Source organism: Sus scrofa, chromosome 11, assembly GCF_000003025.6.
Source record: "Sus scrofa isolate TJ Tabasco breed Duroc chromosome 11, Sscrofa11.1, whole genome shotgun sequence".
NCBI classification, from domain to species: Eukaryota; Metazoa; Chordata; class Mammalia; order Artiodactyla; family Suidae; genus Sus; species Sus scrofa.
Genome location: NC_010453.5, coordinates 79076787 through 79148875, shown reverse-complemented (window position 1 = coordinate 79148875; position 72089 = coordinate 79076787). Strand labels below are relative to the sequence as shown.

The 72089-nt window shown below is 42.3% G+C and overlaps 3 protein-coding genes across 15 annotated transcripts in view; 1 reads left to right on the top strand and 2 right to left on the bottom strand.

Annotated features, from left to right (window-relative positions):
* LOC110255871 (F-box only protein 36-like) overlaps positions 1 to 3314 on the top strand; it is a 7633-nt gene extending 4319 nt beyond the window's left edge. For all 4 annotated transcript variants that reach the window (XR_002336805.1, XM_021066001.1, XM_021066002.1 and 1 more), the window contains 2 exons: positions 751 to 923; positions 2788 to 3314. Coding sequence is in view for 3 of the 4 variants with exons in the window: in XM_021066001.1 (XP_020921660.1) it covers positions 751 to 923; positions 2788 to 2961 (347 nt within the window). In the remaining variant the exon portion in view is untranslated. The remainder of the gene's footprint in view (positions 1 to 750; positions 924 to 2787) is intronic.
* UPF3A (UPF3 regulator of nonsense transcripts homolog A (yeast)) lies at positions 11793 to 31168 on the bottom strand. 10 transcript variants are annotated; one of them, XM_021065994.1, is made up of 11 exons: positions 29794 to 31164; positions 28882 to 28988; positions 26644 to 26750; positions 24732 to 24830; positions 24502 to 24612; positions 23741 to 23796; positions 23494 to 23652; positions 22224 to 22384; positions 19155 to 19449; positions 13410 to 13655; positions 11793 to 12015 (listed from the first exon to the last, which is right to left on the bottom strand). In XM_021065994.1, the coding sequence occupies exons 1-10, from the start codon at positions 29998 to 30000 to the stop codon at positions 13458 to 13460; spliced, it is 1500 nt and encodes a 499-aa protein (XP_020921653.1). In that variant the 5' UTR covers positions 30001 to 31164; the 3' UTR covers positions 11793 to 12015; positions 13410 to 13457. The 10 variants fall into 10 exon arrangements, 8 of the variants coding, with proteins under 8 accessions (XP_020921653.1, XP_020921659.1, XP_020921654.1 ...); XM_021066000.1 differs by lacking the exon at positions 19155 to 19449 and having other exon boundaries at positions 29794 to 31168; XR_002336804.1 differs by lacking the exons at positions 11793 to 12015; positions 29794 to 31164 and adding an exon at positions 29384 to 29725 and having other exon boundaries at positions 12651 to 13655; positions 23506 to 23652.
* Positions 37118 to 64633, bottom strand: CDC16 (cell division cycle 16). The gene is given in 18 exon segments (NM_001278771.1): positions 37118 to 37738; positions 40762 to 40852; positions 42400 to 42535; positions 43429 to 43490; positions 45791 to 45854; positions 47268 to 47420; positions 53290 to 53415; positions 55500 to 55573; positions 56060 to 56109; positions 57155 to 57234; positions 58031 to 58164; positions 58596 to 58687; positions 59635 to 59794; positions 61937 to 62077; positions 62342 to 62380; positions 63051 to 63148; positions 63254 to 63308; positions 64549 to 64633. Coding segments are annotated over 18 exon segments (1863 nt in total). The 5' UTR covers positions 64597 to 64633; the 3' UTR covers positions 37118 to 37478.

The following is a 72089-nucleotide window of genomic DNA, read 5'->3' as shown; positions in this document are numbered from 1 at the left end:
TTTCCCTGACAGCAACAGGCACAGTGACTTAAATGACTTTAGGAATAAGACATGCCCCATCTCACCCAACAGGCCCACAGGAAGAGGGGCTCCAGGGCGAGCTGCTCCACCAGGAACCCATAATCTTTCCACCTTAGCTCCCAGGGCTCATTGCAGTTCCATTTGCAGCTTGGTTCCCCTCAGGCCTTCTTGGCCACATATAGGAGGACAGGGTGAGTTCGCCCTGCCATGCTGCTGGACCCACATGCCATGAGTCCACCACTTGACCAGTGCAGCAGCTACCAAGCAAACACCAAGAGGAAACTGGCCCCTGTCGGGGGGCTGTGCTGATCAGACTGATTCTGTTTCTTTTATGTGAGAGGAAGGGTGTTGAGGCCTGTGAAGGCAGGGGCTGGTCCACTTTGCTCACCACTGTGTGCCTGATGCCTAGAAAAGTTCCAGATGGCACTTGGTAAACATTTAGTGAACAAATGGAGAAATGCCCAAAGATGATAATAACTGTCTCTTCAAAGAGCTATTGTCAGAATATAAAGAACACTGAAAATGGGAGTGCCCACTCCACTTAAGCTACAGCCTCTCAATAATGACCATCTCTTCAGTGGGACAGAGCTTTATTACAAAGCCAAGCATGCCCCGTGTGAAGAAGCACAGGTGCTTTCAAATTCAAGTGGCTTTTTTGAGGGTGGGTGGGATTGAACTGGCCTGTCCTTATCTAGTCTCTTTCTGTCTCTTTTTCTCAATGGTATTTAGGGCAGATACAGAAAGTGTTTGGGAAAGAAGTATTGGATTATTCCTTGAATCTGTGTCAGGGAAAATTTGATTTGTTAGTTCGCATGCCTGATAACATAATCCTACAGATCTTCTCCTTTCTTGATTTGGATGACATTGGGCAGCTGTCAAAAACCTGCAAAAAATTCCAAAAGGTAAGACTTCAAGACTTTTTTTTACTGGAAAATATTACACGGAATTTCAAAAAGAAAAGACATGATTTTTAAAATCTTAACTTCATATATGACAAACATTGGGTTTGGGCAACGATAAAACTTTTTAAAACCTAAAACCTAAGACACTGGTTAAGCGATTTCTCAAGAGGAAAAAATAGCACAGACAGAGACAAAGATAAAGGGGTCATTTGTAAATCATAAGATAGTGAGAGTCATAGACAAAGCAGAGGCGGGCTGACAGGGGGCAGTGAGGGGGTTGCCAGGGTGGGGGAGGTCGGGTGGCGGGTGGGCTGTGGAGGATCAGCTTTAAGAGGCCTAGAAGGGAAGGAGGGAGAAGGTGCTGTAGCTGAGGAGGTCTGCAAAGTAACATTTAAAATGTCTATCAAAATGCAAAAACTCCACTTCCACATAATCTCAGTAATTAGCCACAGTAAAATGTACACTTTCTATGCAGATGCAAACATTCTGTGTGTCTATAAATGGCTTGAAGCACACTCTGCAATTCTAGTTGGACTGCACGGTGTGGATACACTGGTGTCGGCATCCACGTTGCTGAGCTCTCACTCAGCTGTTCTGAGGGGCAGAGCGACAGCTGGTATGCCTGCTTTCATGCAGGTCGATCTGCAGGAGGTAGTGTGTCAGGAGTTCAAATGCAGTATTTCTGTTTTATGTTTTGGTAAGGCAATTTTGCCTGAGGAATTTTTTTTTTACGAACATAGGAACTAAGAAATCTATTTGAATGCTCACAGAAATGGTCCAAAAGAGGAAGCAGTTGAGTGTCCAGGAGAGGGGCTGTTGCTGCAGGCCAGCCCGCCCCACTGGTCCCTTCCCCGGTAGCCCTGGGTTTCCTGGGACAGGCCCATCTCAGCCTCCTCAGGCTGCCCTACAGATGCCCAGACTGGGCAGCTTAAACAAAGACATTTATTTCTCACAGTTCTGGAGGCTTAGGAGTCCAAGGTCAAGGTGCTAGCCTATCTGGTTCTTGGTGAGGCCCTTCCCAGCAGGCAGATGGCTGCCTTCAACTGTGTGATCAGGCGCCAGAGGAGAGAGAGCCAGTGAGCACTGGTGTCTTCTCTTACAAGGACACTACTCCTCTGGGCTCAGGCCCCACTTACGACCTGACTTAATTACTTCGTAACTAGGGCCTAGGGCTTCAGTGTGTGAATGCTGGGGTGGGGGGCACATGACACAGTCCATAGCGAGGCTTGACTCCAGTATCATCTGTTAGGATACCCTAGAAATGCCAGGAGTTGGTGTCCAAACAGCATCTCCTGTGTTGGCCCTCACACCCCAAAGTGGCACAAGAATCATCTGTCAAGTCATTTGTTCCTTTTTTTGATTCAGAAAACTATGGTCCTAGTGATGTCAGAAGTGGCTACTCCACAAGCGTGTGATGGGTTAATCGTATGTCTGAGCACTGTATGTAATGTATAGACACGCTGCTCTCCACTTGGCACATACATTTTTCTACCTTGATAATAATTTAAAATTATTCTGGGAGCTCCCGTCGTGACGCAGCAAAAATGAATCAGACTAGGAACCACGAGGTTGCGGGTTTGATCCGTGGCCTTGCTCAGTGGGTTAAGGATCCGGCATTGCCGTGAGCTACGGTGTAGGTCGGCAGCTACAGCTCCAATTAGACCCCTAGCCTGAGAACTTCCATATGCTTCGGGTGCATCCCTAAAAAAAGACAAAAGAAAAAAAAATTAAATTATTCTACTAAAAATGCTATTTTTGAAAACCACCATTCCTTCTCTGTGGCAGACTACTTCTGTTTAAACTAAGAATCTGTTTTTAGCCCTTTTGTGATTCAAAGTCACTTACATGATTATTTTTCTTTTAGCTGTGTAGCAATGAAGAATTCTGGGAGAAATTTAGAACTTCACAAGATAAACATGCTTTTGATACAAAGAAAATAGGAATAACCATTTACAAGAAGAAACTGCTAGCTTTCCACCAAAATGCAGCCAGCAGAAGCTCACATGGAGAGAAGACAGAGAGCATTTTTCTAAACTGAAGTGACAAAATTTTAACAAGATTAAAATAGAATTTTCATATAAAATTACTATCATTAGATCTTATCACAGAGACTAGGTTGAAGCTATTATCTGGTAGATTTAAGTAGGAAAATAAAAAACTCTTGACTCAATTTTCTCTTTCTTTACTGCTATCAACCTATTAACAGATCAAGTGAATCAAATACCTACTTAACCTCACACACGTCTTAATTTTAAAGATGGGAAGAGCAGCATAGGAAGCAAAGCTGTTCACAGCACAGATGACTCTTATCTCTTCACTGGTGAAGGTGGACGCCAATGGGGGTTCATGATAGAGAAGAAAATAAATACTACCTCATAATGAGAAGGGGGAGATTTGTGACCTTGTCAGTGTGGATTTTCTGCATGTGCTGCCTTCACTCACTCACGGGGATGGTGGGTGGGAAATAACCAGTGAGCTGATGGGAAGCAGCCAGGGAAGCCACCCTCCTTCTTGGGATTTGCTGTAAAGGGCAGTTCCCTCAGGTGTTGCGTCACGTTCCACAGCCCTTTCACTGCCATAGGATTTATGACATGGGAGATACTCAGTAGGTACTATTATTAAGCAAGTAAAAACTTGTTTCCAAAATGGTAAATGAGATTCTTCAAAGTGCCTGTATTTCATGTCAGATTTGTTTTTCTTTTTACAGCTGCACCTGCAGCATATGGAAGTTCCCAGGCTAGGGGTGGAATCAGAGGTGCATCTGTGACCCACACCACAGCTCATGGAAATGCCAGATCCTTAACTCACTGAGTGAAGCCAGAGATCGAACCCTCGTCCTCATGGATACCAGTCCAGTTTGTCACCACTTAGCCACGACAGGAACTCCCAGGATTTTCTTTATAAGGGCTGGGGTGTGTTTATATTTTTGTAATACTCTGGGATGTGTGTATCACATTTTCTTTATCCATACATCCATCGACAGATGCTTAGGTTGTTTCCATATCTTGGCCACACTGACTAATGAATGTGCTGAAGTGAACATGGGATTGCAGATACCCCTTCAGCACAGGGACTCTGTTTCCTCTGTATACATATCCAGGAGTGGGATTGCAGGATCATGTAATAGTTCTATTTTTAATTTCTTGAGCAACCTCCATAGAGTTCCCCACAGGGGCTGCACCAACAGCACACAGGAGTCCCTTTTCTCCAGGTCCTAAATAACGCTTGTTATCTCTTGTTTTTGACAATAGCCATTCTAACAGGTGTGATGTGATATCTCATACTTCCTTTTTTTTTTTTTCCCCTTGCTCTGATCTTTATTTCCTTCTTTCTACTTACTCTGGGCTTAGTTTTTGTTTTTTTTTTCTCTAGTTCCTTGAGGTGTGTTTGAGGTCTTTTTTTTTTTTTTTGGTAGGCATTTACCAGTATAAAATTCCTTCTAGAACTGCTTTTGCTGCATCTCATAAATTGTAGTATGTCACGTTTCCATTTTCATTTGTGTCAGATATTTTTTAATTTACCTTTTATCTATTGTTTTTAGAATCATGCTGTTTAATCTCCACATATTTGTGATTTCTCCTATTTTCTTCTTCTAATTCTCTCTAGTTTCATACCAGTGTGGTTGGAGGAGATGCTTGTTATGACTTCAATCCTCTTGAATGTATTAAGGCTTCTTTTGTGACCCAACTTCTTTTTTTTTTTTTTCTTTTTTGGCTGCGCTCATGGCATGTGGAAATTCCTGGGCCAGGGATCAAACCCATGCTGCAGTTGCAACCTGCACCACAGCTGCAGCAAGGCCTGATCCTTAACCCACTGCACCACAAAGGAACTTCCTATGACCTAACATTTGATCCATCTTGGAGAATGCTTCATGTGCACTTGAGAATGTACATTCTGCTGCTGTTGGTTGGCACGTTCTGTACTCAGTTGTTAAGTCCATCTGGTTTAATTTGTAGTTTTTTTCTTTTGGGTTTTTTTTTAGGACCACATCCATGGCATGTGGAAATTCCCAGGCTAGGGGTCAGATCTGAGCTACAGCTGCTGGCCTACACCACAGCCACAGCAATGCCCAGATCTGAGTCCATTCTGCTGTACCACAACGGGAATTCCCAACTTTGCAGTTCAAGTCCAACATTTCCTTATGAATTTTCTGTCTGGATGACCGTCCATTGTTGAAAGTGGGTCTTGAAGTCCCCTACTATTATTTCATTGTTATTTCTCCCGTCATATCTGTTAGTATTTATTTGCTTCATATATCTTAGGTGCTCCACTGTTGGATGCATAAATATTTAATTGTTAAATCCTCTTGATTTAACCCCTTAATCCACTGCATAATGTCCTTCTTAGTCTCATTACAATTTTGTCTGATATAAGCATGTCTTTCTTTTGGTTTCTATTCGCATGGAATATCTTATTCCATCCCTTCACTTTCAGCCCATGTATGCCATGTAAGCTGAAATGAGTCTTTTTGGAGCAGTATAGAGTTGGATATTTTTTCCCCATCCATTCAGACCCTCTTTTACTTTTTTTAAATTGAGGTTTGGTTGATGTAAATTATTACATAAGTTACAGGTATACAACAGAGTGATCACAATCCGTAGCGGTTATTCTCCACGGACAGTGACTACAAGATGCTGGCTATACTCCCTGTGTTGTACAACACATCCTTGTAGCTTATTTACTTTATACCTGGTGGTTTTTACCTCTGAATCCCTACCCCATCTTGCCTCTCCCCCCTCCCACCTTCCCACTAGTAACCACTAGTTTGTTCTCTACATTTGTGAGTCTGTTTCCAAGTCTGTTTGTTATACTCCCAGTTTTCTTTTTTAAATTCCACATATAAATGATATCATATATCATCTTCCTCTGATTTATTTCACTTAGCAAGATGCCTTCCAAATCAGTCCATGTTGTTGCAAATGGCAACATTTCAATATTTTTTATAGCTGAGTAGTATTTCCTTGTGTGTGTGTGTACTCCACATCTTCTTTATCCACTCCTCGGTTACTGTATACTTATGTTGCTTCCATACTCTGGCAATTATAAATAATGCTGCTATGAACATTGGGGTACATGTATCTTTTCAAATTCATGTTTTTGTTTTTCTCAGATATATGCCCAGGAGTGAAACTGCTGGGTCATATGGTACTTCTTTTTTTTTTTTTTCCACTGTACAGCAAGGGGGTCAGGTTATCCTTAGATGTATACATTGCGGTACTTCTATTTTTAGTTTTTTTGAGAAACCTTCATACAGTTTTCCACAGTGGCTGCACCAACTTAAATTTCCACTGACTGTACAAGGGTTCCCTTTTTTCCACATCCTTGCCAACATTTGTTACCTGTGTTCCTTTTGATGATAGCCATTCCAACAGGTAAGAGGTGATACTGTGGTTTTCACTTGCTTTCCCCTAGTGATTAGTGATGGTAAGCACTTTTTAATGTGGCTGTTGGCCATCTGCATGGCCTCTTTGGAAAAAAGGTCCATTTGGGTCTTCTGTCCATTTTTTACTTGGGTTGTGTTTCTGATATGAAGTTGTATGAGCTGCTTATATATTTTGATATTAACTCCTTATCAGTCATACCATTGCAAAGATTTTCTCCCATTCAGTAGCTTGTCTTCCTGTTTAGTTGATGGTTTCCTTTGCTGTGCAAAATTTTTTATGTTTACTTAGGTCTCATTTGTTTATTTTTGCTTTTATTTCCCATACTTCAGGATACATAGCCAAAATATATTGCTACAATTTATGTCAAAGAGTGCCTATGTTTTGCCTATGTTTTCTTCTGGGAGTTTTACGGTTTCTGGGCTTACATTTAGGTCTTTAATACATTTTATTTTTGTATATGGTGTTAGTGAATATTCTAATTTCATTGTTTTACATGTATCCGGCCACTTTCCACAGCACCACTTATTGAGGATTTTTGCCATTGTATATTCTTGCTTTTTTTTTTTTTTTTCTTTTTCCCTTTTTAGGGCCACACAAGGGGTATATGGAAGTCTTTGGGCCAGGGGTCAAATTGGAGCTACAGCTGCAGACCTACAGCATAGTCACAGCAATGCTGGATCCAAGCTGCATCTGCAACCTACACCACAGCTTACAGCAATGCTGGATCCCTGATCCATCGATTGAGGTCTGGGATCAAACCCACATCTTCACGGAGAGTGTCAGGTTCTTAACTTGCTGAGCTACTATGGGAACTCCTATTCTTGCTTCTTTTTAATTGACTATAAGTGCATGAGTTTATTTCTGGGCTCTCTATTTTGTTCCATTGATCTATGTGCCTGTTTTTAAGCCAGTAACATATTGTTTTGATTACTGTAGCTTTGTAGTATGGTCTGAAGCCAAGGTACATGATTGCTCCAGCTCTGTTCTTTTTCAGGATTGTTTTGGCTCTTCACGGTCTTTTGTACTTCCAAACAAATTTTACGGTTATTTGCTTTTATGCTGTGAAAAATGCTCTTGGTATTTTTGGTAGGGATTGCACTGGATCTTTAAATTGCCTCGGGTATTACTGTCATTTTAACAATATTAATTTTTCCAGTCCATGAACACGGTATAGCTTTCCATCTGTTTGTATCATCTTCAATATCTTTCATCAATGTCATATAGTTTGCTGAGTACAAGTTTTCGGTTTTTTTTTTTAACCTCCTTAGTTAGGTTGGTTTTATAGGTATTTTATTCTTTTGGATGTGATGCTAAGTGGGATTGTTTCCTTAATGTCTATTCCTGATAACTTATCAGTATATAGAAATGCACAGATTTCTGTATATTAATTTTGTACCCTGAAACATTACTGAATTCATTGATGAGCTCTAGTAGTTTACTGGTCATGTCTTTAGGGTTTTCTGTATACTAGGATGTCATCTGCAAACAGTGACAGTTTTACTTCTTAACTTGGATTTTTACTTTTTTTTTCTTGTCTGAATTCTGTGGCTAGAACTTCCAATACAATGTTGAATAAGAGTGATTCTGTCTTTAGATGGGAAAATTTATTACATTTACATTGAAAGGAATTATTGATATGAACTTACAATTGCCATTTTGTTAATTGTATTCTGGCTGTTTTGAAGTTCTTTTTTTCATCTTTTGCTCTCTTCCTTTCTGATTTCATAATTTCTTTTGGTGGTGTTTTGGTTCCTCTCTTTTTATGTTTTGTGTATCTACTACAGGTTTTGCTTTGTTATTATATAAGGCTTCTCTAAAACATCTTAAGATATAACACATCTGGGAGTTCTCGTTGTGGTTCAGTGGTTAACGAATCTGACTAGGAACCATGAGGTTGCGGGTTTGATCCCTGGCCTTGCTCAGTGGGTTAAGGATCCGGCATTGCCGTGAGCTGTGGTGTAGATTGCAGACTCAGTTCAGATCCCGAGTTGCTGCGGCTGTGGCTGTGGCGTAGGCCAGCGGCTACAGCTCCGATTCGACCCCTAGCCTGGGAACCCCCATATGCCACAGGAAGTGGCCCAAGAAATGGCAAAAAGACAAAAATATATATATATAAAACACAACTTATTTTTAGCTGATAACTACTTTGGATGCATACAAAAGCTCCATATTTTATACTCTCCCCTCACACATTTTGTTCTTAATGTCACAATTTACATCTATTTACATTGTGCCTCCATTATCAGATTCTTGGAGTTACAGTTTAATACTTTTTTTGTTTTGGTCTTTTTTGTCTTTTTAGGGTCACGCCCGTGGCATATGGAAGTTCCCAGGCTAGGGGTCTAACCAGAGCAACAGCTGCCAGCACACACCAGAGCCACTGCAACGCCAGATCCGAGCCAAGTCTGTGACCTATACCACAGGTCAAGGCAGCACTGGATCCTCAACCCACTGAGCAAAGCCAGGGATCAAACCCACAACCTCATGGTTCCTAGTCAGATTTGTTTCCACTGTGCCGTGATGGGAACTCCAAACTTTTGTACTTTAGCCTTTATACTAGAGTTATCTGATTTACCCAGTACCATTACAATGTTTTCCTGTGGGTATTCAGTAGCCTTTTGTTTCAGCTTGCAAAACTCCTATTAGCATTTCTTGTAAGTCTGGTCTAGCTTTTGTCTGTCTGGAAAACTCATCTTTCCTTCTATCCTAAAGGATAATTTATTTTGTCCTCCTCCCCCAACTCCCTTCTGACCTACAAAGTTTCTGCTGAAGAATCTACGGACAGTCTTGTGGGGGCTCCATGGTACATAACAGGTGGCTTTTCTCTTGATGCTTTTAAGAGTCTGTCTTTAACTTTTCACAATGTAATTATAACACATCTTAGTGTGGGTCTCTTTGGAGATCCATCCATCTTATTTGGTATTTTTAGGCTTCCTGTATTTGGGTGTCTGTTTCTTTCTACAGGTAATGGAAATTTTCAGGTATTATTATTATAACTATAAGGTTACAACCCCTTTCCCTCTTCTTCTGGTCCCCTATAATGCATATATTAGTCTTCTTGTGGTGACCTATAGATTCCTTATCTTAAAAAATTTTTTTATTATAGTTGATTACAATGTTCTACTTCCACTGTATAAGAAAGTGACCCAGTCATACCTATATACATCCTCTTCTTCTCATATGATCTTCCATCACGTTCTGTCACAAGTGATTGGATACAGTTCCCTGTGCAACACAGGAGTACCTCACTGATTATCAATTCTAAATGTAAGAGTTAGTGTCTATTATCCTCAAACTTCGAGTCCATCCCACTCCGCCACCCCTTGGCAACCACGAGTCTGCTCTCCATGTCTGTGAGACTGTCTCTGTTCTGTAGAAAGGTTCATCTGTGCCATATTTTAGATTCCACATGATAGGTCTTTCTCTTTCTGACTTCACTTATCCTTAAGCTGTCTTCACTCTTCTTCACTCTTCTTTTTGCTCTTCTGTTTAGATGAATTCTAATGCCTTACCTTCAAGTTTTCTGACCCTTCCCTCTACTTGTTTACTCTGCTGTTGAATCTCTCTGTTGCATTTCTCAGTTTGGTTATTGTATGATTCAGCTCTATCATTTCTATTTTGTATTTTTTTTAATTTTTTCTGGATCTTTGTTGAAATTCATACTTTGTTCACACATACTTTGTTCTCCAGACCTTACTGAGTACCTCTGTGACCAGTATTTTGAACTCTATTGGGTAAATCACTTATCTCCATTTCATTAAGATCAGTTTCTATACATTTATCTTGTTCTTTTATTTGGAGCATATTCCTCTATTTCTTCATTTTCCTTGACTCTGTGTTGGTTTCTGTGCATTAGCTAAAATAGCCACCTCTCCCAGTCTTGACAGACTACTCTCATGTAGGAGATGAACCTTGTCAATTAGCCTGGCCTGAGTACCTGGCTGCCTCTCAAACCTTTGTATTTGTCCATGCCACTGTCTTTGTTCTTAGTGAAGGTACAAGATCCATCAATGTCTCAGTCCACTTCCACCTGCAGACTTGTTACAAGCTGGAACCTCAAGTAGCAACTGGGAGAGTATGCAGTCAAATTCCTCAAGGGAGAAACTAGATGAAGGTTTTTTCTTGATCCTTCTGAACTAGGCCCTGGGGGAACAGTGGCAGAGAGAGCTCACACACACCTTTATAGAACTTCTCCTCTGTTTGCTATAGTTTTCCAGGTTTCATGGACACCAGCCCCACGGGCTTTCAGAGCTAGATGATCAGGCCATCCCTCAGATGGGGAGAGATAAATTATGGTGTAGCCGGCAGCCCCAGCTTTTCTTCAGGAAGCAGCAGGGAGTTGGGGGTTCCCTTCTGATGGTATGGTGATGTGCCAGTTTGGGATTAGGGTGAGAGGTTGTCTCAGACTTTCCTACCTATTTCAGTTGTGGGTATTTTCTTATTTGTCCAAAGTAAAGAGCCACTTAGCTAGTTTCTGGATTTTTCTCAGGGACTTGCTCTGTGTGTAGCTGCTCATTTGGTGTGTCCGTGGGAGGGAGGAAGGTCAGGAGCCCCCTATGTCATCATCTTGGTTTCTCCCTGAGTGCAATTACTCATTAAGACTAGCCATTACTCATCCTTTTTACTGTGAGCTCACGTGAGTGGAGTCTTTCAGATGTTAGTACTGTGACAACTAAAAGGAACACGAGTGTATGTATTCTTGTGCCTTAAACTTTTTTTTTCTTCTTTTTGGTCTTTTGAGGGCTGCACCCATGGCATATAGAAGTTCCCAGGCTAGGGGTCGAATCGGAGCTGCAGCTGCTGGCCTACATCAACGTGGGATCCAAGCTACATCTGCAACATACATGGCCGCTCACGGTAATGCTGGATCCTTAACCCACCGAGCAAGGCCAGGGATTGAACCTATGTCCTCATGGATACTAGTTGGGTTTGTTACCACTGAGCCATGATGGGAACGCCCTAATTTTTAACACAGTAAAGTCAACAGATATAATCTAGCTGATAAAGTTCTTTGGGGTTGTCAGTAATTCTTAAGAGCGTAAAGAGTTCCTGAGACCAAAAAGTATGACAACCATTGTTTTAAACCCCAGATCTTGAAAATGAACACTAATGTACAAAGTTTTATTGGAACACAGCCCTGCCCATTGACCACTGTACATTTATTATAAGGCTACTTTCTCAGTAGAATGGCAGGGTTTAGTAGTTGTGACAGAGACCATACAGCTGCAAAGTCTAAGGTATTTACGGTCTATCCCTCTTCAGCTAGAGTTGACACTGCAGGGTCACCTGAACCTCAATGAATCCACAGCAAGGTCTCCGCTCTCCTCCCCACCCCAACCCCAAATTCTTGGAGCTCAGATTCAAGAGCAATGCCATGAAACTGACTCTATGTCCAACGGTCATAGAGGGTTTATTTTTTTTTAATAATAAACAGTACATCTTAGTTTTTGGTAAACACATTGACATAATCAACAAAATACTCAGATGATTAAAGCTACACTTTATTTATTTTCTTTTTTGGCCACCACATGGCATAAGGCGTTCCTGGGCCAGGGATCAGATCCAAGCAGCAGTTGTGACCTCCTACACTGCAGTTGTAGCAATGCTGGATCATTTAACCCACTGCACCGGGCTGGGAATCAAACCTGCATCATGGAGGCTACAGAGATGGCACTGATCCTCTTGCACCACAATAGGAACTCCTAAAGCTATATTAAATTAAATTAATTAATGAATGTATTTATTTTTTTGTCTTTTTTTTTTTTTTTTTTTTAAGGCCCGCGCCCACAGCATTTGGAGGTTCCCAGGCTATGGGTTGATTCGGAGCTGCAGCCGCTGGGCTACACCACAGCCAGAGCAATACCAGATCCAAGCTGTGTCTGTGACCTACACCTCAGCTCATGGCAATGCTGGATCCTTAACCCACTGAGTGAGGCCAGGGATCAAACCCGCATCCTCGTGGATGCTAGTCAGATTCATTTCTGCTGAGCCATGATGGGAACTCCCCAATTTACATTTTAAAAAGCAGTATTTTATTACATAAAATTCTATGCAGAAAAAGTACCATAAGAGTTCCTGTCATGGCGCAGCAGAAGTGAATCCGACTAGGAACAATGAGGTTGCAGGTTTGATCCCTGGCCTCGCTCAGTGGGTTAAGGATCCAGCATTGCCGTGAGCTGTGGTGTAGGTTGCAGACGCGGCTCGGATCCCGTGTTGCTGTGGCTCTGGCATAGGCTGGCAGCTACAGCTCCGATTGGACCCCTAGCCTGGGAGCCTCCATGTGCCACAGGCGCAGCCCTAAAAAGACGAAAAAGAAAAAGAAAAAGAAAAAGTACCATAACTGTTCAAATTCATAGCAACTAAAATCTTTATTAACAGTTCAAAGCACAGTGCCAAAATCATTAACATTCAAAAATTTCACCAAAGGGGAAAAGTACTATAAAATGCACAGTTGTGAAAGCTACATTATTTTAAAACTGCTTCACACTGCAAAAAGAAAACCCTCGATGCCATACCTACCTCTCTCAAAATAACGCCATTTATGTTATAAACCACAAGCACGTCCACCAAAGACTGAAACTACTTTCATGAACTCAGTGGCCATATTGCGAAAAGGGCAACTTTTAAAGCTGCTGGGCTTTATACAGTGGGACTGCCACACAACAGACCTCAGGGAATCCTTACACAGACAGTGTGTGAATTACAGAGATTGTAATGGAATGAGAGCAGCTTGCTCTCCAGAGACTACAGCCCAGAAAACCCAACAAAAAGCACAGTCAAACAGGGACACCGACAGATCATGTGCCTGTGGATGTGCAAAATTCAAAAGTCCAAGTTACTCCTACAACATGTCTAAAGTGCCTCAGAATTCACACTGATCCCACACCAGTTTTCTTCCAGTTTGGGTCACATTTTTCTGCTTTCTAAAGCAGATATTTTTTCTGTTTTGGCTAATTTATATATACTAGTTTATGTTAGAAATGGTAAAAATGAAAACTCTGTTCTAATTTTTTAAAGATCACTTCTTAAGAATAGTTTCTAGATGTTTCTATGCCACCTTTATGGTTCTGGTTTCTTGTTTATTTAGAAGGAGTAAATTTACCTTGCTGGCTTTCTTCCAGGCTAATTTACGCATTTTTGGAATGTCTCTCTACTCCACGGGAGGCCGGGCAGGATTCCCCAGGCGCTCATGGGCAGGCTCTGCCTCTTCACTCTTTTTAGGTGCAGCCCCTGCTGAGTCTTCTTCCTCACCCCTCCTGCCATCACGGCCCCCCTCAGAGGGTCTTCCACCACATTCGAGGGTTCGGATGCAAGTTCTGGGCTGATACGGCTGTGAGCCCAGCCGGTCCTGCCAGGACAGAGAGCATGTCATTCTTCCAACAGCCAGAAACACAGGAGAGGCAACAGCTCTATTTCTAAGTCCTGAAAGTTCTAACTATCTAAAGAAAGTCAGTCTTACAGCTAAAATATCAGCCCTTTTCACATCTATCTCAGAAACCAGGACTGTGAGATGAAAAACAACAAGCCATGAAAAGGAAGATGCTTAATATTTAAAATAACCTGAAAGAAAGTAAAATCAGTATTTGGGAAAATGTTACTGCTCAAACCTAGAATACTCTGTGGAAAAAGGGTAATAACGGCATATACCCCTCCTGTCTGGGAGATGAAAACACACACATGCAAACCCATCGAGCAGGGTGGATGCAAAGTCTGAAACAAAATGAGGCATGGCCTCGCCGAGAGATGGTTTCTTGGAGCTATGATCTGAGCAGTCACAAACATTTGTAATAGGCAATTTCTATGCATCTTGTTGGTAACTGCCCCCTTTACAGAAAATATGAATCAGTCGCCATATTAAACTTTAGAGGTGGTGGGATAAAAAAATTACTGAATAAAGTACATGAAATAAAAGGAAATTGCTTCAGGGCATGAGGAGAGGGAAGCCAGAGAAGGACCAAGTGACTCTGCAGGCAGGACCAGCCTTGGGGAAGCCAACCAGCTCTACCGGACCTAGCCCTGCAGCTGAAGGGAGGGAGCGACTGACCAGCTTCCAGCCCTGAGGGAGGGTCTGTCTCCATGGGAAGAGCACCAGCCTTAGCCTGCACAGCCATCGGCCATCTGGGAGCCAAGGACAGTGTCCTCCTGCTGTGTCTGCAGAACTCACCACCCACCTTTACCTACTCCTAGGCTGTGTGTGGAGGCCTCACAGGCACCCCCACAAGGTCATCAGTGTTCTGTTCCTTAACATGGGCCTGGCCCAAGAGAAGAGTGTGAAAGGGCTTGGCAGGTGCAGGATCGGAATCCCTGTGTAGACAGCAGCAGGCTTCACATACTGCCTCTGTCTGGGGCCGGAACCTTGGCTCTGCTTTCCCAGGGTCATGTCTGTGTACAGACAGATCCAGAAGCATGTCATAGCCCAGCAAGCCTCACAGGAAAGGAGCTATTCTACCCAAGGCACCTCATAATCACTGCAGCCTCACAGAAAAAAGGCATTGAGTCAGAACCTGTGCCCTGGGTGGGGGTGCTGTAAGGAGGAGAAGGTCTACAAGATGCGGCCCCTTGCCCTCTCCTTTGGGGCAGAGCATGTATTCAAGGGCAATAAGGCCTGATGGAGCCTGACCGTCAGGGCTTCTACTTCAGCAACTAGGGAGCAGACCCCGTCCCTGACAGGGCGACCACAGCCACAGAGCAGAGAGGAAGCCCCACATCCAGCACAGGCTCTGTGATAATGGCCAGCACACCCTGAGGAAAGGTGTGGCTGCTGTGTGTCCATCCCAAAACCAGCCCTCCCAGAAAAGCACTGCATAAACACTGGAAAACCAGGGATGCTCCCACATAAAAACACACCTTCAAGACCACACTAGACAACTGTTTCTCCTGAAATCACAGAGACAGAGAAAGTTAAATAAAATAAAAAGGTAGAGGAAAATCTCCCAAACATAAGAACAAGAGAAATCTTCTGAAAGAACAAATAATGAAACAGAGCTCACCAGGCTACTAGACCCCAAGTTCAAAAAGGAGGGGATAAGAAAGCTAGGCAAATCAAGAAATATCATTGATAAAAATGCAGATCACTATAACAAGGAACTAGAAACTATAAATAAAAAAATACTACAATTGCTAAGATAAATCTAGAATCAATCTAGAAGCAACAAATGCAGACTAAGTGACACAGAAGAATGAATAAGTGATCAGGAAGATAGAATAATGGAAATCACACAATCAGAACAGTGAGCAGAAAAACAAATTAAACAAACAAACAAACAAAAAACCAAAAGCAACACATGAGACCTATGGGATAATATAAAACCTGCCAGCCTACACATGGTAGGGACTGCAGAAAGAGAGACAGAGAGAGAGAAGAAGATTGAAAATGCACATGAAGAAATTATGGCTGAAAATTTCCCAAACCGAAAGGAAAGATATCTAGGTACAGGAAGCACAGAGGGTCCCAAACAAGATAAACCCAAACCCAGACCTATACCAAGATACATCATAATTAAAATGGCAAAAGTGAAAGAGGATTCTAAAAATAGCAACAGAAAGAGAGCTAGGAGTTCCCATCGTGGCTCAGAAGAAATGAATCTAAGAACCTTGAGGTTGCAGGTTTGATCCCTGGCCTTGCTCAGTGGGTTAAGGATCCAGCATTGCCATGAGCTGTGGTGCAGGTTGCAGATGCAGCTCGGATCCAGTGTTGCTGTGGCTCTGGTGTAGGTCGGCAGCAACAGCTCCAATTAGACCCCGAGCCTGGGAACCTCCATATGCCGTGGGTGTGGCCCTAAATAGATAAAAGACAAAAAATAAAAACAAAAAGAAAAAAAAAAGAAAAAGAGCTAGTTAAAAGGGAACTCCATAAGGATAAAAGCTGATTACTCTTCAGAAACTGTGCAGGCCAGAAGGGTATGGCATGACATATTCAAAGCCCTGAAAGAGAAAAACCTGGAACTAGGATACTCTGCACAGTAAGATTATCATTTAGAATAGAAGGAGAGAGAAAGAATTTCTCAGTGAAGCAAAAACTAAAAGAATCCAGCAATATTAAACCTACCCTGAAAGAAATATTGTAGGATCTTCTCTGAGTAGAAAATAGGCAAAGATCTATAGGAAAGGGAAAATCACAATAGGAAAGGCAAATATAAAATGATGGAAGATCATTTAAATGAACTAATACATTGATCAAAAACAATCCAAAAAATTGTAAAAGTGATTATAACTATAACAGGAAAAGGAATGAAAATGTAAAATAGAACATCAAAATCACAAAGTGTAGGGGAGACAGAAGTATAAAAATGTAGATATTTAAAATTGTGTTCAAACTTGAATAACTATCAGTTTAAAAAAAGCAGATACAGTTATGGGTTAAGATACTTGAACATACTTGAAGTCCAAGGTAATCACAGATAAAAAATATACAATAGATTCACAAAAACCAAAAAGAAAGAAACTCAAGCACACCACAAAAGAAAATCATCAAACCACAAAAGGAAAACCAAAAAGAAGAAATGAGCAAATAACTACCCCTTCCCAAAAAAAACCAACCTGAAAAACAAGGATTAAAATTACAGTAAGTACATGCTTGTCAATAACTCCTTTAACTGTCAATGGAATAAATGCTCTGATCAAGTCAGAGTGGCAGATTTGGATTAAAAAAATAAGAACCTACAATGTGCTGCCTACAAGAGACTCACTTCAGGGTGAAAGACACATATAGACTGAAAGTGAGGGGATGGAAAAAAGATATTTCATGCAAATGGAAATGACAAGAAAGCAGGGATAGCAATATTCAGATAAAATAGACTTTGAAACAAAGGTCATAAAGAAAGACAAAGAGAGGGAGCTCCCATTGTGGCTCAGCAGGTTACAAACCCAACTAGTACCTATGAGATGTGGGTTTGATCCCTGGCCTCACTCAGTGGGTTAAGGATCCAATGCTGCTGTTAACTGTGGTGTAGGTCGCAGAGACATGGCTCAGATACCATGTGGCTGTGGCTGTGGCATAGGCCGGTAACTGTAGCTCTAATTCGACCCCTAGCCTGGGAACTTCCATATGCTGTGGGTGCAACCCTAAAAAGCAAAACAAAACAAACAAACAAAAAAACGCAGCCAAAAAACCCTCCCTGCAAACAAAAGTCCAGGACTGTCCAGTGTCAGTGGGGAATTCTATCACACATTCAAAGAACCTACACCTAAACTTCTCAAACTCTTCCAAAAAGTTGAGGAGGAGGGAACTCTCCCAAATTCATTCTATGAATCCACCATCACCCTGATACCAAAACCAGACAAAGACACTACCAAAAAAAAATTATAGCACAATATTTCTGATAAATATATATGCAAAAATCCTAAAAATATTAGCATATCAAATCCAACAATACATAAAAAGGATCATACATCATAATCAAGCTGGATTCATTCCAGGGTAACAAGGATGGTTCAACATATGCAAAATCAATGTGATACACAACATTAACAAAAGGAAAGACAAAAAACCACATGATTATCTCAGCAGATGCAGCAAAAGCATTTGACAAAATTCATGATAAAAACTTGTCAAAGTGGGTATAGAGGGTATATCTCAACATAATAAAAGCCATTTATGACAAACCCACAGCTAACATAATAATCAATTGTGGAAAGCTGAAAACTTTCCTGCTAAATTCAGGAACAAGACAAAGATGTCCACTCTCACCATGTCTATGCAACACAGTACTGGAAGTCCTAGCCATAGCAATCAGACAAGAAAAAGAAATAAAAGGTATCTACATTAGAAAGGAAGAAGTAAAACTGTCATTATTTGTAGATGACATGATAATTTGTATGGAAAAACCTAAGACTTCCACACAAAAAACTATTAGAACTAATAAATGAATTCAGCAAGATGGCAGGATACAAGATTAATATATAGAAATCTGTTGCATCTCCTAAAACTAAAAAACATCAGAAAGAGAAAGTAAAAAAAAATCATCTCACTTAAAATTGTGTCAAAAAAATTAAATACCCAGGAATAAACTTGACCAAGGAGGTGAAAGACTTATACACTGAGAACTATAAAACATTGATAAAGGAAATTAAAAATTGATTGGATTAGGGAGATGTAGTACACATACACAATAGAATACTACTCAGCCATAAAAAAGAATAAAACAATGCTATTTGCAGCAACATAGATGGAACTAGAGACTCTCATACTGAGTGAAGTCAGAAAGAGAAAGATAAATACCATATGATATCACTTACATCTGGAATCTAATATACAGCACAAATGAACCTTTCCACAGAAAAGAAAATCACGGACTTGGAGAACAGACTTGTGTTTGGCAAGGGGGAAGGGAAGAGAGTGGGATGGATTGGGAATTTGGGGTTAACAGATGCAGACCACTGCCTTTGGAATGGACAGGCAATGAAATCCTGCTGTATAGCACTGGGAACTATGTCTGGTCACCTATGATGGAGCATAAATGTGAGAAAAAAGATTGTATAGTTGTATGTGTAACTGGGTCACCATGCTGTACAGCAGAAAACTGACAAAACCCTGTAAACCAGCTATAATGAAAAAAAAAAATTTGATTCTCTGAGGAAGATGACGTTGGTGTCATTTCAGGACTTGGTGCCCTCTCACTGGACAAGATTAACTGCTCTGCACATACAGACTGTGCAGGGCAGAGAATGCCCAAGGCAAGGTGGGACCCCCGGGTAACTCCTCCGACAGTGTGTGCAGTCTCTGACCTCAAGACAACTTGAGACTCTTGGTTAATAAAGAATTTCTGTCTGGAAAAACAGCTGTACAACTCCAGAACTACCAGAACTCCAGTTTATACTTTTAGCAGACAAAAACAAATGACAGAACCTTGTTTCCCAAGCGCTCCCTCCTGGGCGCCAGTCCGTCGTCACTCCTCTCCCTTCCTGGTCTCTCTGCCGCCTCCACAGGGACACGCCCATCCTGGCTCCCTCTCTTGCCTCTGTCTGGGGTGAATCCTCTGCCCCATCTCGGCTCCTCCTCACTTCTTCCTGAAAACTTGTCCAACCCAGAGTGAGCTCTGTGCCTTCTGTTTTCATCCAAGTAGTGTCTCTCTGCTTCCAGTTCTTTTTCTTGGCATCTTCTCTCCATGTCCCTTTGCTCTTTATCACTGTCATTTTGTGACCTGTGAGTCAACACAGATTATCAGTAACCCTAGGTAAACTGCGTGTCAACTACCTGTCTTCCTTGCCAGACAAGAAGTTCAAAAACAGGCAAGGGAATATGTAAGCTTGCTTATCACTCAAGTGCCAAGTCTGCAGGTATTCAATTTGAAAAGATGGATAAACAATAACAGTGACAGTATTTATTGCTATAGTTGAGTGGCCCTCATAGTGTAACAGGCACTATGCTAAGGCACCATATATACATAATTTTATAATTCTCAGTAAATACAATCCTCCCCTTTTTTACAGATGAAGTAATAAGACTAGAAGTGGTCAAGGGACTTTCCTTATGGCCCTGATGCTCATCCATCAGGACACAAAGCTGGTGTTTTCAGCTGTTTCTGCTCCAAGCAGAGCTAAAATTAACTGAAAATTGAATGGCCATCATTAACAAGTCAACAAATAACAAATGCTGGAGAGGGTGTGGAGAAAAGGGGACCCTCCTGCACTGTTGGTGGGAATGTAAATTGGTACAACCACTATGGAAACAGTACGGCGGCACCTCAGAAAACTAAATATAGAACTACCATATGACCCAGAAATCTCACTCCTGGAGTTCCCGTCGTGGCACAGTGGTTAACGAATCCGACTAGGAACCATGAGGTTGCGGGTTCGGTCCCTGCCCTTGCTCAGTGGGTTAACGATCCAGCGTTGCCGTGAGCTGTGGTGTAGGTTGCAGACGCGGCTCGGATCCCGTGTTGCTGTGGCTCTGGCGTAGGCCGGTGGCTACAGCTCTGATTCAACCCCTAGCCTGGGAACCTCCATATGCCGCGGGAGCGGCCCAAGAAATAGCAACAACAACAACAAAAGACAAAAAAAAAAAAAAAAAAAAAAAAAAAAAAAAAAAAAAAAAAAAAGAAATCTCACTCCTGGGCATATATCCAGACAAAACTTTCCTTGAAAAAGGCGCATGCACCCATATGCTCACTGCAGCACTATTCACAATAGTCAAGACATGGAAACAACCTACATGTCCATTGACAGATAAATGGATTAAGAAGATGTGGTACATATACACAGTGGAATACTACTCAGCCATAAAAAAGACCAAAATAATGCCATTTGCAGCAACATGGATAGAACTACAGACTCTCATACTAAGTGAAGTAAGTCAGACGAGAAAGACAAATACCATATGATATCACTTATGTCTGGAATCTAATAGACAGCACAAATGAATCTTTCCACAGAAAAGAAACTCATGGACTTGGAGAACAGACTTGCAGTTGCCAAGGGAGAGAGTGGGATGGACTGGGAATCTGGGGTTAATAGATGAAAACTATTGCATTTGGAGTGCATAAGCAATGAGATCCTGCTGTATAGCACAGGGAACTATATCTAGCCACTTATGATGGAGCACGATGGAGGATAATGTGAGAAAAGGAATGTGTGTATATATATGTGTGTATACGTATATATGTATGTGGGGGGGGGACTGGGTCACTTTGCTATGCTGTAGAAATAAACTATGATGGAAAAAATAAACATCTTTTAAAAAATTAACTGAAAATTAATGCATGTACATATCAAACTGATAAATGAATAGGAAGCAAACAAGTGGCCGCTTAGCTCCTCTGCTTCTTATAGTCCTTCTCTCCACGAGCCTCACATACTGCCTCTGGCTCCCTGCACACAAATGCAGCAGGTTGATGGGAACAAAAAGATCTATAAGCACAAATTCATGCGAGAAACATGACAAAGACACCGCTCTGCTATAAGCAATAACACCAGAAGTGACTGTAACATAAACTAGAGTGCTAAAAGATCACAGATTTGGTAGTCATGCATAAATTAATTTTATAAACAAACCGAAAAACCAGAACTCCCCAAAGAAGAAAAAAAGTTATCAGAACTCTGTGCAAGGAAGGCAGTAAGAAGCTGTTCAGGTTACTATGATTCTGGGCAAACAGCAGCCTAATCCCACGACCTTGCCATCTCCCCTCCAAACTCCAATCCACTTTCAGCCACCCTATGAGCAGAAGGGTCCAGGACTCCACAAGGATCCAGATGCAGCACATGGCTAGGAGCTCTGGGTCAGTGACCCTTGACTGGGACACAGGGGCAGCAGCGAGGGGTCCTTGCTTATAGACTGCTCTAAGTCTTGTCCCCAGAGCACACTGCTCAAGCTCTTCTCATGAGCAGGAAGAGGACCCCCACCCCCCACCCCGCCGCCCAGAAAGGGCCAGCAGGCACCAGCATCTCCAGCTGCTGGGCAAATCCTGTGGGACCAGAGGGTTAACCACCCCAACAACAGAATGATGGCACCTGGGACTCTACTGCCAATGAGTTCTAGCCCCTCAAAAGCCGGGCTCTCCTCTTTACAATTCTGCAGATAAACTGAAGGAGGTCTGGAAGATCAAACGGGCATAACATCTCAAGACACGGAGGAAAATCACAAACTGATGAACATCACCAAGGAAAAGAGACTGGGAAGAAGATGGTGAAGACAGGGAATGCAAATACAGGGACCCGAGAGGGGGCAGGAGGGGGGAGAAAAGGGGACAGTCCCAGAGTATTTCCTGTCTGGAGGCAGCCTTGAGCACTGATGGTGAACGGTTCACTGTCAGCCAACCACTGACCACAGAGAAACAAAAATGTGGACAAGCACATTCCAGCAAAAATCTGAATTCCAAGTATATTATGAAACGCAAGAACTCATACTGACAAAGGACATGCAACCACTCAATGGCAACCTTGGATGCTGAAGGGGGCCAGAGAAACGAGCAGAGCTCACGGTTCTGGGAGTTCCTCCAGTGAACTCTCTGAGGGCCTGGGTGTCACGCCTGCACAGCTGGGACCTGGTTCTCGGCTCCCACCTCCAAAGTCAATCTCTTCTCCTCTTTCCTTAGGGTTCTCAGCGCCTGGCTCTTCTCCCTTTTCTGGTTTCTTGAGAAGCTGAGAAATTAAAATGCTGGTAAAATATCACTTTAAGAGTATATTATAAAGGAATGTATGTAATAAATAACTTAAAATATACACCAATATTGAGCCCAAATGTTCGAATAGCAAAAAACGTATCATAAAGGTCCGATGAACAGGTTTTTGGTTAAATACACCAGGGAACATTCAGTCAAATAAATGTTTTGTACTCATGAAAAATGCTTTAGAATAGCTGATGTAATGAAAAGAATATTAATGTATAAAAGAATGTTACAAAGAATGATCTGATTTCTATGTATGTGCTGATTCACATACAGAGAAAAACGTCTAAAAGGCTTACAACACTGTGGTAAGAGTGATTATTTCAGAGTTCCTGTTGTGGTGCAGTGGAAATGAACCCGACTAGGAACCATGATGTTGCCGGTTCGATCCCTGGCCTCGCTCAGTGGGTTGAGGATCTGGCGTTGCTGTGAGCTGTGGTGTAGGCTGCAGACAGGGCTCAGATCTGGTGTTGCTGTGGCTGTGGTGCAGGCCAGAGGCTGCAGCTCTGATTAGACCCCTGCCCTGGGAACCTCCACATGCAGGTGCAGCCCTAAAATGCAAAAAAAAAAAAAAAAAGAAAGAAATAATTCCTTTCATGCATTAAATGACCCTCCTAAGTGAATGCATCAGTCAAAGGAAAAATTGGGGCAAGAGATAACAGAAACCACTGCTGCTACCCCAAATAAATGAGACAACCCACTTCTAAGAGTTAGCATTCATAGAGAAAGGCCAGTATATCCAAAACCAGTGGGTTTCAAATACGTAGTTTTTAGTCAGGAAATCTTCCCTCAGAGGCAAATATAAGCAGAGCCCAATCTATGACATTTAAACGTGGGCTCCTCTGGGTGAAGTGCTCCTGTCACAACAGGACATGGGTCTTCCACCCACGTGGTCCTCCCCAACACAGCATGCCCAAGGAAACTCATGGAACACAGTTCGAGAACCCCTGCTGTAGCACAGAGAAAAAGAACTAGAATAGTAAAAGACGACACTAACTGAAAATGTTCTTAAAGTTCTAAAAAGCTAAATACCTAAAAGGTAGGTATTTAAAAACAAAAAGTGAAAAGTGTCCTCAAAATTACCTTCACCCTTACTTCTTTCTCAGCAGTTTTCTTTTGCTTTTCTGAAGCTTTCTTCTTACATCTCTCCTCTTCCCGGCGTCGTCTTTTCTCTTCTTCCCGTAAGCGTTTCTTTTCCAACTCCCTCCTCCTCCGTTCTTCTCGCTTTTCTTCTCGAATTCTCTAAAGGTGTGGAAAGTATGTGTATAAACTGTCTGCGTGGGCATGACAGAAACAGGAGGGCTACTCATCAGTAAAAGGCCAGACCTACCTGCTTTTCTAACTTTCTATTTTTAATATATTCCAAAAGAGGTGTGGTTCTTCTGGCTAAAATACAAAAATTGCGATGTAGTAATCAACTCTAAAATAAGATTTCCTTTTTTAAGTACTTGCTTTCAATTTAATATTTTAAATAATGAGGGGAAGAATTATTTTAAAACCTACACAAGCATACCCTGTACTTGCAAGAATTCTTTCTCCATCACTACAGTCAAGCAGTTTGGCAGCACTGACAATCCGACACACACAAGGCATTTAATTCCTGACCCTAAGGGAGGTGCATACACCACTCACAAAAACGGTAGAGTAGCAAAAAAGCAAAATGAATACAATAAGCTTCCCAAATGTTATGAATATTTTCACTTTTTTTTTTTTTTGGCTATTTTAGGGCCGCACCCACAGCATATGGAAGAGATTTCCAGGCTAGGGGTTGAATTGGAGCTATGGCCACCAGCCTACACCACAGCCACAGCAACGTGGGATCTTAGCCATGTCTGCGACTATTCATTCAGAAGCATTATAACTTTGAAACAAAATGAATGTAATTGAAAACTCAGGCATTCTCCATCAGCAGATGCCAGAAATATTTTCCCAATTTGCCATCTTGTCATTCTTTTATCAAAACTGAGAAATAGTTTACATTTCTGCCAAGCCTGTCACATGTGTCAGTATTTTACAATAATAATGAAAAGGAATATGTACTCTATAAATACGTGTCTCAATGAAGTAAAGAGAAAAATGAGCAAAACAGACCAATAAGTTCTCTTGTCTTTGCCTCTACATCTCCCAAAAGAGTTTCAGGATTGGCACTAGCTTTCTCCTCCTCCACACAGTAAGTCTCTAAAAACTTCTTATATTCTGGATCTGTAAATTAAAACAGAAGGAAAGAAATATACTCCTCCCTATATGCAGGAGAGGAGTTATATTTGATCAATGTGTTTAATCTGGCAGTTTCACAAGCCAGCATTTGAAAAAGGACTGACCATCTTCAATGCTTCCAGTTTTGGTATCTTTTTTCTTTAGCTTCTTTTTGGCTATCTTCTGGAATGGAGCAAATTCTACCACTGCAGGATATTCTAGGCCTTTAACAGGAAACAAATTACAAAAGCCATTCTGAAATTCTACTGTACTCATTTTAAGACAATCCTCTGGTTTACTTAAGTGTGATAGCATTGACAATATTACTATTTAAACTATAATTTAATTACACTTTCAAATAGCAGTAATCTTGGCACATTGAACTCCAGATTTAAACAAAGGATGAGCAATTATTTACTAAATAAAACAATTCCTCATGTTGTAGTAGTGGTTATGTGACTGAATACATTAAAAATTCATCAAACTGCATACCTTAAAATGGGAATTTTTACCATATGTAACTTATATCTCAATAAACCTTATCATTTCCTCACCAAAGAGTTTATCTTGGAATACCTTTAAACAGGTTTCATAGTAACATCTTAATTTTTTTTTTTTTGTCTTTTTGCCATTTCTTGGGCCGCTTCTGCAGCATATGGAGGTTCCCAGGCTAGGGGTCTAATCGGAGCTGCAACTGCCAGCCTATGCCAGAGCCACAGCAACGTGGAATCTGAGCCGCATCTGCAACCTACACCACAGCTCAAGGCAACGCCAGATCCTTAACCCACTGAGCAAGGCCAGAGATCAAACCCGCAACCTCATGGTTCCTAGTCGGATTCATTAACCACTGAGCCATGATGGGAACGCCAACATCTTAAATTTTTAAATTTTAAAAAATTAACTATTTGCTGTATAATTTCAAGGTAATTACATTGCTTAGAAGAGACACTCAACTAAGAGAGAGGGCTTCAAAGAATGCACAAATATTCAGGTAAGATGTGCTCCAAACAGAAAAATTTAGAAAGTCACTTAAAAATGATTTTGTTTTTACATGGGGCTGGGGGGGGTGGTGTCAAGAACAAACATATGGAACAATGTTCAGCAAGAGAATCTTTTTTTTTTTTTTTTTTTTTTTTTTTTTTTGCCGCACCCATGGCATACAGAGATTCCCAGGCTAGGGGTCTAATCGGAGCTACAGCCACTGGCCTACACCACAGCCACAGATCCAAGCCATGTCTACAACCTACACCAAAGTTCACAGCAATGCTGGATCCTTAACCCACTGAGCAAGGCTAGGGATTGAACCCATGACCTCATGGTTCCTAGTTGGATTCGTTTCCACCGCACCACGGCAGGAACTCCCAGTAAGAGAATCTTAATCAAGAGATGGAATACTTCCACCTTGGTACTAAACCCACTGAGTAATCACTTTTATGTTTGTCAGATGACCATGAGATTTTAACTTTCATTTATCTGGAAGACACTTTTGTGCTACCCTCAACTACCCAGGATAAAGTCAAGAACCAGGAGGAGAGCAAGGCTTCAGATGGGACAATTCTGATTCATTTTCAATGCTGCATCCACAATGCCTAGCACATAGTACTAGGATAAAATAATAATTCACTTACCTAGAAAACTCATATGAAAAAACCTCACTCTTTGATGATAATACATCAATAGGTTGTCTGCTAGATCAAAAGAACTGCTAGAAGTCTTTGGTTCATATATAATTTTAATTTTTAACATAAACACATGATCACAGTAAGTTAATCACTTCTTTTCCCCCGCTGCACCCATGGCATATGGAAGTTCCCAGGCCAGGGATCAAACCCGAGCCACAGCAGGGACCCAAGCTGCTTCAGTGACAATGCCAGATCCTTAACTTGCTGCACCACAAGAGAACTCCCATAGTCAAAAATTTATAACTTATTAGAGTCTAAGAACTTCTTAATTAAAGCTCACAAACATCCAGCAAAACTTAACTGATACACTTATAAATTTATTATAATAAAAAGTTTAAAAAGCCAATGACCCAACCTTTACTGTCAATGAAGATATATCCATCAAAACGATCTCTAAAAAGAAGGATGTCATCAGGATTTCTGAAATTAATGTATGCTCTTGAGTAGAGATGAGGATAAAGACTGAAAGAAGAGATAACAATTCACATGGTTAGTAAAAAACTTAAGACTATTTTGGGGGGGCCACACCTGTGGCATATGGAAGTTCCCGGGCCAAGGACTGAATATGAGCTGCAGCTGGGACCTATGCCACAGCTCAGGCAATGCCTGGTCCTCAACCCACTGTGCTGGGCTGAGAACTGAACCCTCGCCACCACAGAGACAACACCAAATCCTTAACTTGATGCACCACAGCGAGAACGCCAAGACTTCTTTTAATTTTGTCTTTTCTTTTTTGGATACAACAAACAAAAGATCCTTTGCTGATTTAGAGAACGCATTTAGGTATCTTAAGAGCACATGGCATTGGGTCCACAAAATAACCAAGCCTTCCTCCCCTATTGCACAGCTACCAACATCCTTCACAGGCAAGAATTTTAACCTCAATTTACAGATGAGAACACTGAGGCTCAGTGAAGTTACGTATTTGCAGAGGGTGAGGTGAGTTAAAAGGTGGGACTGGGATTCCAATTTGAGTCCAGTGCCTGACCACCTATAACTGCACTAGTCTTCCTAAACTTTAGTCATTTGAAAAATCATCTTTGGGGTTCCCATTGTGGCTCAGCAGGTTAAGAACCTGACATAATCTCTGTGAGGATGCGATTTCAACCCATGGCCTTGCTCAGGGGGTTAAGGAACTGGTGTTGCCACAAGCTGAGGTGTAAGTCAAAAATGCAGCTCAGATCTTGTGCTGCTGTGGCACAGGCCTACAGCTGCAGCTCCAATTAGACCCCTAGCCTGGGAACTTCCATATGCCACAGGGGTGGCCATAAAAAGAGAAAGAAAGAAAGGAAGGAAGGGAAGAAGAAAGATCATCTTTATGTTGGGTTTATATGGCTACCATAAAGTTAATATGGCTACCATAGTAAGACCTCATGATACTGAAGACAAAAATAATAATAAAATGTGAACATCACTAAAAATCACACGGTGAAAATCTCTAAATTCTAGCTGAACTGTCACCTGTTACAGAGATAATTTAAGGTCTGCTTTCTCTGTGATAATAAAAAGGAGGCTTCGAAGTGTTAGTGTTGTCAGAAACTTGTTCCTACCAAGCTGTAACAGGGAACTGAGAAAGGCAGAACTTGGAGGGGGTGAGTTGGGGATGGGGATGGGAATGATGGAAGAGAGCACTAGGAGTCTGAATATTTTGTTTCTTTATCTGGTGTTAACTACATGGGCATATTCACGTGTGAAAATGCGTTAGGTTACACATCTATTATTTATTCACTTTTGTTATATCGACACAATTTACTTTAAAAGGCTGTATGAAGTAAGGTTTAGCGATACTCAAAAAATAAGTAATATATTGTTAGACCACTTTTCTTTTTAGACTATCCTGGTGCTATAGAGATATTCAAATCTATTTTAGGGAAATTTAATGATCTGCCTAAAAACTTGCAGAAATAAAAGATCTGCACTGATTTAGGGGTACATGACGGAAAGAAGAAGGAAACAGATGGCCTCTAATAACTATATTACTTTTTTGGGGGTCTTTTGTGTGTGTGTGTGTTTGCCTTTTCTAGGGCCACTCCTGTGGCATATGGAGGTTCCCAGGCTAGGGGTCTAATCAGAGCTGTAGCTGCTGGCCTTTGCCATAGCAACGTGGAATCCAAGCCGCGTCTGCGACCTACACCACAGCTCACAGCAAGGCCAGGTCCCTAACCCACTGAGCAAGGCCAGGAATCGAACCCGAAACCTCATGGTTCCTAGTCGGATTCATTAACTACTGAGCCACGACGGGAACTCCTAATAACTATATTACTTTACCATCGGATGGCAATGCCTCTGAGAGCCTTTTCTCTCTCTCTCTTTTTTTCCTTTTAGGGCCTCACTCGCAGCATATGGAGAGTCCCAGGCTAGGGGTCAAATCAGAGCTGTAGCTGCCAGCCTAAGCCACACCCAAAGCAACACAGACCGCGTCTGCAACCTAAACCACAGCTCACCGCAACGCCAGATCCAAATCCTTAATCCACTGATAGAGGCCAGGGATCCAACCCACAACCTCACGGTTCCTAGTCGGATTCGTTTCTGCTGTACCATGATGGGAACTCCTCCCCCACCCCTCAGTTTCTTAATGTTCGTAAAATCTCACCTGAGATCAGCAGTAAAGAACTCAAAGTAATCGTGTGCGGGCAGGGGCTGGAGCTGCTCTTCCAACTGCTCCCTGGTGAGGCTGGGAGGGAGCCGCCGGACAACCACCTGGGGGAGAAACGCCGGCTGGGTTATTCATTAGTGCTGTTATTGACTTCAATTACCTGAAAACTTGGTCACCCGTGTTTATGCTCAGAGTAAAACCTAACCCACAGGTCCAGCAGAAACGCGCGTTTTAGGTAAGGTAAGAAATATATGCATAGAGAATATGGCTGTCAAAAGATAAGGAGGGCTGAATAAGAGATCCATGAGGTCAGAAAAGGTTGAGCATAGCAACCCTTTTTCATGAAATCATTTCTTTAAAGCTACACAACTGTTGGCAGGTGCCCGGGTTGAATTAAAAAAAAAAAAAAAAGCAGCCGTCCTCCACTCTCCCTGCTAGAAGGTTGGACCAGCAGCAGCAAAACACTGGTGCATCTTTCTTGCCGCCGAGAGAACCCCACCTGCGTGGACACCTTCCGCCTCCTGCCTGCAAGGTCCACCGCGTCCACTCTCCAGAGCCACCAAGCTGCCCGGCTCTGCTCTCCCAGCCCCGCCGACTCCCCTGGACCAGACCCGACCCTATGCAGCCCCAACGGGAACAGAGATTGAACAGACTTTGCTTCCTCCCGACGCAGAAAAGATAGCGTCAAAGCGCGTTGAAAACCCGATTCCGAAGTTCATTCCGCTCCAGCGCCGCGGCGCTGCTGGGGCAGCTGGGGTCAGGTCGCTGACCGCGGTGCTGAAGCGCTCGCGGCCTCGCTCGAACGCAGAGCTTTCTCATCCTTGGCCCCGCCCATCGCCCCCAACTGCTCAGGCCCGACCTCTTCTCGCGAGGTTTGCAGGCACCGCCCCGTCCCCACATCTCGCGCACCTTGCTCAAAACCGTTCTCTTTTCCTCGCGAGGTTTGCCTCCGTTTCCCCCACTACCGGAGGACGGGGCCAGTGGCGTCTCGAGCTCTCGCCGCAGAGATTCCTGGCAGATTTGGATTTCCGCAGGCAAAGCCTTCTCCCTCCCGCTCGGGCCCCGCGCAACAACGGCCACCCTGGGGCCTTCGCCGCCCTCCTTTTCGGAGCGCATCCCGCACCCGTCACAGAGCCGCCGCTGCTGCCTCGCCTCCGGGCCGAAACCTCGCGAGAATTGGGCCGCCCCCACCCAGCCCGAGCCGTTCTGAAGCCGCACGCCCCCCTACCCAGGTCAGAACGGGCTCAGGTCTGCCTCCCTCGCCCTGCCCTCCGCCCAGTACGACAATAGCCGCCGGGTCCGCTGGGTCCATGGGCTGGCGGGGGCGAGGTGCGACTCCTGGGCGTGCGTCTGGCCGGGACCCCTAATCGTGAGCGGGCAGGCCCTGGACCCGTGGGGGCGGCCCCTGGAGAGCGGTCAGCGCGTGGCCAAGCCCGCTGCGCCGGTCGTGAGCCCGACTTAGGAGGGTCTAGGGGCGAACAAGGGGTCAGAGACCTCGCCCATGAGCGGGTCAGCGGGAAATTCCAGGCCGGAGCACTTGTTTTCAAGCGGGAGCCTTTCAGGGGGCCCTGTAGGGCTGAATGTGTTTCCCACGGAGAAAAGCTGGCCATTTGGCTCAACATTCCTGAGAATTACATAGACGTGCTTAAATCCATGTTTAAGTCAATCCAGTACTTTATCCCTGAACTGTTCACTACTTACGAACACACTTGAAATGTGTCATTTTAAATGGACTAAAAGGCTGAAAAAGCAGTTCCAACTTCCAAACTGAGTTCACTAAAACCCCACAAAGCGCCAGGAGCTGTTTTCAAAAATTCATCAAGTCTAAAGGAATCCCGTTAGGAAAACATCTATGAGCAAGTTGCACATACTAGCTCCATAGTTTCCTTTCTAGCTCCAATCAGCTCAGTATTGGAAGCCCAGTTATGCTGATCAGAAGCCCTTATCATGACAAAAGGAAAATATGGTTGCCAGACAAAATATCACTTATTACATCCTGAGAGTAGGAGGTAGGGGCAGAAGGGGCTGATGGTGGGAAATGTGGAAACAATTCATTTTAAAAATTTGAATGTTTCAGCAGTCTTTAAGCGGGGAGCATATATTTGGAATATCTTTTAAAAAAAAACAAACCTGCTCTTAATCTATTTGCAGATGTTCCCTAATTTCTAAATATCCAAATTAAATCATCTAATTCAATATCTAATTTTGGCTCTTTAGTGATGTTTCTAGATTGAAATAATAAAAAGGGTTCTTTTTTCTTCTTCTTTTTTTTTTTTTTTTTTTTTTTTGCTTTTTAGGGCCGCAACCGTGGTATACGGAGATTCCAGGCTAGGGGTCTAGTCCGAGCTACAGCTGCCGGCCTACGCCACAGCCACAGCAATGCCAGATCAGAGCGGCATCTTCCACCTACACCACAGCTCATGGCAACAAGAGATCTTTAATGCACTGAGCAAGGCCAGGGATCGAACCTGCAACCTCATGGCTCCTAGCTGGATTATTTCCGCTGCGCCATGTCGGGAACTCCAAGGATTCTAACTTATATCTCACATCTACTTGAAGTTTCAATGGAATCAATTACTAAGTTAAAACCCACCAAAGTTATCAAAATAGAGAAAAGAGCTCCAGTCCTCAGCTTCTCATTAGGCCCCATTGTGTGCAGTGCCCTGTGATACTTCTTGTACTCAGATTCTGCCCCCACTACTGTAAGGCTATGGCTTATGCTGTGGCCTCTGCCTCAAATGCCCTGCCCACCTTCCTACAGACCTCTCAGCCAAACTGAACTGCCCCAGCCAAGGTGGCTTCATTTGAAATTCCCTAGAAACTTGAGCTCACCTCCATCTACCATGTACTACTTTACACTCAACACTCAAAGAACAGTCCCTACAACCCAGAACTGTGATGTCACTCAAGCAGGAACTGTGTCTTTGTTCAACACAGTAAATGTTGTGTCCCAGCCCACTCTGGATCCGCACCTATAGGCACTTGCGTGTTTGCTGGATGCGTTATTTCTTGTAAATTTACCAAGCAAAATGGTGAAATTTTTGCTCTTCCCACTGTAACTGCTACCACTGTCAATTTTTAGAGACCCCTGATCCTTTACTTTCTGTTATTACAATTAAATTTCTGTAAATGTTTCACAAAAATGACAAAAGTTTAGAATTCAGGTTTGTCTGATGAAATTATTATTGGGGGGGGCCTGCAGCCACAGCATATGGAAGTTCCTGGGCCAGGGCTTAAATCTGAGCCAAAGCTGTGACCTATGCCACAGCTGGGACAATACCAGATCCTTCTAACCCACGGTGACGGGCTGGAGATCGAATGCATGCTGCCATGGAGACAACACCGAATCCTTAACCTGCTGTGCCACAGCAGGAACTCCTGATGAAATTATAAGGTTTTATAATTCAAATTTCATGACATAGTGAAATATACTTGTAAAGCCGCTTATGGTTTTATATGAAAAAAGTATAGCACAAAGAAAATCTTGCTTCCTACACATTACCCAGCAGGCTTTAAAATATACACAGAACTACATCTAAAACAAAGCAGAATTACATAATCTCTAAATATCAGTGAATACAGTAAGTAACTTTGCTTTTGCTTAACTGAACCCTTGAATGTGGTCCTGGGTAAATGCTTGTCCCAGGAAGTTACTTTTTACTCCAGAGCACTCTAATTGAGGGATGACAATGGCTTACAGCAACTGGCGATCATGATGACAGCACAGTCACTCTGAAGTTAGCAAGGTGGCTGACTTTTTAGGAAACTAGGCATCATTATGAGATACTAGAGAACTGGGTAGTAGTATACATTACAATTATACATTACCTTTTTTGGCACTCTCTGAAGACTAAACATTGGTATTAAACTGTTGATGTGAAAAACAGCTTAATGTCTTGAAGCTTTGTCTTGTATGTCTTAAAGTACTACTGTCAACAGTCAGTGCTAAGGCCTGCAAGGTGGCTCCGGAGAGGTGGCTCAGCGTTAAGAAATTCCTGGATTAGCCAGATGATGGAGCAGGAAGTTCCTGAGCTCACCTCCTATCACGAGCACACCAGAATCACAAGTTTTGGCAGAATCGTCAATGAAAAACATCAGAACCTATCAGAAAAGATCTTCCACAACTAAAGACATAAAGGATGAACCACAAGATGGCGATGAGAGGCGGACTTGTGATATAGCGAAGTCCCATACCCCACCCCCTGGGGGGGGGGCCAACTCACAAACTTGAGAATAATTTTGTTGCAGAGGTTCTCCCTAAGGAAGGAGAGGCTAAGCCCCGCGTGGGGTTCCCCAGCCCAGGGATCCTGCATCAGGAAGACAAGGCCCCAAAGCACTTGGCTTTGAAGGCCAGTGAGACTTACTTTTGGGGGAGCCAGAGGGCTGTAGGAAATAGAGCCTTCATTCCTAAAGGAAGCACACAAAACCCTCACACGCCTCAGGGCCCAGCACAGAGGCAATAACTCGATAGGAGCCTGCTGCTGATCTTGGAGAGTCTCCTGCAGGTCACCCTGAAATTCTAGCTAGAGCAGTTATGCAAGGAAAAGAAATAAAGGGAATCTAAATTGGAAAGGAAGAAGTAAAACTATCTCTATTTGCAGATGACATGATCCCTATTATGCAGAAAATTCTAAAGAATACATACACACAAAACTTTAAAGCTAATAAATACATTTAGGATACAAAGTCAACAAATACAAATCAGTTGTATTTCTATGCACTAGGAATGACAATCCAAAAAGGAAACTAAGAAAATAATTCCATTTAGAATAGTATCAAAAAAAACCATTTAGGAATAAATTTAACAAAGGATGTGAAAGACCTATGTAATGAAAACTACAAAATACTGCTGAAAGACATTAAAAACAAATAAATGAAAAGACATCTTGTGTTTATGGATTTGACATGATATTAAGAAGACAGACAAATTCAAAGAAATTTCTATCAAAATCTCAATGGCTTTTTTACTTTCCATAAATGGAAATAAAAATTCTAAAGTTCATATGGAAATTCAAGGGATCCACGACAGGCAAAATAAGCCTGAAAAAGAACAAAGTTGGAGGACTCACAGTTCCCAATTTCAAAACTTACCATAAAACTACAGTTACCAGGAGTTCCCATGGTGGCTCGGTGGAAATGAACCTGACTAGTATCCATGAGGACATGGGTTCAATCTCTGGCCTCGCTCAGTAGGTTAAGTAAGGAACTGGTGCTGCCATGAGCTGTGGTGAGGTCGCAGGTGTGGCTCACAAAACTGGCATTGCAGTGGCTGTGGTGTAGACCGGCAGCTGCAGGTCCAATTCGACCCCTAGCCTGGGAACTTCCATATACCATGGATGGGACCCTAAAAAGACAAAAACAAACAAAACCCTACAGTTACCAAAACAGTGTAATACTAGTTTAAGGATACACATATGGACCAACAAAAGAGAATTCAAATACCAGAAATAAACCCTCATATTTATCATCAATTCAACATGGATGCCACCCGACAACTCAACATGAAAAGGAGTGTCTCTTCAAGAAATGGTGCTGGGAAAACTGAACATCCACATGCCTTTAACTTTCACATTTAAGAAAAAATTAACTCAAAATAGACCAAGGACATAAATTTTAGATCCAAAACTGTAAAATCTCAGAAAACATAAGCAAAACTCTGATTTAGAAAGAGCTTCTGATTTAAAGAAAGTTTCCTTGGATTTAGAGTTTCTTAAATATGACACCAAAAGCACAGCCTATAAAAGTCAAAGACAAAAGAAAAAATAGACAATTGGATTTCATTAAATTAAAAATTTTTGGAGTTCCTGTCGTGGCTCAGTGGCTAACGAATCCAACTAGGAACCATGAGAACACGGGTTCAATCCCTGGCCTTGCTCAGTGGGTTAAGGATCCGGCGTTGCCATGAGCTGTGGTGTAAGTTGCAGATGCGGCTCAGATCCCACGTTGCTGTGGCTGTGGCGAAGGCTGGCAGCTACAGCTCCGATTCAGCCCCTAGCCTGGGAACCTCCACGTTCCGAGGGTGTGGCCCTAGAACAGGCAAAAAGACACGCACACACACAAAAATAATAAATTAATTAATTAAAAACTTTTGTGGGAGTTCCTGTTGTGGCTCCATGGGTTAAGACCCTGATGGTGTGTCTCTGAGGATGCAGGTTCAATCCCTGGCCTTACTCAGTAGGTTAAGGAAAAAAAAAAAAACCTCACAAAGAAAACAATAAAAAAAATAGGCAAAGGATTTGAACAGACATTTATCCAAAGAAGATATACAAATGGCCAATAAGCACAGGAAAAGATCCACTTCCACCTACTATGATGGCTGTAGTAAAAAAATTTTTAAATTTAAAAAATTAAAACACACACACACACACACAAGAAAAAGCAATGGTGAGGATGCAGAGAAACTAGACTCTTCGTCCACTGCTGGTGGGAAGGTGAAAGGTGCAGTGCAGCCACCATCAATAAAGTTCTCCAGCTCCTCAAAAAGTCAAGCACAGTATTATATGCTCCAGCATTTCCACTCCCAGGTATATAACTAAAAACAGAGACTGAGATAATTATATGCCCCTGTTCACACCAACAAGTGAAAACAAGCCAAGTGCCCATCAACGGGTAAATGTGGTAAACACAAATATAATGGAATGGTAGTCAGCCATCAAAAGGAATGATGATCTGATACAAAGCTACAACATATATTAATCTTGAAAACACTATGCTAAACAAAATAAACCTTTCACAAAAGAACAAATATTGTTATGATTCCACTTACATGGAACTATCTAGAACAGGCAAACTCTGTGACAGAAATGAAAGGTTCCTGGGGGCTGAGCAAGGGACCAGTGCAGAATTACTGCTCTAGTAAGCACAAAACTTCTGTTTGGAATGATGAAAAAAAGTTGGAAATAAATGCCACTGAATTATACACTTGAAAATGGTTTGAGTGGCTGCCTATCCACACATGTGCACACCTTCTCAGAGCATTAAGGTTTACAGAGATTGGAACTGAGGCAGAGTTGCCCCTGCCCGCAAAGCCCTATCTTGATCTGATGTTGTACAGCTGTTACCAAGAGAGATGCATTATTAACTCAAGTCTCCAGTTTATGTTACATATATTTTACCAAAATAAAGGAAAAAATGCAGAAGAAAAAAACAAATGGATGGGGTCGTGTCACAGGGACAAAGGAGCCAAAGCTGAAACAATTGAAGCTACAAAATAAACATTAGTATAGAGTTGGAGTTCCCGTCGTGGCGCAGTGGTTAACGAATCTGACTAGGAACCATGCCGTTGCGGGTTTGACCCTTGGCCTTGCTCAGTGGGTTAGGGACCCGGCATTGCCATGAGTTGTGGTGTAGGTCGCAGACGCGGCTCGGATCCTGCATTGCTGTGGCTCTGGCAAAGGCCGGTGGCAACAGCTCTGATTCAACCCCTAGCCTGGGAACCTCCATATGCCACAAGGAGTGGCCCTGGAAAAGACAAAAAGACAAACCCCCCTCCAAAAAAAAAAAAATTAGTATAGAGTTATAACTTAGAATATGTGTATACATGAGTCTAAGCTGGATAAATAAATAAATGGGAGAAGAGATGAAATTTCATTACAGGAGAATTCCCGTATGTGCAGCTATTCTGCCTCTCCTCTCCTCAGGGGATGGAGCTTAAACCCCTTCTCTAAGTGCAGGCGGGCTGGACTTAGCAACTTGCTTTGGAGAATACAGCGTAGAAAGGGGAAAACAGTACACCGCAGTGGAGAAGCCTGGCTGTCATCACTGTCACCAAGAAATCAGGTCAACACCTCCTGCGGTAAGTCATGCTGCCACCCCCGACATGATGTGATGAGAAAGGTACTTCACACTGATGGTGTTTTTTCCCTCAAATCACAGTCCAATCATGAGAAATACTTAAACTGCGGGACATTCTACAAAATTCCGGACAACTCCTCTCAAAACTGTCCAGGTCACGAAAGACAGTCTGAGACACCATCACATCTGGGAAGAGCCTGAGGAGGTGTGACAGCTAGGTGCAGTGTGGCCCCTGGAGGCAGGCACAGAAAGACGTTAACGGAACATCTGATGAAATCCAAAAAGAGGCCTGGGGTTTAGTTAAGAGAAACCAACATGTAACAACAGGGGACACTGGGTGAAGGTATAGAGGGGCTCTCTGTACTATCCTCACAGGCTTTTTATACACCCAATATTAGTCCAAAATAAAAGTCTATTAGAAAAGAAAAAAGATGTAAGAGATGGTTTACCTTCTTTATTTCACTTCGTATAATTATTTCGTAGGATCAGAAAAAATCTGTTGCAAAGTGGGCAATGCAGTCTCTTAAAACAGGTCTCCACTCCTAGATGTAGAGATTTGGTCTGGATGCATGCTGAGAAGTGGGAACTCTCTCTCTCTTTTTTCCCGGCCTCGCGTGCAGCACGCCAAAGTTCCACGGCAGGAACTGGACCCGCACCACAGAGACACCACCAGATCCCTAACCTGCTGCACAAGAAAACTCCAAAAAATGGGAAATTCTTAAGCTATGACAAGGATGTAAAGATGTGAGGAAAAATGCTGACCAGCTCCAGGACAAAGTGGAACTGGGACCCACGTGGAATCATGTACTATGGTCTGACATAGATGTCTCCAGCATCATGTCACTTTCATTCATTTCAATTTCAAAGGTTTCTTCCAAGGAAGGTCTGGAATCTGGGGTTTTCCTTGAGGTTTCCAGTGGTGCAAGCCCTGCTTCTTCCACAGTCTGTTTTTCTACCTCAAATTCCCTGAAATCCCATGGAGGTGAAATAATGTTTTTTAATGTCTTCATTGTATGCACATCAAAGTCATAACATTTTAATTTGTCTTTAATGTCTGCTCCTAGAAAGAAAAAAACAGAGTAAGAAATTCCATCACTGATCTGTCATTTCCATCAGCAGATAACACTATTGCTCCTGATTTAGATCAAATGTCCTCCCGAGAGCACAAGCATAGATCAGGATGAAAAATGTTCCAACTGTTTTCCCTGCCCTTTGATTTCTACCATGAAGAGGGAGTGTGGGGAGGCCCCCCAGAAGCACCTACAGTTCAGCTCCCAGGTGCTTCCCCCACTTTTGGAGCCAACTGGCCCTGAAAGGAGCCTGAGGGCCGTGCTCCCTTAGCTGTGAGAGGAGAACTGGGCCTAGCTCTTGGCACTGGAACAATCACAAGTCTCAGGCATAGAGAAAGCGCAGTGAAGGAAAACACATTCTCCACAAGTCAAAATCTTGAGAACAATGGATAAGAGATTTTAACGGATGTATCAGGTTCAATCATTCTGATATAAACAAAATGCCAATTTTATAGAGTTCAAATGAACAGGTTTCTGCAATAGATGTTTTGACAGATAATGACATGCAATTCTTCTTAAAAACAAAAGTAGGAGCTCCCATCGTGGTGCAGTGGTTAACGAATCCGACTAGGAACCATGAGGTTGCGGGTTCGATCCCTGCCCTTGCTCAGTGGGTTAACGATCCAGCGTTGCCGTGAGCTGTGGTGTAGGTCGCAGATGCGGCTCGGATCCCGCGTTGCTGTGGCTCTGGCATAGGCTGGCGGCTACAGCTCCGATTAGACCCCTAGCCTGGGAACCTCCATATTCCGCGGGAGCAGCCCAAGAAATGGCAAAAAGACCAAAAAAAAAAGTAGTTCAGCAGCATGGTGATTATATATGAAAGTTGCTGAGAGTAGACCTTAATAAGTTCTCCTTACAAGAAAAAAATTTTTTCTAACTTTATGTGGTGATGGATGTTAACTAGACCAATCGCAATGATCACCGCACAGCACATACAAATAAACCGTTACACTATGCATCCGATATAATATTAAATGTCAATTATACCTCAATAAAATAATATCTAATGGACAACTCCCCCCTGAACAAATGTGGAAAGTGAGGCTCAGACGTGCCCCAAAGCCACAAGGCTACAGAGTAGTAGAGCTGAGATTTCAATTCATTGTCTTTAGGATGCCAGAGCTTAAGTTCTTCTTTTGTCTTTTAAGTTTTAAAAATCGAGCCATGACATACAAACCATGAAGTGTGCAGAGTTGGATGAATTCTCAGAAGTGTGTGCACCCGCATCAGCGCCGTGACACCAAAACACATTTCCAGCCCCTGGAAAACCACTTCAGGCCCCCTCTAGGGAACATTTCCCTTTTAATCACTGCTTGATTTTTCTACCACCATTGATTAGCCCTCCTTATTGCTAAAGTTTGCATAAATGGGATGAATCAGTACGTATTCTTTTCTGGTCAAAATGTGTGAAGTTTATGCATTTTACAAGACAATTCAGTAGTCTTTTAACTGTGGGGTACTCTCCATCTCCTACTGGTGAACTTTGGTTACTCCCAGCAAGGTGCTGCTTCGAAGGAAGCTGCTATGAACAACCTCGTGTGGACTCTGGCTTACTGAGGCCCTTATTTCTCATGGACATAAACCTGGGAGCAGAACTGCTGCATCATAAGATCAGCAGGACAGGCCACTGCCCCAGCCCCCCAGTGAACCACACCTCCCAAGGCCCTTGCCCTTGAACAGCCTCCTCCTGTGTTGACTCAGCACGGAAGCACAGGACTCATTTTGATGAACAGAATGTGATGGAAGTGATCTGAGTAACTTTCAGCTTTTTCAAGAAGTCATGAAGCTTTAGTTCTTGTCCCTTAGGACCCTGAGGCCACCACGCTACTAGGAAGCCTGGGAAAAAGGCCCATGGAGAGGCTGAGCTATGTCGGTGAGGTCCCCCATGTACAAGGCATCTTGGTCCATCAGCAAGTGAATGAGACCAGCAAACGAGCCACCCAGTGACCTGCAGGATTGTGGGAAACAGGACATCTTTGCTGGCTGGAGGGGTAGGTCAGGCAGCAACAGACAACTAATATAACAGGCCTATTTCGCTCTAGTGGAAGTGTTGTTAACAGTTTCCAAAGAGGTTTTACCTGTTAATGATCCCACTAGTAATCAATAATATATGAGTTCCAGTGGCTCCACGTCATCACCAACACTAGGGACTACAGTACTTTTAACACTCAGCCGTTCTGGCAGGTTTACAGGGGTGCCTCCTATGGCTTTATTTCACTTTCCTCGTAGCTAATGGTACTAAACACCTTCATCTGCTTTGTAAATATTGGTGAAGCTTCTGTTCAACTATTTTGCCCATTTTTATTGAACTTTTACTTATTATAGGATTATCTGTAGAATACTTTGCATTCTAGACACAGGTTATTTGATGAGTCTAGGTATTGTGAGTGACTTCTCAGTGTATGATGTGCCTTTTTGCTCTTTTAACAGTATTTTGGACTCTTTATGACCAAATAGAAGTTCCTAGTTTTATTGAAACCTAATTTAGCATTTTTTCCTCTTAAGCTTTGACATCCAAATGGTACAGCCACTCCATACAAACTTATCTGATGACTTGGTAATTACTAAAAAACAACTTTAAAGAATTCCATGGCATTGTAATGTGAATGTAAACCCACTTGATACTCCACTGACGTGTCAAGATTACTATGCTCTACTCTGCACTGTAAAATACTAAGGCCAGAGCCCTTTCAGTCGTTTAATTAGAAAAAATCTCTTACGATTTTCTCCATTATGCGATTAGACTGATTCTAGTCTATTACAGTGTTTTACATATATTCTGTAACAGTATCATGCATACAGCAAGTGCTCAACTTTAAACTGAATGGATACTTAATGAATCATCAATTCCCATGTGTTCCATTGAAATAAATAGAGTTTCCTGATATGAATGTAATTAGAATGATTAGAAAGATAAACTTGTAACTTCACATGAGAATTTCAGAAACCAAAACAGAGATACAACAATCTAAAAAATGGAATACAACATCGATAAGAATAATTATAATCTTACCAATATAAGCTTCAGAATCACCAATGTACATTTCAATGCAATGACCGAGCATTGTAACAGAAAATGTATCATCTCGCCTAAGACCAAGGGCCTGCAAGGAAAGATTCGGCATAGCTATTACAAGAAAATTTATTTCCTTCTCTTTGGTTTAAAACATTCTTGCAGGACTCAATTCAAAATACTCCAGGGAATCAAGGGTAGGGGTGAAGGGGGCTGTTAGTGGGGATACAGCTGATGCCAGTGGCCATGAGGCGGTAACTGCTGAAACTGGTGATCACGCCAGTCTTCCTACTTATGTCTGAAATAACCCCCATCCAAAAAAACTTCAAAACCTGTCTCCACAAAAAGCCCTTGAAGCCTTCTGTACTAATTAAGTTACAGAGAGAGGTAAACCACACAGACATTTGAAAGATCACACAAACTACAGACTTGCTTCACCCACACTCCTGCCTGCTCAGGAAGGGTTCTGGTTATCTTAGTGTTACTTTAGGGCTTCATCTTGCCTGAAAATCTCTACCTAAGCCTTGAAAATCAGTTATAAATCTATCACTCACAAATTTATCTTTGAAATATTGCTTTTTCTCAATTTTATCTTTCTCCAAATACAGCTATTTCATCAATCTCAGGCCCATATTTTTTCAAAATCTAGTATTTCTGAACTTGAAAAGTCCTTCAACTGGTGGTTTCTTATTAGTGCTGTCAGCTGCTTGCACTTGCAATGATGGAGGCTACATCGGCAGTTAAGGGCTTGTGGCCATGTGATGGCACAGAGTAGATCACAGACCACGTGAGCAACACTGAAGAGGATGCCTGAGTTGTGGGTGTTGTCTAAAAACCTTGTGTTGACACCTTCTGGCAGAGCAAGTGCCTCTGATGGGGAGGACCCTGAGTGGAGCGTATGCACTTGCACCAGGAAAACAAGAATACTGACAACCTGGCACAAAAGTGACTTAGAAGAACCAAATTCTGTGCAGAACTGAATATCTTAATTTATTTCTTTTACACTTTCTTTCTGATGTAATACTAGAGTGATCCCTGATAAAAATCTGTCTTAAATAAGAAAAAAAAATTTCTTTTAGTCTATGTCCTAACATGTCTAAAAGAACACTTTTTTTTAAAAGTACAAAAACCCTAAGCAATGAGAAAGGACTGCAGTAAAGTTTAAATGGCAGTGTATTTTTTTTACTGAGGTCATCTTACTTGTTTAACGGCGTCTTAGATCTGATGAAACACTATGTGTGGACTAAGGGTTAGGGTTTCCTTGTGACAAATGCTGACTGTTTTGTTCACTTACTAACATGATCTAAGGGAATTAATTTTAAGTCATAAATAGAAAGACTGGCGTTCCCAAAGGGCTCCCCAATGTCCAGCCAGCTCAACTGCACAGACAAAGACCCCTGGACACTTGTGTGTCTGACACGGATGACAAGGGCACGTCTGTTCTCATTCAGTGTGTACTGCACAACATGCCATACTTTCCTCTGCAAAGAAAAGAACAAAATGCAAGGTTGCCTGAAGAATTTTAAAATGCAAATTTTAAATTGTGCTTCGTAAAGTAATAAAACATTGCCTAGAAAAGATCTTTTAAAAAGTAGTAAAAGTTCGCCATTTAAAGTTGGGCACAAACACAAGACTTACTGTGTGGAAATAGTCCACGGCATTTTCAAAGTTGCCCATCAGACTATGGATGTAGCCTATGGCAGAGTAGGTGGACGCGTTCTGAGGAATGAGCACCAGCGCCTGGCGGTGGTAGTCCAAGGCTTCGGCGTACTTTCTGTGAGAGAAGAGGGGGTGGGGAAGGGAGAACAGGAGCAGGGAGAGCAATCAGTGGGTACAGCAAAAGCCCACGATGAGACAAGAGGAACACTTCCTATCTCAGAATGAGTCTAGGCGGCTACAGGCCTCTGAGTCCACCTCAGCGCCTCCCTGCCTTCCAGCGACGGCGGGCAGGCAGCCCTGCAGGGACACGGGCTGAATCCCTGCTGAGGTCTGGCAGGAAACTGGAACCAGAGCCCCTTGGGCCTGTGCCCCATCACGCAAGAAGGCGTCTGTTATGGAGGACCAGTCTCCCACACCAGGGGCAGTTACAGCAGCAAGCAGTTTTGCTGTGAGGCCCACAGGGGCTGCTTGGAACAGCATTTTCCAAAATTCTCCAGAATACTCGCCCCGTAAATCTTTTGTGAAAGAAAATGACTGTATGCTCAGGAGTGTTTGGGAAACGCACACTAAAGACTCCAAGAAATTCTGAAAAACCTGATACATTTTCAGTAACCTCGAGTTTTTCAAACTTATTTAATCAAAGAATGTATTTTTCAGTTGTCATATGTTTATCACAGCACAAAACTGGAATCCAGAGGCAAATACTGAGTTAAAATATGGATGTGGTTTTAATTAGGTCTTACTGTCCTAATTCTTCTAAATTAATTGTGAACACTAAAATAAGTTTAATCTAAGAAAATAAAAGTTATTATAGTTCCCAATACATCTCTAAAATAAACTTATACCAACGAAGATAGTAAAAACAATTTTTTTGATGCTTGCTATATCTGAGTACCCAAGTACAAGAAAGCTAAAGAATCCCATAAAATAAAAGAAAAAAGCTACACAAAATTAAGTAAACTTTTAGTCACAAAGAATATTTCTGAAAATGCTTTTTTTTTTACTTACTTAAGCTTTCTGCAGACATGCCCCAAGTTGTTCAGCAAAGGTTCCCATTTGTCAACTGTCACCTAAAACAGAGCAACATCAGAACCACAAGTCACATGCTGCTCTTCAACCTGGCCGCCTGCCCTGTGCTATGTCACTCGTCATTTAAGGGCAGCTCTCCCGGTGACTGCACAGCACTGAGCAAGAGCGTTCAAGGTTTCTCCATCCTTCCTAGCAGAAGAGACCTCCTGAGGACTCCACTATTTCATAACCATGACTTTGTGAAGTTCAAATTCTGTATCTCCAGCCCAGAGCGCTCCATCTGCCTACAAAACATCTCAATTTAAATTTCACAAGCACTTCAAACTCAACATGCCACATGCGCATGTGCATGCATTAGTGCACGCACCTGCGTTGCCCGACACCTCGTCAGGACCCCACCTCATCGTTAACCAGTCTTGTCTGGGCCCCAGCATGCTGCCCCCTGAACCCTCTTACCGCCTCACCACCTCAGGACAAGGTACAAGACCCCTGAAGACCCATGCTCACCCATGTCGCCCCACTGCTTGACTTTCTCTGTGAATTCAAAGTCCAAGCCATACTGAATTAGCTCCAACTTTGCACACACCATTCTCTTTACCTGAAATACCCTCTTCCTTACTTCTGCCTGGCTAGTGTCCATCCTTTATGACAGAGACCTATTTCCTTGAACCCAGAAGGCTTTCGTGACCAACCCTCAAGTCTGTGTGAGTCCCTTTATTCCCTCAATCACAGCGCTTTCTGTACACTGGAATGTTACTGCCAGTCTACTTATATGCACTGACCTGAAGGTAGTGAGTATGAACCCTCTTCTCTGTTCTCCCAAAGCCTAGTTCAGAGCTCAGGACAGAGGGACACGCAGCTGACGTGCAGTAGCAGCAGAACTCAGTGAACCAAGAGACCTGCTACACGCTCTAACTCTCCTGACCCTGGCCCTGGGAGGCAGGGTCCACGTGAACAAGACAAAGCCCTTCTGGTTTTTATACAACTGCTCTTCCGTGGCCATTCTGGCATTTACTGCAGTTTGTAATTAAGTCACACAGTACTTCCCCTCTCAGGTAAGTTTTCAATGGGCACTTTAAAGTTTAATCATATTGTGCCTTTGTATTTAAACCATTACTTTAAATATGATAAAGTGCCTTCCTATCATTAAAGCGTATCTTTTCAACTTTGTGTGGCTTACGGTAGTGCCTCTCAAACTTTTCTGTGCATGAGAATCACCTGGGGATCTGCTAAAACTGCAGATCTGGTTCAGCAGGTCTGAGGCTCTGCACTTCTAATGAGCTCCCAGGTAACGCTGATGCGGCTCGTCCAGTCTGAGTAGCAAGATCCTAAGGAATTCAAGTCTTAGGAAACTGGCAAGGTGATAAGTGGTAACCCTAAATTAACAAAAACACACGTATTATCCCAACCACTCAAGACTGAGCTGCGGAAGACCTGCTTTATATACATACACATGCAAGCACACAGAAATACCATGTTTGGGGGTTCCTATGACAAACAGGAAGAGATCAAAATAAACAAAGCTCTGTCCACAGGACTGCCACCTGGCAGAGGGCCCAGTGGAGCTGTGTCTGTCTCAGTAAAGAGGAACTCATAGGCAAGGAAGATGTGGGCTGTGGAGAAGTGTGCCCAGGTAGGGACAGGACGAAACTGAGAAGTGATTAGCAGAACACAGTTAAGACAACACAGGTGTGACTAAAAACAATCAGGAACCAGAGAACAGCAACATGCAAATCTCTTACCTACAGAAGTTTACAATATCTAAAGCTGTTATCATTTTAACATCACACCAGTGTTTCCACATCCATGCTAGCTGGAAAGTTAATTCATGCATCCTTCATACAACACAACCTAGTTAAAGATCTAAATATATGTTAAGTACCAGGTAAGAAGAGCAAGAATAGGTCTCACTGTAATGACACCTGGCCCTACTCCTGCTGAAGTGGGATCTGCTGGTATATTTACCCAGTAATCAAAGATGAGGCTGCCTTAAGTTCTGCACAAGGACGTCAGAGGCGACAGTGCCTACCACTTGCCACTAGTCATCACATGTTCCCTGTATCAAATAATCACCAAATATATTCTGATTACTCCCACATATGAGAACTAGAACTTCTTAAGAAACAAACTGCCAACATCTGCCCTCTCGTTAGAAATAAACTCATTTTGTGCTATGGTCACACCACGACAAGTCAAACAGTAAGACACTTGCTATGATAGATATTAGGGTGTTATATTCTAGACAAGATAGACTCTCTGGTATCATTTTTCTCGTTGAATACTAAACAGACTTATGGGTGTGTGCGTATGTGTATGTGTTTGTAGATATTACATAGAATACCTCATTCCCAATTGCTTTAATTTTTTCCAAAGCATCGAGAAACCATTTTTCTGCTGTTTTCCATCTAAAATAGAGGGAGGAAAGGTTACAAGTTATTCAAAATTAGCATAGATAAACATTGAAAGAAAAATTTGAATATCTCTTTCTAGTAATATTAAAATGAAATGAGGTAAACTCCTGTAAATAGTTCATTTAAATTCAAATTGAAGTGAGATGAATGATTATTTTATGGCATTAACATCACAAGAGTTCAAGATTTTAGGAGATATAATATATTCTCATTATTATCAGTAATTAGGTTCTATAAAGGCACTGTGAACACTGCTTTGGCCAATACTGAACCACTGCTCCCAATGGAAAAACTATGAACCTCGGCTCACAGGTTGAGCTGTTCAATTACCCGTTTCACGCATGCTTCTGTTTGGCAACACCTTACTTAAGGCATATTTTCAATTCATTAACATTGAACTCATGGCCAAAACCACTGTAACACATGCCTGAAACAAAGCTTGGCTAATGTATGTATTCTGTCCAAAGCAATCACAGCCTTCCTGTGATTAGGACACTAGACAGCACTGTGGCACACCACTTGGGGACCTTTTTAAACTGTGAAATAACCAACAAAAAACACAAAAATGGGGAGGGGGGGACAAGATAGATTGCAAAGAGAATACTTATTCCCAGTATGAGAGTGGAAACAAGAAGGCAGAGCATCTTGTTTGACCTCAGCTGGAAACACCTGCACATTTGCACATGCGAAAACACCACCAGTATTGACTCTGGGTGACACATAAATTGACTATACAATAAATTACTGCTATACGTTTTCAAAGGCTCCGAAATCTTTTTATAAATACTAGAAATCTAAATTTTAGAATGCATACAAACATCAAAAACACGCTAAAGTAGTACTAATTTACTGTTTTTAAGTTTATGTACAGTTTAGCACAAAGGACTAGGGACAGTTCTTTGAGTACAACACTCAATTGCTTATTCCAGCAACATCCAAAACTACAGTAAGCCTCAACCACTGGGCGGGAAACTCAGAGATTGGGCCATTTTAACTGGTTTAATTTGTGGATTAACTAGTAACTGGAAAGGAAACATTTTTGTTTCAAAATTGTAGGAAATCTTTCTCAAAAGCATGACTCCAACTCCTAGTCAACAGAGAAGACCAGGGATTCTGCAGTGCCTCCAGGCACCCACTGAGTCCAGTGACTGACCTGAGGTGGCAACAACTGTCCAGTCCTAGAACTAAGAGCCTGTGACAGCCCACAGTAAAGGTACCAAAACGCAGGATTAGTATTTTTAAAGAATTCCATCGTAACACTTGCTATTCTCTTTTTACACTGTCCATCTCCTTCTCCTAAAATAAAACATCTATAAGGAGTCACCCTGATCAGTTAAAACTCCAGTGACTGAGGTTTTGCTCGATTTACAAAAAGGAAACAAGGGCTTTTGACCCTTCGGTACTTACTCTCCATTCTGGAAGGCAACCACACCAACCTCATGCATAACAAAAGGATCTTCTGGTGCAATGCTTAGAGCTTGGCCAAAGAATCGTTCAGCTAATTTTGAGTTATTGGTCAATCCATATTCTAATCCAATATAGAGCATTGGCAAATGACACCTAAAAATATTGGAAAATTCAGATATTCAACACCAAAATCGTGCAACTTAGCAGATTTCAAATCCCATCTGCACAATAATTTTAACATAACCAAAACCAGAGTGATTACTTTTTTCCAACACTTCATTCACTAATACTTAATGGATGTCTAACAGGCCTTCAGACTAATCAGGTGCCCCTTCCAGAATCTAGCACAACCTATTTGCCCTTACTTTTTATTACTCTAGAGTAAAAGGACAAAAACAAATCCCCTCTGAAGCAGAAGGGCAGGTCCCACTGTGCTAATGCCCATGCTCCCAGCTGAGATGTCCTCCTCTTGCACCTTGACTGACTCAGCAGCACATCCGCACAACTGTGCTCCAGCTCCACTTCCTAAATGAAGCTGCTTCAGTCCTCACCTAAATACCTCCCTGGCCTTCCACCCCAAGGTGGACTTCCATTCAGTTGGTTATTATCAGTTCTATGCGGAACAGCTCTGAATTATTTCCTATATAGTCTACTGCCATACCCTCTGAAACAGTTCTAGGCAGAGTAACTGATTTTAACTGAATTTTCATCTCTCACCCTGTCATACCAGTGATCACAATAAGATAACCTTTCCTTGAAGACGGATCTGACACATCAGTGACTACTGACCGCTTGATGCACATGTTTTGGTCTAGAACCATAACTAAAGTTATGACTGTATCATGTACACAAGCGTCATGAAGAGCCTTCACATGTCTGTATCTGGAGGGAGGACTTCTGAAATACATAGTTAGGAGCTCCCAAAATCTGTTCCTCCATGAGAGCAGCAAGAACACTGCCAAATGTCAAAACAAACTTTCCCAGAACTCTGCAAGCTAACTAAAGACTTATGAAAGTCTGAGGAATGTGAGGAATGTTTATTCTAGAAAAACAGCTGTTCTCAGTAGGATCGGCAAACTGTGATACTTAACTTGTCTGTTTCCTCTCTCCCTTTCCTAGCTCCGCATCAGCCTAAAAAACCAGCAGCCTGACAGCCCTGGAGGGGACAAAATGAGTCTGGACCTCCTAAAATACCCCCACAGAGAACTGTCACTATTTGACCCAGCTGGCAGCTCCCCAGAAGAGCCCCATTTACAGACTGTCTTTGACCTGACTCAAAGTTCAAGCAGAGAAATGTCTACCCCAGAGCATCTGTTGAAAACAATCGGTGGTAACTGTTTAACATTAACCTAGGACAGCTACATTCACACCGAAGCAAACAAGAGGCTGACCAAAAACTTAAAAGGAAATCTGGGGAATAAGAGTCAATAGGGGGCTTTCAAGAACCCCAACATTTTCCTAGGGCTCCAGAATGTCACAAAAAGGGCTATAAGCATGCATAGAAAGAACTAGAGGAGGCCCTAATCTCTCATCTCTGGATGACCCTGAGGCTCAGGGCAAGCAGCAAGGCAGAATTATTAACCAGGGGACAGGGAAGGCATGTCTCTACACATGCACAGGTCCTTCAGAAAAGGGGGGAACACTCGGCTTAAGACATAGAAAAAACTGCTGAGCTAATGGAGCAGAGACTTCAGTGCCTCACAAGACAAGGGACACAGACTTGACAGAATTTTCAAAAGCCCAGCAAAGCTGCCAAACAGCCACAACAAACTGTAAGAACAAACCCTGGGGTAGGGTAGCATAAGTCTGATTTCCAGAAATGCTACATTATACTGCTCTAAATGCCCAGTTTCAACAAAAGACAGAGACAGGCAACAAATCAGGAAAGTATGGCAATACATGTACATAGAGGGATAAAAGCAGGCAACAGAAAACCCTGGACGAAGACCATATACTAGGTTTACTAGAAAAACACCTGAAATAAGCTATCTTAAAATATCCAAAGAACTAAACGAAATGATGTCTATAAAACTAAAGCATGAGAACAAGGTCTCACCAAACAGAACAACAGATTAAAATTATAACAAAAAACAAAATAGAAAATCTGGTAAAATAACTAAATAAAAACTCACTAGAAGGATTCATGAGCAGTTTGAACAAGCAGAAGAAATGAGCGAATGTGAATAAGGTCAAACAAGATCACTCAGTCTGAGGAAGAGAAAGATACAAGAAGGAAGAGAGATGAACAGTCCCACAGACTTAAGGGACACCACCAAGTGCATCAAGAGCCCCATAGGTGGAGGGAGAAAGTAAGGTGCAGAAAGAATATTTCAGATGAAAGAATATTTGGACCAAATATACCCCAAAGCTCAAAAAAAAAAAAAAACTCCCAAGTAATCCCCACCTAGATAAATCACAGTCAAACCCCTCAAAAAGACCAAATAAATAATCTTTAGAACAGTAACAAAATAAAACATTAAGATAAACAACTGACTTCTAGGAGATAACAGTGTGGTGCAGCAGAAACCGATCTGACTAGGAACCATGAGGATGTGGGTTCGATCCCTGGCCTCACTCAGTTAAGGGATCTAGCACTGCTATGAGCTGTGGTGTAGGTAGCAGACTCGGCTCAGATCCTGTGTTGCTTTGGCTGTGGCATAGGCCAATGGCTGATTTGACCCCTAGCCTGGGAACCTCCACATGCTGTGGGTATGGTCATAAAAAGCACAAACAAAAAAAACAAAAAACAAAAAAAACACTGACTTCTAATCAAATACTTGGTGGCCAGGAAGACAGACAGGTAATGGTCAAAGTACTGACAGAAAAAGAATGACAACCAAGAATTTTATATCCAGCAAACCTAACCCTTGAAAATGTAGGTAGAATTAAGACATTCTCAGGGAAACAGAAACTGAAAAATTTTGTTGCAAACTCACCTTACGAGAAATATTACGGGAAGCTCTGAGGCTGAAAGGAAGTGACCCCAGACAGTAACCTAACTCCACACAGAGTACCGGTAAAGTGATTATGTGACAACAAAAGATAGTATAAATGTTTCTTTTCTTAACTGCCTTAAAAAGCAATTGTGGGAAGCAATCTGATTAGGCCTATCAAACACAGAAATGTAATGTTTACCACTAACAGCACAAAGGAAATGCTGAGAGTTAAGCTGTACTGGGGGAAGGAAATGACACTGACTAGCATTTCAAATCCACAAGAACAAATGAAGAGAACCTGAAATGCTTAAAAAAAGAAAAAAAGTCAATGTAAATAAATATATACCTGTTGCCCCTTATTCTCACAGCTTCTCTGAAAAACACTAGGATAATTAAAACAAGGGATAATTGAGAATTCACTAGCAGACCTGCCCAACAAGAAATATTAATGGGAGCCCCGCAGGCTGAAATGAAAGAGCACTAGATGGTAACTCAAATCCATATGAAAACAAAGAGTTTAGTCAAAGTGACCACATAGGGAGGTATAAGACAGTGTATGTCTGCTTGCAACTCTTCTGCTTGATCTGTTCAAAGTGAGATGGTGGTGTAAAGTAAGAGATGTCTGGGTTTTGTCCCCAGCTGCCCACACAGAGTTCCTAAAAGCCTTGGAATTTCATGAGTGAAGGGAGTGTCTTTTGTTATTCATAATAAGCCCTTTCCGAGAACACCTGAGTTTATGTTCATGCAGGGACTTAAAGTGGGGCTGGTCACCAGGAAGACCACTTTCAGCTCACTCACAGCTCTCCTAGGAGGGAAGCTGGAGACTGAGCTCTAGAGCTTCCGGCTTGGTGAACACATGGAGGTGCTGGGAGAGTGGTGCCCAAAGAAGGAATGGAAACTCCGTGCACCCCCACCCCATACCCTGCCCTATGTATCTTTCCCAATTGGCTATTCCTGAGTTGTATCATTTATAATAAGCAAAATGTTTTCCTGAACTCTATGAGTTGTTCTGGAAAATTATCAAACCTTAGGAGGGGGTTGTGGGAACCCTTGATTCGCAGCCAGTGAGAAGTACAAGTCATTAATTAGCATTGGTTTTGACTCTTAGCTAGTAACTAATAACAACTAATAACTGTTCTGGGTTTGTGAGCACCCAGAATAGCAAAATAAAATGAGCAGACCCTAGCTAGCATCTGCTCATAAGAAACAACTTTCATTAAGTTATGTGTTTACAAGATTGATAAATTAGGGCTATGCGCTTTAGCAAAGCACTGGAAAGGGTCTCATACATCTTGGTGACCGGGATAGACAGAGTGTGAGGACCATTTAGGTAGATCAATAACTGGCTGAACAACCTGAACCTGGAGGATCATTCCAGTAAAATGTTAATATAATGGTCTTATGGACCGAAGGAAGGAATGTGTGGCCCTCCCCCACACCAATCTTATGTTAATACCTAACCCCCAATGACTGCATTTGGAGAGTGGGCCCGTGAGGAGATAACAAAAGATAAATGAGGGCATAAGGGTGGGGCCCTAATACAACAGAGCTGGTGCCCTTATAAGAGGAAGAGACACAAAATCTAGTTCTCTGGCGTTCCCGTCGTGGCGCAGTGGTTAACGAATCCGACTAGGAACCATGAGGTTGCGGGTTCGGTCCCTGCCCTTGCTCAGTGGGTTCACGATCCGGCGTTGCCGTGAGCTGTGGTGTAGACTGCAGACGCGGCTCGGATCCCGCGTTGCTGTGGCTCTGGCGTAGGCCGGTGGCTACAGCTCCGATTCAACCCCTAGCCTGGGAACCTCCATATGCTGCAGGAGCGGCCCAAGAAATAGCAACAACAACAAAAGACAAAAAGACAAAAAGACAAAAAAAAAAAAAAAAAAAAAAAATCTAGTTCTCTGCCATTTGAGGACACAGTGAGAGGGGAACCACCTGCAAGCCAGGAAAAGAGCCCTCAGCAGGAACCACATAGGTGAGACAGCCTCATACCTGTGAGAAAATAAATTTCTGTTGTTTAAACCACCCAGTTTATGGTATTTGGCTACGGCAGCCTGAACAGACTGATACACTTACGGAGCCAAGACCTCAAACTCGGTCCTGAATCTGAATTGTGAGTGAAGCCACATAAATACCTCTTGGATTTAAATAATGACTTTGCTCATTAATACCTTCATTTTGGTAAGAGCATGTGAAAAACAGCTCCCATGGACCACTAGCTAGGTATCAAATTCATATATATCAAATATAACATAACTAAAAAAGCTGGGACCATAAATAATATAGAGACAGAACTGGGCACCCAATGAGTCTGATAGTCTGTAAAGGTAAATCCAACCTAATGAGATGAAATCCAATGCAGAGATATGTGTAGTCCTACTCCTGAACACAACAAGCAAATAAGCGAAGGCAGCTAGCTTACTGAGCGCTTTCGATGTGTCAGGTGCTGATCAGTCTTAACTCGGTATTATACAGTATATTCCTCACAGAAAGCCTACATCTATTACTCTTATTTATTTTTCAAGAGAGCAAATAATCTGCCAAGATGAGTAGGCAGTCTGACTCCAGACCAGACCTCTGCACAGAGATGGGGCAGCGGTCAGCAGAAACGGCCCGCATGAAGATGACGTGGGGTGGAACCAACAAGTCCAAGAGTCTATAGAAATGACAGCAATACATACTCCCCAGAGTACATGCTCATGGGCACACACAGCTGATAGCACTCAACACTGACGAAATCTACAAGACCACAAACTCAGTCCTGAATCCGAATTGTGAATGAAGCCACGTAAATACCTTTTGGAGATAAGTAATGACTTTGCTCATGAACGCTTTCATTCTGGTATGAACATGTGAAAAACAGCTTCCATCTTACCCCCGTCCCTTCACCTGATCTGCTAGTTCCCTCTCTAACTACAGAAAAGTGCTAGGCTAACACCACTCCAGCTTCTTTCCCCCATCTCCACAGTTATTTTACAATCACAAGCTACTGACAAGAGGCAAGTGCTATATTTGTGTTTAGTTGAGCAATCAAAGGGCAGAAATAGTAATAAAAACTTCATTTTGTTGAATCAACCTGCTCTGCGCACCCTTTCATCAGCTGTGCTGCTGTGAAGTAAGCAGCCATTGCTTGGTCGTGTTCACTCTCAACTGCAAACGAATGCCCGTATGCTATCCAAGCCGGCCCATAGGTCTTCTCAAGCGTCGTGGCTTTGCTAAAACAAGAGATTTCATTCAAGTATGTAATACTCATTCTTACATTAAGTTAATTTTATGTAAGTTGATGGTTTCGAGGACATTAATGAAAAGTGAGTTAATATATTAAACACTAATGTAAAATGTTAAGTCATTTGAAATAAAACAATATTTAACAGTATAAGCAAAATGTTAAATAATTTTAGGAGAGGTCCACAACTTCTTAGGTACTGTAGTGGAAACCATGAGCTTTCTGGACAGATTTACAAATATTACTTAATTTAGGAGCTTCATTTCAAAACCTAGTAAATACAGGGTGGCAGCAGCAACCAATTAATGAAGGCTTGTTTTGTGCCAAGTATGCATCATCTCACCCTAACAACCTTCGAGATATGCTGCTATTTATATTTTAAGGATAGGTATACTGTGACTGGAAAGATTAAATGACCTCCTACAGATGATTAAGAGAGTCACCCTGGTTCCATGGACAGGACTAGTCTTAAAAGAGTTTTCAATTACGTGACCCACAGTAAAAAATAAAGAGAAGATATCACAAAACACAGAAAACATAAATGGTGAGATTGCAGCTTCCTAGCATTTTATTTTCTAAGTTGTCTTTTCCCAAATGTTCCCTGTTGCATCAGTGAATAAGCACACTAAATCAAAGAAGCATAGTTCAAAAGAACCATTACAACATGAATCATCCTACTCCTGGAAAAATCGAAAGCACGTTTCTTAAAATGTTTAACACTCAGTCAGCCAGAGTTCTCCCTATTCCTCCTGGTGCAGGATCCTTTCTTTCCACCTCATCAACTGTCCTAACAATCCCGGGGTATAATCACGACATAATTCCCAGTTTTACAGAAGAGAGGGAGGGTCAGAGAAATGAACTCTCTCAAGGAATTATGGCTAGTAAGTGGAAGAGCGCATTAGAATTCAAGTCTGTGAGTTCCTGTTGTGGCTCAGCAGGTGAAGAAACCAACATGGTATCCGTGAGATGGCGGGTTCAATTTCTAGCCTTGCTCAGTGGGTTAAGGATCCGGCATTGCCACAATGTGTAGCGTAGGTCACAGATGTAGCTCGGATCTGGTGTTGCTGTGGCTGTGGTGTAGGCCAGCAGCTGAAACTCCAATTCAACTCCCGGCCCAGGAACTTCCATATGCCAAAGGTACGCAAAAAAGAAAGAAAAAAGAAATTCAAGTCTGTGTCCAAAGTTTATGAACTTGTCCAAAGATCCATTTTCTATTTCGTTCACATGCAGGAAATCACAGGTATTATTATACATTAAACCTAATTAATTCTTCACATCCTACACCTTTTTCTATACTTAAGTCATTGAATTACACTGGTTAAGTAGCTTGATTGGGCTGCATGGAGTTCCTTAAGCTAAAACCACAGCAGATCCTTATATAAAGCAGTTCACTGTGCCAAGAATTCTGTTTTATAGTCATATTTAGTGACCCTAACCTCACATAAGTTTCAAGTAATTTCACAATTAATAAAAGAAGTCCTGGAGGAGTTCCTATCGTGGTGCAGTGGAAACGAATCTGACTAGGAACCATGAGGTTTCGGGTTCAATCCCTGGCCTCACTCAGTGGGTTAAGGATGAGGCATTGCTGTGAGCTATGGTGTAAGTCACAGACATGGCTTGGATCCAGCGTGGCTGTGGCTGTGGTATAGGCCGGCAGCTGTAGCTCCGATTAGACCCCTAGCCTGGGAACCTCCATATGCTGCAGATGCAGCCCTTTTTAAAAAAAAAAAAAAAAAGTCCTAAGAGTAAGAGGTTAGTAGTGTCTCTATAAATGAAAACGAACGTTCAGAATACTTTGTGTTATTCCCTATTGTCTCATATTTATTCTCATTTGTGAATAAAAGTTTAAATACACCATAAGCTCCTTGAGAACAAGGTCTACACCAATGACTACCTTTATCTCCTCTCGTGACATCTTATAAAGAGCACAGTATGTACTGAACGCAACTGAACAGAATCAGGGAAAAACATTTACTCCTTCATGTTGCTTTTAAAGTACTAACTACTGCATTAAAGCAGACCACCAAGAAATCCCTTCTTCACTACAGAGGAAGGAAGAGACTAAGTTCATACCTGAGGTATCTTCTGGCATGTTCGTTTTTATGACCGACCATGAGATAATAGCATCCCACTGCAAACCAAGACACCTAAAGGGTTTCAAACATACCATGACCAAAGATGTGTAACCTGAAATCAGGAATCTATAACAGACCACATGTTCCATCACACAGACACAAAGGGCAATCAGTGCACAGTCTGGTAAGTTATCTGCCAAATGCCATGTGAGAAAGCTAAGGAGTTACCAGCAGTGCTTCTGAGAGGTGGGAGTGTGGCTTTCACATTCAATACTTAATTTTTCCTGTTTGTTAAGTATTTTAAAACAATAAGCATACGTAAGTTCTGTATCAGAAAAAATATTTTTGTTTTAAGTTATTACTAAAAAATACTTTCATAAACTGAAAAATTAATGTTGCTTCTAATTATCATAAACACTAGGAGATTCTATTCCAACACCTTAAAATAAAATATCACCATCTTGAACTTAAATTTAGCCTGTCTGAACATTAGTTATTTTCTTAAAGTTCAGGTAAGAAAAAAATGCTTTAAGAAAAAATAGGTTTATGTTTACTTACAGGATTACTAGGATATAAATCCACCAATTTATGAGAAAGATAGAAAAGTTCTACATTAGAGAAAGAGAAAAAAAGAATAAAATTATTCATATTAAATGAATTTTAATTCTTCACGATCATATAAATTTTGTTCACACAGCAATGATTTCATACTTTTGTTTATTCCTAGATAAAAAATCCAGTTACTTAATGCAATATACAAACTCCACAGGGCAGATACTATGGCTGTTTCATTTATCCCCCACCCCAACTCCTCATCCCAGGTGCTAAGCGGGTGCTGAGTGCTTGCTGAGTCACTAGAAGACTGGATAAATAGCAAGTGACAAAGCACTTCACATGCTTAAGAGGTGATTTCAAAGAGCCTCACCTGTCTTAAACCCCATGTCTCTTACTCCACGGGCCTATGGTGGCCCATCTTAACCACCCACGACCAATTTGGCTACCAAACTCTCCAGCTTATCAAATCAGCAAGATGATTTCCTCAAGGGTAACACAAAGTCTGGGCATGTTACAATGACGTTTCCCGCGGCCCACAGACCAGGGTGGCTGGAGAGCCTGCATCCCCAGCAAGCTTACAGGGATGAGTTGCTGCTGGTCCACAGACCACTTTGAGTAGCAGGGCTCAGAGCTGGAGTGTGTAGCTATTTTTCCAAACTCACTATTCGGTTTAAAAGATTTAAGAGTGAACACAGCCCAAAAACTCTAAATGTTTCTAAAACGTTTAAGTACAGAAAAAAACAGCAAAAAATCCACCCCCTTCTAATTCCTAAACAGTTACCGACTCTTGCCATATCAGCTTTCTTACAGATTTTCCAAGAAAAAGAAAAAAGACAAAACTGGCACCCAACACTCTAAAGCTGACATGCCTTAGAGCACAAATTACATATGACAAAAGGAAGCAGGAAGTAGAGGAAAGAAATAGCATGTTCTGCTAGGATAAGAGAAGAGACTGTTGTTTACTTTGATAAGCATTTCTTCCCCAGGTATTACCTGCAATCTCAATCATCCAGGAGGTTGTATGATACGAAAATCTCAAGAGTTAACAGAGTGGTTTTTGTCTTAAAAGTTATTATTTCAATTAACAAAACCTCTTACCATTTGCTTTATTCAGCTCCACAAGTGTCCCTATATGCACAGGTAAACAATTTGCATGGAAAGGATCTTTTTCCATTACTCTGAAAGTTAAAGGATCACATTACCACCCTAGAGTCAGCACATAACAGCACTCGTTATAATCAGCTATACTTAGGTCATCACTACATTATGTACAATACTGCCGGTTATAATACTTTTTGAATTTCTCATCTTCATTATCTTCGAAGCTTAATTCACTTAAGGCAATGTTTAGATTATAACAAAAGGGAAAATCCTGATTTATTCAGAAGGAATAAAAATAAATATGACCATGTACATTTACTTTAAATCAACAGAACTGTACCACATAAAATAAGTGGTCTTAATTATTTAGAAGGATCAAAAATAATGAGATATTAAATAGATCCTGTCAATTAAAACTTTCGAATTCAAGGATTTTAAGCAACCCCAAAGATTTGTTAAAAATAGTATATGTAATTTACCTAAAGGACAAGTGTAAACTACGTACACTAAAAAACTGGTGTCGGGGGAGGAGGCTTGGCTAGTCAATGACCCTGACACGCAGTACCTATAGGATTTTATCTCTACTTTAATGAAGAATGGACTTTATAAACCTATGTGCCAGGATGGTACTGTCAAACTTGCAAATTATCAACTGCATGCTCCCAAGTTAACGGCACAAAGCAACACATGTACACAAGCCTGTGTCTATAAGCTGCTCTTCTGAGACAGCACCCCCAGGGTACTCTGCAAATGGAAAAGGCAGCTTAAATTATCATCCACCAGTTTGAGATTTAGAAAACACGTCCTACACACTTCTTATGTAAGATGGTGTGAACTCTGTGTTCCTCTCACAAGTTAAGTGGAAGTACTTACACAGAAGTAAGCTTGTAGCACATTTTAAAATCACAGTTATAATAATGTCTTTCGGCTAAAGACACGACCACATCCAGATTCTCCTGCAAACCATCTACAGACTCAGGAATAACACTTTCACTGGGCTTATTATACTGAAACAGAGAAATGCAAACAGCTCAGTGAGCAACAGCAGGCAGGTCAAGGCAGACTCATGTGAGTTGCAAATCAACAAGCCTAACTCTTGTCTCAATTTTATCACAGAATTCCATGGTAGAAGTATTTTACAAAGTAGAAGCTGAGAAAGAGCACAAGAAAAAAACACCTCATTTTCAGGTATTATGCCATTAACCAATAGCGCAATCTTTTATAAGTATGAGGAATGCCTGGGAGGAAGACAGGTATTTTGGGAAGCTTTTTTTTAGGAATCATCATATGTTTTAAATAATTTGAACCTATTCTTATATATGTGTAAAATAAAAATTAATTTTAAAATTCTTAACTAGTAAAAGAATAGCGGCCAAATTTAATGAAAGAAATAAGATTATTTGCATAAAGCAAATACTAACTTGGTGTTTTTACTTACCTTTTTTAATTTGTTCTCGAATAGAAAACGCAGCAATTCTTGCTCTTCAGTACAGAGTTTGCTAAGAGGTAGTGATTCAAGAAGTTCTTTTTCTAAAAAAGTGCAGAAAAAAAAGAATGTCCTCAATATTTATTGAGGAGGAAAAAAAATCAAAAATGAGAAGCATTCTTCTATGGTTCTTAGTCTAAATAAATTGAACTCAAAAGAGAAAATAACAAGATCAAATGTAAGGGAAAAGACAGTGGCTCCAGACCCAGGTAATGAGAACCACCTTGAGGGCTGTATAAACCTCCTAGGCAATTCTATTCATCACAGACTTAGGAACCACCAGCCCAGTTTCCCAGCCTCAGCACTACAAATCCTGGGTGGACAACTCTCTGCCATGCTGGCTGTCCTATGTACTGCAAGGTGTTTGCAGGATTGCTGGCCCTACTAGATGCCCCCGGCAAGCACCGCCCCCCCCACCCCGGCCCTGGTTGTGACAATCAAAACTCTTCCCAGATACAGCCAAAACGTCCTCTGGGGGCAAAATCACCCTGGTTGAGAAGCGCTCATTAGGCTAAAACAAGTATGAATCCCATTAACACAGTATCTCCATTTTCGTTTCTCTCATTCATCCACCTCACGACACGGCAACATGCTAGGTCAATGGTTCTCAGCCCTTGCTGTACCTTAGGATCATCTGATACCAGGGCCACCACCAGATTCTGATTCAACTGGTCTGGACTGGGACCTCCACACTGATGTTTGTATGACTCCTTTGGATTTAAAGTGCAGCCAGGCTGGGAATCAGTGAGTCAGATACTAAATTCTTACACAACCTCTAATCTCTCATCACATCATAATCCCCCAAAATTCTGACTGCAGGAGGCACTGCACAACTGTGTATTCTGCAACGTGTTTCATGTGTGAAGACACGAATGAAGTTAATAGTTTATTTAAACCTGTGCATAACTTGCTCTTACAGATTTCAAAGGGAAAAAAAAAAAACCAAATGATATTAATTGTGCTAAACATAAAGACACCTGGGTTTCCAAACCTTCTTGGGCTGTCAACATGTGGTGTGATGTTAACAAATCAAATGCTTCAAAGCAGTAGACATCAAGCTTCAAAGCTTCCTTATAGCTGTAGGTAGCAAGAGTTCGGTTATCTAGAGCATCGTAGATTTTCCCTCGTAAAAGACAAATAGAACTCTTTATCTGTTGGAAAAATGATGAGTCATATACTGAGTCACTGTTAAACTTAATTTTTCATCAAATATTATATATTAGCCAAAGGCTGAGACTTTTTTTTAACACCTAAAAGGTCTTCTTCCATCCCAATGTCAGACATAAGTCACAGAAACATGAAAGCAGAAAACAACTTCTCTAATCTACCTCCCCTGTGCTCTCCTCACTGTCAATAAACCTTTAAGACGCCACATGTCACTGCAACTGTGCCTGTTACCCGTTCTGTCTCAAACAGAGTGATGAATTAGGGACAACAAACACCGCATTTGCACATGAAGTCAAATGTGAAAACAGTGTGATAGGTAGATCTCGACCTATCAGAAAACTGACAGAAGGCTACACAGTGGTCATGAGCATGGCCTTCAGGAACTGGACGGACCTGAATCAAAATCCCAGCTGTGATACTTAAGAATGACCCTGGGAGTTCCCATTGTGGCCAGCGTTAACAAATCTGACTAGGATCCATGAGGATGTGGGTTTGATCCCTGGCCTCGCTCAGTGGGTTGGCGATCCAGTGTTGCGGTGAGCTATGATGTAGGTTGCAGATGCAACTCGGATCTTGCGTTGCTGTTGCTATGGCATAGGCTAGCAGCTGCATCTCTGATTCGACCCCTAGCCTGGGAACTTCCATATGCCGCAGGTGCAGCCCTAAAAAGAATGTCCCTGGACAAGTGATCTGAGCTCTCTGCCTGTTGCCTCTGCTCATCTTATAGCTCTGTTAGAATTAAAGGCAGTACCACCTATAGCCAGTAAACTGCTGACACAGTAGCCACCTCACCGCTATCACTAACAGGGAGACGTGGAAATCTGATTTATGTTCTAGATTCTGAACCTCGTAAGACAAATAACTGAGCTTAAAGACAGTCGGCAGCTAAAATTGGTAATGGGATGAAGGACAGTCATCATAAAATCACAATTTAAAAAATATCAGAGGACGTTATAAGATAATCTTAGACCTATGCAGTATCCTATGAGTTACTGCTAAAAAAAAGTCTCATAAAATAAATAACACATTATCAATAAATCATGTATTTCTTAGCAATTAATGGATAAGAGATCCAAAAATAATGATAATCCTCAACTCCCTCATAAACGCATTCCTTCGCAAAAAATGAATGTGTTTCTTAAAAAGAAAAACCCTAAGAACGTACAGTATTCCTGCCTTTTTGAGGTGAACAGTTAAGTGACAAAGCTCCCTCACAGACGTGCTGTAAAAGTGATAGGGAGGTGGAGGAATCGGTGGTAACAGCTCAACGGGACAGGGTTTCTTTCTTCAGTAAAAAAGTTCTCAGAGTTCCCAGTGTGGCCCGACGATCAATGGCATCTCTGCAGCACCAGGACACAGGTTCAACCCCTGGCTGGGCACAGTGGGGTAAAAGGATCCTGCATTGCTGCAGTTGTGGCATAGGTTGCAACTGCAGCTTGGATCTGATCCCTGGCCTCAGAACTTCCACATGCTGCAAGGTATCCAAAAAAGAAGAGAAAAAAAAGTTCTCAAACTGATTGTGATGAGGGCTGTATACCTCAGTGAATATACTAAAGGCCAATGTACCATTCATTTCAAATGAATGAACTGCATGCTATATGAATTATATCTCAAGACAGTGGTTAAAAAAAAAAAAAAAAAAAAAAGACTAACAACCTAGATTAGTAACCCCACCGTGGATGTTATTTATCACAAAACAATTTGCAATTTCATGTAGATATGAAATATACAAACTGAAATACACAAAACAACAAATCATAACACCAAACCACTCCCTGGAAAGAAACAATCTAAGGTAATCGAGGTTTCCTGGAGGTGGGTACAAAACACTGTGGACAGGAAATGTTATTCTTCCACCTGTGGGGAGTACTTTAAGGCATCAGATGTGAGAAGAGCAAGTTAATTCCATCTATTTCAGATTTAAGCATCTGAGGACATAATTACAACTTCTAACTGATGGCTGAGAAATATCTCAGAATCTTTCTGGGCTGGGAAAATTAAATAAATTGGCAACCAAACTATTTTAACATGGTTATAATCAAACAAAAGAAGGTGATATGTTTGCCAGGTTACATGAGTGATGCTTACTGATGCTACTGAAGCATGCCTATTACAGTATTACTCACTGAGGACTGTGACATTTCCCAGTCACTGGAGGGGTCTTTCAAGCCACTTTCATCCTTTAAGCATTTCTCAAATAGCCTTTTGTTGATCGGCTCCTCCATATCAAGAATATCAAGAGCCTGCTGATGTTCTTTAGCAGCAAACTGTATACAAAACAGAAATACCAAAAAAAAAAAAAAAAAAAACAGAAATACCGTTCACTGTGTGACTTCTGACACTAGATACACACATAAACACTGAAGATTTTTAAAGGGTTTTCATTGTTTAAACTTACAATGTCTAAAGTGGAATTTTCTTCATGCACGTCAGTTTTTAGTGAATGGAGAATCAATTTCTCACATACATGACAGTTGCACAACAGTCACATCATTACAACTTTACCAAAAAAGCTGAGAGCATATACTTACATGGCATCTAGCTGCAAGGTAGCGACACGCTTCATACAACTAGGAAAGAAATAATCTGTTAAAACAGCGAGCAAGAGAACATGCATCTTTACTCAAAAAGAAAACTATAAGCACAAAGTGAAGAAAGCTATTTTCATAATTTCTCCTTTTACCTTTGCAAAGAAAAAAATTTAGTTTTTTTTAACCCATATTTGTCATGAGCCTACTGCTTAATAGGCACCAAGGATTCAAAAAGGAATCAGAATCTGCCCTCAAGGAGGTTGTAGCAGGGAAGACATAAACACAGCATATAGTTTCCTTCATAAACTATGAAAATATGAGTCAGTTGAGTAAGAGAACATCTGTAAGAGAGAGGGTAACCGAGGAACTGGTCAGCATTCCAGGACTGAGTCTGAGTCACCATCACACATCAAAGGAACTGCCAGGGGTCCGCAGAGTAGATACACACCACATGTACCAATGGTGCTGACAGGACAAAGAGAAATGTTCTCTTTACATTTATTAAACGTAAATAAGTTTTCTCTTTACATTTAATAAATGTAAATAAATGTAGTAATAAAAATATTACTATAAAATCTTTGATATCAATAATTCAAGAAAAACTGAATCCTTGGAAATACTTTGACATAAAAAGAACACATAACTAAACATGATGCTAATGACACTTTGAAAAGCTTTAAACAGCTTTAAGATTCATACAACCACTTACTTTGTCCAGTTTCCGTGACCGAAGTGCATGAGCTGCTCTATGATACTGCGCTGTCAGGTAAAGACACTGAGCCAACCAGTAAATGTCCTGGGGTTCCTCTGGAGGGAAAAACCACATACATGGTCAGAGGTGCAAAGTAAAGCAAGAAGACTTTTAATGATAGAGAAATGAGGGGGAAAAAAAATTTTGAATTTGTCACTCACCATGAGAAAGTGAAGCTACTTTATCTGCCCAAAATAGAGCACTCTGATACTGTTGCTGTATCCAAAAAAAGGTGGAAACTGCTGTTATTTCAATAGTTTTACACAGATATCTAAATGCTACAAGATAAATCAACAAGTCAATACAATAATTTTTTTACATGTAGTAGGGGGTCTCTCATACTGTATCTCTATCTTATATCTAAGCTAGGTTAGTTTTAGTTCAATGATACAATAAAAATATTACTATAAAATCTTTGATATCAATAATTCAAGGAGGTACTTTAAAAAAAAAAAAAACTCAACACACTGCAAAAACGTACCTAAAACAGGATAAACTCAGGAGGTATCTAAAAAGCAGATAATTTCAATGACCCTTTTGTAATATCTAGCCATTAGCAATGGTTCTCGGTCTTTGCTTCAGTCCTCCTGGATGCAAACCAGGACCTCTGCTGACAGTCAATCTAGGAGGAGAAATGCTTATGGGCCGTTAAGTGCCAGGAGGGTGGAACCAGGCTGGTCTCACTCCTCATTATATCCCCAGAGCAAGAGAAAAGGTGCTCAGGAAACATTTATTCACCTCAGCTGACTTACAGTTAACCAAAATGCAGCCCTTCAGCATGCTTCGAACATTTGACAGCAACATCTCACATCCAGTTCGGAACAGTTCACACAATACGCTTTTCCCTCACCTACTTGGTTTCCAACTTTTTCGGAGAACATGATTTACACAACTAAATGACAACATGTATTAAGCTGATGCTGCTGATTCTGGAAACACTTCTGTCCCTTAAACACTGTTTGCTGTCCATTCGAGGGCAGTGCAGGGAATGAACGTGCCGTTTATACTGAACTTTTTCTTTTTAAAGTACTGATTCTGAGACTACAGATTCGTTTTTCTCTCTATTCACTTAAATTCGGCCAAGTAAGAATTACAACTGAACTTTTCAAATATTTTCTATGAGCTAGCTAAATTCAAAGTCCACCTCGAAACTTTCCTCTTAAAAGTATCCTTCAGCTTCCACTTGGCACGAAGTTTGTACTGAGCACCGACGCGCCCCGGGTGGGCAGGCTGCGGAGCGGGGCTTGAACATGTGCAAGACTCGCCGGACGCATAGGCGGCTTCCTGCTCAGTATTCCTCTGCCTCCAGCCTGCAAAGGGCTGAGGGCCGGAGCCCTCCCTTCCGGAGCTTTACTCTGAACCAAAGCCCAGGCCCTCAGGGCTGCGCGCCACCAAGACGCCGATAGCAGCCTCCTCTGCGTACAAGGGGCTGCCTCACGAGCCCCGGGCCGCCCACCTGGTCCAGGTACTGCCGGACGCGCTTCCGCAGCCGCTCCAGGTTCATGGCTGCACGGCCAGGGTCCGGCGCGCGCCCTCCTTCCGGCTGCCGGCCGGACGTACCCCGCGCTCGGATCCTCACACCCTGTCCAACCCAGCCGGACTGCGCGCGCCGCCGGGAAACTTCCGCTCCCGACCCAGCCCCGCCCCGGAAGTCCGCCGCAAACGCATCCCCCTCTGGCGCCGGAAACGGGCGTCGCGCCGTAGGTTCCGTGGCGTTCTCTTAGCCCTTGCGTTGCCTGGGTTCCTGGGGGCTGCAGTCGCCTTTACTCTGAGACTCATTTCGCGGCGGAGGCGCAGCCAATGACGTGTCAGTGCGCCCATTTCTGATTAACTCTTTCGGAGTCGGGCGCTTGGCCGCCACGCCCCCAGGTTCAGTGCATCTAAATGTGACTCGTGCTTCTCTCGTAAAAATGGCAATAAAAGCCTCAGAGGCTGGTTGTGCGGTGAAGTGAGCGCCCACGCGGAGTCCCGGCACGTGGTGTAGAAGCTCTCTGACCGTACAGCCAAGGGCTAGTGTCCTTTCAGATTGTCCTTTGGCAAAATGCAGCCTCCTGGAGCGGTAGCTGATCAAAAACAAGAACCGAAAAGATGTGGATCTGTTAAAACCTGGGTCCATACAATGGAATATTATTCAGCAACAATGAATGAAATGTCACGTTTGAACCTTATGCTTAGTGAAGGAGCCAATCACGAGAGACCTCGTATTCTGTGTCGTTCCAGGAACACCAATTCTATCACTGACCAAAGTTTGCTCAGGCTTCCCTAAATCATTTCAAGGAGGCTTGTTTTTTGGACTTCCATGTTCCTTTCTGCGTTGTTCAGTTTTTGCAAGCATTCTGATGTCAGTTCAGCCAAAATCCCCCACCCTGTAGGTTCCTCATCCTGACAACCTCCCGGGTGATGTCTGATCACCCAGCCTGCCTTCAGGAAGAATCCCCCGACCCCAGGTTTCCTCTTAGTAATTTTCCACTCAAAGACCAGCACCCTGCTCCCTGGATGGGCATTCCCACCTGCCTGTGCTGCATTCTGAGTTGAGCCCAATCTCTCCCTTGTTGTGGGATGATAAGGGTCTGGCAATTCTTATCTTTTGAGTTTTATCTCCTTGGAGAAGCCTTGAAGTCTCACATCCGTCACTGCAAATTTCCATCACAGTGGTCCCTGTACCTGTGTTGATAGCTCCCCACCTCTGAATAAATCTTCCTTATAGTGCTTTTACAAATGTTATTTGAATATTTTTCTCTTTAACACTATTTATATGAAATATCCAGAATAGGCAAATTAATAGAGATAGTTGAATAGTAATTGTCAGAGGCTGGAGTGAGGAATGGGGTTGGGCTGATGGGAAGTGACTACTAAAAGGTAGAAGATTTCTTTTAGGGTGATGACAGTGATCAAAACCAGATTGCATTGGGAGTTCCCATGTGGTGCAGTGGGTTAAGGACCTGGCAATGCCACAGCTGTGGCAAGGTCACAGCTGTGAAGTTGGCTTGATCCCTGGCCTAGGAACTTCCATATACCTGGGGTGTAGCCAAAAACAAACAAACAAACGAAAAACCAGATTGCAGTGGTTGCTGCATAGCTCTGTGAATAAACTAAAAGCCACTGAAGTCTACACTTTAAATTTTATGGTATGTAAAACATGTCTCAATAAAGCTGTTAAAAAAACACCCACAACAACCCTTCTTTGATGAATTGAATGTAAAAAGAAACATTATTTGACAAATACGTTTCACTTAGTTCAATGTGCACAACATGGTGCTAGCAGTTATGTGTGCAAAGACGAAGACATTATGTGCACTCTTGCAGAAAGCCACCTCAGAGAGCAATCTCTGTACATGTTAAATCTTCAGTCTAACAGAAGGAAACGTGTAAATATGTAAATGCAATTAATGAGTGCAAAGAGAAGTTCCTGTTGTGGCTCAGTGGTAACTAACCCAACTAGTATCCATGAGGATTCCATCCCTGGCTTCGCACAGTGGGTTAAGGATCCGGCGTTGCCTTGAGCTGTGTGTAGGTTGCAGACGCATCTCGTATCCCACATTTCTGTGGCTGTGGTGTAGGCCAGCAGCTGCAGCTCCGATGCAACCCCTAGCCTGGGAACTTCCATATGCCGCAACTGAGGGCCCCCCCCAAAAAATGCAAAGATGCAAGACTTCCCTACCCCTTCAGTGCCAGCAGGTAATTAATCAGTTCTGTGGGCTGTATTTCAAGCCATATTTTCAATTGCTTCTGTTCATTTAGTGACATTTATATATAATTATCTGGGTATCGCCTCCTTAGAGTTTGTCTTTTTTGTCATATTTCACATGGATGCACTCTCTCTATAAAGGATTCCCCCTGTTACGGTGTATGAACTGGACATTTCGCTGACCCTCCCCTCCTCCTCTTCCCAGAAGCTATCCCTACACATTGCTGTGCATTTTCTGGTCTCCTTTCTGTACTCTGAACGCACATGTGTACATTTATAAATATGTCTTTTTCTTTTCTACGAAAATTAGACGATGCAGTATGTAATTATTCTGAGAATTGCCTCATTCACTGGAATACTTCCCCATCAGAATTGCCTTGTTCTTCTTGATGACTGAAAAATATTTCACACTATATTCATAAGACTAGGCTGATTAGTTATACAAACTAGTCCTCCAGGTCACGCCTGTGTGGCTGTGATGGTTGATTTTATATGTCAACTTAACTAGAGAACAGGATGTCCCTATCTTCGAATAAACGTTATTCTGAGTGTGTGTGTGTTCACTAAAGGCCCGAATGGAACAAAAATGTGCGACCAGAAAGAATTCTCTTTCTCTGCTGACTGCTAAGTTGTCAGTCTTCTCCAGCCTCTGGACTCAGCCTGGAGCTCAAACCATGGCCTCTTCTGGGTCTCGGGGTTGCTGACTGCAGATCCTAGGGCTTCTCAGCCTCCATGACTGCAGGAGCCAGTTCCTTGCAATAAATCATAGACATGTGTACTCACAGTGAGACTTAGATCTGAAAACAGTGAACATTTCCTCCAGGAAATCTTTGAATTTCCCAGGCTGGGGTTATGTGTCTCTCCTATACTTTTTAGCAACACTCTTTTTTTTTTCTTTTTTTTTTTTTTTTTAACAGAAACACCGCTATCATGTGGAAAGTAACATAATGTCTTTTCTATCAGAGGAAACCTTGGTTGCTCCATTTTGCTGCGGTTTCAGCTGAAATGCCTTCCTGCAACCCCCCTCCTCTTCCCTCTTCTCCCAGTAACAATTTGTTTTGAATTAGCCAACCGAGAAGAATGTGCACCCTGACCTGACCCATGGGAAGGGGACAGGTACATCACCTGCATTAGGGATAAATAGGGAGGGTCTTCTCTTCTTCGTGTGCGCTTTTTGAGCACCTGCGCCCTTCTGCAGAGGTAAAGAGCCTTGGCGAGATCTCCCCGTGTTCATGTGTCTCATTTTCCAACACTGACTATCTGAGCCATCTCCCCAACAATCATTGCCTGTTTTTTTTTTTCTTTTTTTTTTTTTCCTCCACCTTCCCTTTGGTCTCTACGTTCCTTGTGGGCAAATACTGGGGTAGAATGTAAGAAGCAGAAAATAAATAGAATATTCGTATCAGTCAAAAACACCCCTGGACATTTAAACACTTGGCAGAGGTCTAATTTTGTTTCCTAATCTCCGATCGCTACCTGATATGAATCTCACCCAGCTAACATCGAGGTGTTGGCAGGGCTGTTTTCCTGCTGGAGGTGCTTGCCCTTTCCACCTTCTAAAGGCCACCTACTTTCCTTGATGCTTGGCTTCTAGCTCTGCCTTCAAATCATCAGCATAGCATCTTTAAGATTCTGACCCTTTTGCCTCTTTCCTTCACTTATAAAGATCCTTGTGATTATATTGCTTCCACCCAAATTCCTCAGGAAAATTGCCTTATTTAAAATCCTGAACTTAATCACCTCTGCAAAGTCCTTTTTGCCATTTTAGATACCACGTTCACAAGTTCAGGAATTAGGTGTGGACATCTTGGGGGCTGTTACTCTGCCCACCTAGTCAGCCACCTGAAGGTAGGCCTTTGTTACAGCAGGAAAAGGAAATATAAATGAATCAGACAAAATCCATCCTTTCTGCTGGAGACCAACTCAAAGTGCAGGGACCACATTCCAGGACCATTTTTTCTTTCCAGCGCCATAGGCAAATGATTTACCCACTGTTACTGGAGGGTGGCCATGGGATGGGGAGAGCAGACTGCTAAGATGCAGCCAGAGGCAGGAATGAAGGCCACGGAAGGCTTTGAAAATACTCGGAACCATCCTGCAAGGCCACACCACAGAGCGGCAACAAGTGTGCAGTTTGGTGGGAAAGAGGGCTCTGGCTTGGTTCAGATCCTGGGCACAGATTCCTCAAACTCTCTGTGTGTCATTTTCCTCATATCTAAACTAGCTCAAATGGAGTTCCCATCCGCTGTGGCTCAGTGGGGTAGGAACCTGCCATAGCATCCACGAGGATGTGAGTTCGATCCTGGGTTAAGGATCCAGCATTACCATAAGCTGCAGTATAAGTTGCAGATGAGGCTCAGATCCAGTGTTGCTGTGGCTGTGGTGTAGGTCAGCAGCTTCAGCTCCAATTAGACCCCTAGTCTGGGGACTTCCATATGCTACAGATGTGGCCGTAAAAAAATAAAAATAAAATAAAATAGCCCATTCTGTTGAGCATTGAGGCATGTAAGAACTTGAGGTAATTTACGTAAAGTGCTTAGAATAATGATGAACGTATTCTGGTAATTATAATTACCATGACCATCAATATACATTGCACTGTATTGTATTGCATTACTAATGGCATTTATCACTAGTGGCAATAGTAGTAGCAAGACTTCCCCTCGTGGCTCAGTGGTTAACGAACCCGACTAGCACCCATGAGGATGCGGGTTTGACCCCTGGCCTTGCTCAGTGGGTAAGGATCTGGCGTTGCCATGAGCTGTGGTGTAGGTCACAGATGCAGCTAGGATCTGGCATTGCTGTGGCTGTAGTGTAGGCTGGGGGCTATAGTTCCGATTCGACTCCTAGCCTGGAACCTCTGCATGCCATGGGTGGGAGTCTAAAAAGCCGGAAAAAAAAAAAAGTAGTAGCATCAGGCTTGCTAACAAGCCTGGGAAACACAAATCAGCAGCATGGGAATCTCAGCCATTTCTGAGTCCATCTCAAGGTTAGACAGTTTGCTCCATTCTACTTCACGTCTCTTCACCAAGACAGTTTTGTCTACCTCCTGGCCCACTCGGCTCCATGGGCTAGCTAAAAAGCAGTGACCAGGCTGCCAAACAAATTTCAGGCATCTCAGATAGGCCTGGAATTTCTCTGTTATAAAAAGCTGTCTAGGTGTTTTGTCATACCCAATTTCATGTTTAGAGTCTTCAGTGAACCTTTTTTATTAACTTATATGTTCTCAAGTCATATATTTGAGGTAAATAACTAGGAAAATCACAAATATGGTCTAAAATTTCTTTCTAGCAAACTCATTTTAAAAAAGACAAAATAAAATGGAGTTCCCATCTTGGCTCAGTGGTTAACGAATCTGACTAGGAACCATGAGGTTGTGGGTTCGATCCCTGGCCTCGCTCAGTGGGTTAAGGATCTGGCGTTGCCGTGGGCTGTGGTTTGGGTTGCAGATGCGGCTTGGATCTGGCGTTGCTGTGGTTCTGGAGAAGGATGGCATCTACAGCTCCAGTTAGACCCCTAGCCTGGGAACCTCCTCATGCCTCGGGTGCAGCCCTAGAAAAGACAAAAAGACAAAAAAAAAAAGACAAAATAAAATAGCGAATTCAGTCGGGATTGCAGGTCCTCAGTAACGGGATCATATGGACATTTCCCAGATGTCCCTGAGGATCCCATGACTTTTATTTCATTCCATGAGGCCAGGCTCCAAATGTCGTCAGGTATTAAAAGCTTTGCTGCAAAATGATTTAATCAGTAAACACATACCCTTGAAGCATAATCTATCCCTTTTTTCCAGTTTGTTCTTTCCTGCTCTTGACGACAGCTCCAGAGTTCTCTCCTCTGCGCACAAATCAAGTTGACTGCTGTGACATCTGACTATATCAAGAATCTAAACCTTGGAAACGTTTAATGTCAAAGCCCCAAGAATCTTTAAGCAGCAATCACTATCCAAGGAGATTCCTCCACTTTCTAAGAACTGTTCATGCCGCCCGTCACTCAACCCGCCCTTCCCTGGGCTGTGGCGTTGCTTCGCTGCAGAACAGGCTCCACATGCTGAGGATTTACTGAGGAGTCTGGCTCTCTTTCAGGCCACCTCACTTGGGGTCCAGGGCCACGGTAGAGTTCTGTTAATGGGTCCAGAACCCATTAGTGAAGATCATTTCCTTATCAAATGCTGTTGCTGGAAATGTTTACAAGCCAGAGTGATTACGTTAATGAGTTAGTAAGAGTGGTGGGAAACACAGTGACAGGAGGGCCGGCCTCAGCCGAATCACTCTATCCTATTTTATTTTATTTTTTGGCTGAGTTCGTGGCATTTAGAAGTTCCTGGGCCAGAGATTGAACCCACACCACAGCAGTGACAATGCCAGATCCTTAACTGATAGGCTGCCAGGGAACTCCAGGGCATCCCTCTAAGATCAGTGGTGACCATGTGGCAGTAAGGTTAGTAGGTATAGAAGGGGAAAAAGTATAGGAGTAACTAGATGGTTGCTGTAGACAGAATATTTGTGTCCTCCCAGAATTCCTATGCCGAAACCTAAAGAAGAACTGGAAGTTTTTAGCATTTGCTCCCCATCTGCCCTTGGGGTCGTGGCCTGTTTTTTGCCAGCAGCTCCAGGCCAGTCTCAGCCTGGTCACACGGCAAACTGCTGCCTTCATTTTCAGGGCTATAACCCAGGATGCGAAGTGAAACAACAGCCAGTGTCCACGGGGCTTATTGGATTCCCCATGCACAGGGATGACCACACCAATTTAGGCAGCTGCAATTTAAGGTGAGATGTATGACTGCGGGTGTGTGTTGGGAACGATATTCCCTCCACTTGCTCCCTCACATGTACACCTGTGACCCAAATGTACCAACCAGATGTCACAGCTCAGTCTGAGGGATGGTAAAGGCCAAGGGCCAGCAGGTGGCATGGGACAGTGTGCAGGGCACTTTCCTTGCACCCCTCAAATTGCCTGTCTTTCTGCAGGAGCAATTTCCTCTGCCTTTTCAAAATGGGACAATGAAGAATCACACATAGAGAACAGGATCCTGATATCGTAGATCAAGTTATATATTGTATCAGACCATCAGACGACCTCCTCCAAGGGGTTCCAAACCCTTGCCCATGACTTTTCTGTTGTGTTAATGTGATGGAAGTCAGCCAGATACTGGCAACGGCTGCACATTGATGTGTATGCAGTGCTACATTCTGTCCAACTGCATGTGTATAAGTCTAGGTTTTGCTGTTTCTTTTAATGAGTCCAGTCAGGAAAACAAGGCACAGATTTTCAGTCTGACCAGAATATTAAACATCTCAAGTAGTTTC

Bases quoted from the DNA above. Each gene is read 5' to 3' on its own strand.
- UPF3A (XM_021065994.1), bottom strand. From the start codon at position 30,000: ATGCGCTCCGAAAAGGAGGGCGGCGAAGGCCCCAGGGTGGCCGTTGTT. The intron at 28,989-29,793 runs GTGCGCGAGATG...TTTCTCCCCCAG, and splicing joins AGAGAACGGTTTTGAGCAAG to GTGGTTGTCCGGCGGCTCCC. The intron at 13,656-19,154 runs GTTCTGTCATTT...CTGTCCTGGCAG, and splicing joins GGGAGCGCTTGGGAAACAAG to GACCGGCTGGGCTCACAGCC.